Source organism: Psammomys obesus, unplaced genomic scaffold (assembly GCF_907164565.1).
Source record: "Psammomys obesus unplaced genomic scaffold, mPsaObe1.curated_primary_1811, whole genome shotgun sequence".
In the NCBI taxonomy this organism is placed as follows: domain Eukaryota; kingdom Metazoa; phylum Chordata; class Mammalia; order Rodentia; family Muridae; genus Psammomys; species Psammomys obesus.
In genome coordinates this window covers 25,683,681-25,755,769 of record NW_026587216.1, presented here as the reverse complement: position 1 = coordinate 25,755,769, position 72,089 = coordinate 25,683,681, and positions in this window count along the sequence as shown.

Genomic DNA, 72,089 nt, shown 5'->3' with positions numbered 1-72,089 from the left:
TACAGAACACATAAAGTAAATCCTCTAGCCACATAATAATAAAAACAGCAAGTATACAGAACAAAGAAAAAATACTAAAAACTGAAAGGGAAAAAGGCCAAGTAACATATAATGGGAAACTCATCAGAATCATACTTGACTTCTCAACATACTATGAAAGCAGGAAGGGCCTGGACAGATATCATGCAGACCTTAAGAGAACACAGATATCAGCACAGGCTAGTATACCCAGCAAAACTCTTAGTCATCATAGATGGAGAAAGCAAAATATTCAAAGACAAAACCAAATGTAAACAATACCTACTCACAAATCCAGCATTAGAGAAGATACTAGAAGGAAAAATACAATGCAGGAAAGCTAACTACATTCAGGAAAACACAGGAAATAAATAACCTCATTACAGTAAAAGTAAAAGTAGCCAAACACACAAGCACACTACCACAACCAACAGCAAAATCAAAGGACCACTCATGGAGATGGCCTGGAACCCCTGCACAGATGTAGCCCATGGCAATTCAGTGTCCAAGTGGGTTCCATAGTAAGGAGGACAGGGACTGTCTCTGACAGGAACTGATTGGCCAGCTTTTAGATCACCTCCACCTGAGTGAGGGAGCAGCCTTACTAGGCCACAGAGGAAGACAATGCAGCCACTTCTGATGAGACCTGATGGACTAGGATCAGAGGGAAGGGGAGGAGGACCTCCCTTAACAGTGGACTGGGGTAGGGGCATGGGTGGGGTATATGGAGGAAGGGTAGGATTGGGAGGGGAGAAGGGAAGGAGCTATAGGGGGGATACAAAGTGAATAAACTGTAATTAATAAAAATAAAAATAATTTTTAAAAAGGCCCTGATCCCGAACCACACTTAGTGGATGGCTTTCTAGAGTAAAGATCAATTGAGGCATTTACCTATTTTAACACATTGTACTCTCTAATAAATAAAGGCTAGGAAACCATTAGCAATAGAATATGTCTTTGGAGTGAACAATTAATGTTTCCCGGGGACAGGTAAAAACACAATTCAGATTTGGTTTTATTTATGATTTTTAATAAAATTTGAAAATTACACTAGAGCTTGTAAATATCTGATTATACTGACATCAAGAAAATAGACTCAAAATCGTAAAACCTAAGATTCTACAATGATCTAAGACAGTATTCACTAGTCAAGAATGGTTATTTAAATTTAAGTTGAACATTTAAATATTTAAGTTAAAATCAATTTTCTCAGTTATAGTAGCCACATTTTAAGGTCCAAACAGACAAATGTGGCTAGTGGCTATTATATGAAGTAACACAGACTTAAAATATTTCCACCACTGAATTTACTGGAAAGCACTGCTTTGAAATCTGAGAGAGTACATATCAAAAGGAATAGAACAGCAGGACTGGTAGCTCATTCCTGTAATTCCAGAACTTTGGAAGCTGAGGCAGAAGGGTTCCTATGAGTTTGAGGCCAGACTCGTGTACACACGCACACAGACACACAGACACAATTATATATATATATATATATATATATATATATATGCAATATATGAGAGAAAGAAAGCATCTGACCAGCCAGAGCTACATAGTAGAGATTATTTTTAAAAATCCCAAACAGAAAAAAACAATAAGAAAGCAAAAAACTAACAATAAAAATAAAATTAAAAAGACCAATCAATAACAAAAAAATTAACAAAATAGAAAAACAAAAAAATCAGAAAAATATAAAGTCAAAAGCCAAATTATTTAAAAATAATAAACAAAAGGAAAAGAGTCTAAATCATATAGAGTAACAGCACACAAAAAAAGGGGCCTGCTTTTTGTAGGGTAGGCCAGTGGAAAATCACCCTGCCCCTGGCTTGACCCTGAGCTCCAAGACTTGGAAATTTCCACCCCCATGACTCAGCCTCAAACACCAAGCAATGTTAAAGGGTTAAAGGCTAAGTAATACTGACTTGTACTGTTTCTCCAGCCAATGGCACATGTTCCAAAGACTCTATAAGACCCTGCCCCTCCATCCAACCCTCTGCTGTCTCTCTTTCTGTTCAGAGGCAGCAGCCATTCTGGGTTTCTCCCTAATAAGTCTTTTATGTGAGTTTTGTTGCAGGGTATGACTATGTGGTATTCCTTGGCTCCCAACTGCCAAGATGCCCTTGTGCTGAAAAACCTTAATATTGGTTCCATGACTCAAACAGGTTCTCAAGGTGCCTGTGCTCCCTTTTGGGGTCTGAGCTTTATTGGGACCCAAGCTGTCATCTTGGGTCATCTACTCACAGACTTACCTTCTGGCTCACGAATTGCTCTGCACCTCATCTACCGGGGGAATTGGTGTGAATAATTCCTAGTGTCTGAGGAAATAACTATTGAGCATCCAGACACCCCTCTGCTAGTCTCTTGGAGGTGAAGGTATCATCAGCTATGGTCTTTCCAGCTATGGCTAGTCCTCTACACTGACCCCATTCCTTCACCCTCAGAGTTGCAATCTGGACCAAGGTTAGGGCACATGCACAAAAACTCACCAAACTGACACTGCCCGTACAGTTGGAGCTGAGGCAGTCCCTGACCAGGACCCCTCAGTTTCTGCTATGACTCAAAGGCATGACACCTGTTAGCTGTTTTTTCTACAGTGTGGATTTCAACACCAGTTACAAACAATGGCAACACTATTAACTTTATCTTTTCTTGTGAACAAAATAATTCATGAGAGCTTCAGGGAGTCAAGGGGATCATAAGACTTGGATCTACCTCTCACATATCAAATGAACTCCAGATAGGTACAGCCTAAGCTTCCCCAGCTGTCTATTACTGAGCGTATGATCTGTCTTTCCCCTGGTTTGGGGGCTTCTGCCCTCCCCAATTACCAGAACTATGGGTCCAAAAGTTCCAAATGTAAGATTTTCTTTTAAGTTCCTGAACTTTAACTTCTGTCCCTAGTCTGTATCTGTCTCAGCAGATTTTCACTTGGCTGACAGACACTATCCAGGAATCATCTGTTTACTACATATTGCTCCAAATGGCTGTAAGCCTTGGACTTGCTGAAAGCTGATGTGAACTAGTCCAGCTGATGTGATTTTTTTCCCTCTCTTTTCAGCTGTTTCAGTGAACCGGATGCTCTTGATGAATGCCTGATGGCCTGAATCCCCTCCTGGCCTTTGGCTAGCATTCCAACCTTCGTGGGCCCTGACAATAAAGTCCTAATTTCAGCAGGAAGTAGTTACAGAAAGAGAATATATCACCTCTTATTCTCAACAAAAGGCTGGAGTGTTAGGTTATAAGGAAACTCCCTTGCATAGAGGACAAAATGGCTAACTATAGTGCCTATTGGCATGCCAGGCAATGTACCTGTTAAAAACAAATAGAACCAACTCTGTCAACAGATAGACACATTAGCTCAAATAGTTCTACAAAATGATAGGGTACTCTACTTGTTTTATGCAGGGTAAGAAGGTTATTGTATAGCTTTAAAAGAATATTCTTGTTTCTGTTCAAACTCCTTGAAAATTATTACAGAAAATTAGCAAGAATAAGATCTACTAACAGTGAAGAAGGGTGGCCTTTGCCTCTTCCTCAGGGAGAAATATTTCTTCTAGGTCAACCAATCGGGTATATCATAAGACAAGATCTGACAACTGTAGACAGATCTCCAAAAACATAAGGAACAGCTTGATGCCTCTTCCCAGTAGATTATTGAAGGTCCAATTGGAATGGGATACTACCTTTCTTAACTCCCCTTCTCCTTCTTTTCTTAATCCTATTAATTGTATCCTGTCTTATAAACTTCTTGTCTAGATTTCATCAACAACAAATTCAAAAGCCTTCTAACTAGACCTTTTAGTCAGTTGTTATTACACAATTATCAGATCCTGGCTGTGGAAATAGAGCCCTCAATCTCCTGACTAGGCCCATGATGGTGAAGAGCAAGCTTGCTCCAAAGACTTCTACACCCCAATACAGCAGGAAGCAATAATGACACTCTCTTCCCAGAACCCTGATTAGTTATCAATAGCAAACAAAAGCAGGAGACATGTGGGGTAACAGGCCAGGGGAAAATCACCTTGCCTCTGGATTGACCCCAAGATCCAAGACTTGGAAGTTCTCACCCTCATGATTCAGGTTTATGGGCCAAACAATGTTCCATCATGAACGTATTGGTACTTAGGGCTGTGCTGTATGTTTCCATTAACCCACTGCACATATTCCAAAGACCTATAAAATCCCACCCCTCTATTCAGCCCTTTGCTGTCTCTCTTCTTGTTCATAGGCAGCTTACATTCTGAATTTCTCCTTAATAAAGGTCTTGTGTGAGGTGTGTTGCATGGTGTGACTTTAAGGCATTCCTTTGTTCCCAACTGCTAAGATGTCCTTGAGCTAGAAAAACTCTTACACTTTTTTTTTTCTCACTTTCAATTTTTGTTTAAGTAGAGAATCTGTATCTTCCAAAAGGTCATTCTCTGGTCTTCTTTGAATACATTTCTGCTAAAAGCAAACATTCCTGTCAAAAACTGGCTTATTGGCAAGCCACTGTTAATAGCTGTTCTGTGAGAGAGGCAGAAATGATTGACACTGTTACTTTCTAGAATAAAAAAAATCATCCATTTAATCAATGTATGTGAGTAGTGAGCTGAAATGGGTAGCTTAGTTGCTGGGATCAGATCGGTGTCCCTGTGGACTGAATTTAGTTCTTATTGCTGTATGTAGGAAATGTTCAATATGGCTGCCTGGGAGAAGTCAAGTCTTTGTGGGGATGGATTATGCTGGGACCTCTGGGGCTCTGGACTCTGTTGAAGGAGAGGATTCTGGGTGGAAGAGTGTTGAAAAGTCTCTTCAAGATAAACACACACACAAACAGAAATTAAACTGCATAAATAACAGCCTTCATAACACACACAGCTCCAGGGAAAGCCCAGTGACTCAGCAGGAAAAGCGCCCATTGGGAACGAAAACTTGGACTCTGCATTTCATTAAACTCACTTCAGAAGAAAACACGCTTATTTTGTGTTGGCCTATTATCTTTAAATGATTAAAATGATATCATTACTGCTTATAAATTTTATATCTCCCTTAAAGATTACATTAAAAAAAAAACCCACTTAAATGATACCATGCCACCATAAAAGGCAGTTTCTCCTCTCACTGAAATAATATTCCCTCAGGGCTCAGATTTACATCTAATGCAATACCATGGGAGAATTAGACTCTGAGAAGCAAAGAGAATCCTCATAGAGTTACATAGGATGAAAATTTGGCACAGACATTATTTTTTAGATAGAAACTGATAAATGGAATACAAGTTAAAATATACAGAAATGTGGATCCAAAGTAACAATGTGGAAGAAAGAGGTCTTTTGTTGTTGTTTCTAGATTTGTGTGTGTGTGTGTGTGTGTGTGTGTGTGTGTGTGTGTGTGTGTCTCCCTTCTAATGTGCTATTCTGGCCTGGTCCCTTTGGATTTTTTCTTTTTTTTCTCTTATAGTGCTTCTAGGACCTATTGAAACAAAAAGGTAGGAATTCAAGTCAACAGTAGAATGGCTCCTTGTTCTGTTTCACTTTCATAATGTTTGGCTCTGAGTTTCATGCTCCCTGTATCTCAAACATAGAAATCAAAGGCCAGACTGTGGCCTGGAATGATTCTGTAGAACATTCTAGTGATAGAGAGCAAATGCACATGGTACTTCCACCCTCTCCTAAAGCCATTACCCACCCACTCCAGGCTGGGGCCCCTTTGTGTAGAAAAACTCAAGGTCTCCTTCTTGTGCGAATTTACAGCTTTAACATGGAGATGTGTACGTTACAAGTCAGAAATGATACCTTTCTTTGTCTAACAAATTCTTTCATGGTGCTGTTTATTTCCCTGGCTATATTTTGTTTTATTGCTATGACAAAAAATATAAGCATATCTTGGTGCTAATTGCAAGACCAGGTTAATTGCTGTCCACATTACTTATTATTATTCAAACAACCATTTGTAACTTTAAAAACCGAAGGAAGTCTTTCTCACTCTGTAAAGTTCCAGGTGATGTTTTCCTATTACCCTTTTTAGCTGCTTTTAAATTTCCTTTTGATTGAGATTATTTGGATGAAATTCAATCCCACAACCTTAAACCATCTAACAGAATGTGGAAAATGTTATTTTATACCTGCATTAGGCATATTTTTAGATATTCCTAAAAGGCTAATTACTGATTTTAGAGACCTACAGCTCATTGATCCCGTGAAGCCTGTAAGGAAGCACACGAGGCTGAAAACATAGCTTTATTTCTGCTACTGCGGTATCTTTGGATGGTTGCTGGCCTGAGAGCTACAGTGGGTGTGTTTAAAATTCCAGGTGCTTTTTAACAAAGAGTTTTCAAGGAAGCCAATGCCACTTATGCTTTCCAACTCAGAAAATCAGAGCAGTGCTCAGAATTCACACATATATGCATGGATACAGCTCTGAGCCTAGAAGAATATTTATTGATACTTTAAGCATCAAAACAAAATTTTGATCACATCAGTTTGTAGTCCAAGAACTGGAAGCCAGGAAAAGTTACTTAACTTACTCTGGGCTCATAGTTAGAGCACAGCAGGATTAGACTTTGTCTCTAGAAAAATGTGACCTTAGAGAGTCCATCCCAGAGATGAGAATGTGCTACTGGATAGTAAAATCACCCTAGAGAGTTGCAAACAGAAGCTTTGTGTTTCATTGCATAGCTCTTTTGAAGTCTCAGGGAACATTGGCATCATCATCGTCATCATCATAGCTTCATCACTGGAAGGAACTGATAGAACATCCGCCATGTACTCAGCACTATGCCATTACCTACACTTAGCAAAAAAGCGCAAAGTGTCGTATCTCCCATCTTCTATTGTGCCAAAAGCTATAGTACTTGAGAGTTTAATATTTAGGTTTCTTAAACTGTGTTGAAATTGATGCGAGAGGGTTATAGAAGCGGTAAGACTAACAGCAGATGAACACACAAAGAATTAGTTGCTCGTCTTCAACATTTATTATAAGATAGAGACATTTGGGATATGCGAGGATATAACAGTAGAGTAAGATTATATATTAAGGTCTAGGGAGACGGCTCAGCAGGTCAAAGCTCTAGCCGCAAAAGCTTGTCTACCCAAGTTCAACAACCAGCTTAACAAACAGGATGCTACAAATTACATCAGTTACCCCAACACCCTTTGGTGAGTAGAGGAGGGGGAGACAGGACAGTTGCTTCAGAGCTTGTGGGCCAGCAGAGCAGCAGAAGCAAGAAGACCTGACTCAATAAGGCAGAAGGCTGGAAGGCAAGAACGAACTCCTGAAAGTCTGTCTCTGACCTCCACACAGGCATGGTGGCTCATTTGCACCGTTCTGTGCATACGCACACACAAATACAAGCAAAATAAATAAATGTGAAAAGTGATATGTTAAAAAGATAAATTATTTTCCAAAAGAAGATGCAATTCCATTGTCTATCACATGCCTGTCTAGCTATACATCTATCCATGCTTCGATATATCTATTTTCTATTATTTTTTGGGGTGTGATTAGGTATGTATGTGTGTACCCATGTTTTTACTGGTGTGCATCCATGCATGTCTACATGTTTGTGGTGGTCAGGTGACTTCCCCTACAGTTCTCCACTTTGTTTTCTGAGATGGGCTCTTTCACTGAGCCCAGAACTCATTGAAGCAGCTCTGGCTATTCAGACAACTCTGGAAATCCATGTGTCTATTTCACTAGAACTAAGGTTGAAACTGCAGAAGACCATGCCAGATTTTGCTACAGTGATGAGGATCTGGAACTCAGGTTGCTTGCTGGCTGCCGCTGAGGAGAGGATGATAAAAGACATTTGTTGTGTCTTGCAGAAGCGTGTTCCTATTTATCCACTTGATCTTCTCAGAGCTTATCCTTAACATTGCCCTATTGCACTTTTTCCTCTCTCTTTCTGCCCCAGTCTAGCTTGTGACCAGTTCTAGAACCACCGTGAACAATCTGAGGAGCAAATGTGCATGCCTGCATCAACAGGAGAAACAATGCAGAGAACATTTGGGATCAAGTCAAAAGCTTCTTTTTCGGGGCTGAAGAAAATAAAGACAGATTTCAGTGTAGTCTATGCATGCACCTGACTCTGGAAGACAGGTGGAGATTGCTCTCTTGTCTAGGAGTGGCGAGTAGCCATCCCAACCTCCACACTAAGGAGAACTACAAGATGCATGTCTGGCTGCTTTTCTTCTTCAGAAAAATGCGAAAGGTGCAGACTTTCTCCCCCCCTCTAAAATTCAGGCTTCAAAGCAGAAGGGATGATTAAATAATCGTCTTAGCACTTGCAAAACTTCCACACTATTTAGCACCTTGTTGATGCTAGCTATGGGGTTGTATAATAAAATTTATTTTTGCATTGTAGCACAAGCAAAACACCTTAAGGGATTACAACAGATGCATTTCGGATGAGACTGGCAGGTGAGTGATGACGGGGTATGTCACACCCAGAGAACCTGCTGTACTCCCCGTTTCCCCTGCTTCACTATTCTCATCTGTGGAGGACCAAGAATGACAATCCACGGACCATTCGGTTGTAGGCAAAAAGAGGGTGGAGATGTAGAAGTGTGGGGTTTTGTTGTCGTTGTTGTTTAGATTTATGTATATATCATGTACACAATGTTCTGTCTGCATGTACACATGCACGTCAGAAGAGGGTACCAGATCTCATTATAGATGGTTGTGAGCCACCATGTGGTTGTTGGGAATTGAACCCAGAACCTCTGGAAGAGGTTAGCCAGTGCTCTTAACCTCTGAGCCACTGATCCAGCCCCAGAAGTGTTTTAATGCATGCTCTCATTTATCTCACTCAACCATGTGCTCTGAGTGCACTCACTCATGCACTCAGAAGTCTCTGAGATGTTTATTGAAGTCCTGTCATCATGTGTTTCAGCAACTACTGTAGGAACAATGGATGTAACAATGGAAAAATAGTCTAGCATCTTTAGAAATTTACAAATGAATGGGAGAAATAATTTTAAGAACCTAAAGAAAGAAAGAGAGAGACAGAAAGAAAGAGAGAGAGAAAGAAAGAAATGAAGAAAGAAAGAAAGGAAGAAAGAAAGAAAGAAAGAAAGGAAGGAAGGAAGGAAGGAAGGAAGGAAGGAAGGAAGGAAGGAAGGAAGGAAGAAAGAAAGAAAGAAAGACAAAGAAGGAAGGAAGGAACGCATGTTGTTGGATATTTGGATAGAACCATTTAATGTAATTTCTATATTTGGAGAAAGCTTCCTGGAGGAAGAATTAGCTGACTTAAGCTCTTAAATGTGTGTAAGAAGTAAGAAAGTCATAGATAAGGAGAGCAATATATAGTCATGTTTATAAAAATAAAAATAAGCTGTAAGAGGAGGGCAGGAAAGCATAGGAAAGAGCTTAGCAAGCCCAGACTACACTTGATTTGGGATATACATCCAACCAGTGGTCTTAAAAGCCTAAGACCCTTACTTACTTGTGTTGTGTGTCCTCACCCCTCTCTGAACAATGCACCCAGCAGCCTGTTAGCACCTAGGATACTCACCTATGGAATCCTGCATGAACACTTCTCTCAGAAAAGAAAATACATTTCTTCTTCACTTAATGACCATCAAACAAAGATTTGTTTGAGATGGGGTGTTGAGACAGCGTTTCTCTGTAGCTCTGGCTGTCCTAGAACTCACTATGTAGACCAGGCCTTGAACTCACAGAGATCGGTCTGCCTCTGCCACTTGAGTACTGGGATTAAGAGTATATGCCACTACTCTGTGGCTAAACAGATTCTAGTCAGTTGTATTCCAGTTATGCTTGGAGCAAAGCTAAGTAGACCGTTCTAACCTGAACTGGCATGCTCAATAAGGCAATCTGTGTTTTTGAAGCAAACTTTTAGGGAGAACCTCCTATTTGCAATTTTATGTCTATTCATGATACTGCATGCATATTATTAAAACAGAAGCATTATGGGAAGGAAAATGTTAATAAGCAAAGGCTTACATAATCCAAGTCTGTCAATCAAAATGGAGAGCTTGCTGCATTATACACCTTTGTTACTCTACTCTTCATTTTTTTGAACCCCACAAAATGAACCCCCCAAACAGAATTAGGATCCTTGAAGTCTTTTTCACTCATGTGGTCAGATGTCTCTCTTGACAGCTTATTGGGTCTGTGTTATTGTTTTGATTTGAATAAAATTATGCTGCTACTTTTGTAATCTGTGTGCATCTTTATTCTCACTCCTCAGTAAGAACCAAGGACCCAGAAATACCTGGTCTAGATACTGACCTCTATAACAAGGACACTATATTTGAGGTAAGAAATAAGAGGTAAGGAGGCTCAAAATATGGGCTAGCATCAGATCTCCTGTCAAGTAAACTTGACCTCATGATCACATTTCAATTTAAGAACACTATGAGAATGGTGAAGGGGGCCTAACCAAAAACAGAAATGAAAGATGATGAAGGTTTGGGATGGACATTGCCAGCAGGGGTCATGTGAACAGGGGTGTGCATGGAGATCACTGGAGATGTCTCAGCTGAGTTGGCCAAAGTAGTGGATGATGATATTGACTAAATCCAGTGACAGAATCTAGAAGAAATAGTTTCTAGAGAAAGGTGGTGAATTCTGGTTTGGGTATACTGAAGGATGCACTAGTTAGATAAACACTGTGGTAACAAAATTATTGAGGGAGATGTGCTTTGTGTGGCTCACAGTTTTAGAGGGCTCAGTTCTTAGTTGTTGGCTCCAGGCACTTGAGCAACACATCATGGCAGAAATGGCAGCAGATGTGACAGAGGAGGGTTTTTGTTTTTTTTTGCTTTGTTTTTTATTTTTCCCTAGCAGGATGGACTGGATCAGAGAGAAACTGCCCATCAAGAACAGACTTCAGAGGCACACTTCTCCACCTAGGCTCAACCCCATAAAATGTCCAGAACTCCTGAAAAAGCCCAAGCTTCTGGGAAGCAAGAACTCAATGCTTGAGTCTCTGAGCAACATTTCATATTCAAACCACACTAAGACACTTGAGAAAACCCAATTGAAGTGAATGCATTTGGTGCCATTGTTGGAACATTGTGTCTTCAACTTAGCCTGCAAACCTTTAGAAAGGGATGAGTGGATGAATGGGAATAGCAACCTTATAAAAGAGCTCAAAGTAACTAGCTAAAACCTTTTACCGTATGTCCTGTGAGGACACAGGAGAAGACATCACCTGGGAAGCAGAGGAAAAATATCATGAAGTCAAATCTACCGGAGCCCATGGTGCCTAGATCTTGGATTTGCCATGAACTGGAGTAGGAGTCCCTAGGAGTGAGAAATAAAGTTTATTGCTTGTAATTTACTCAGCTTAAGGCATTTTTTTATAGTTGCAGAAGTGAACTAAAACAGTTTTATTGAAACAACCTCTACAGGAGCTTGGATTGTAGCTTAATTTAGAAATGACCTGCACATAGGTGGTTACTGGCACTTGAATGCATTGCGCAATCTGGTAACAGAGTTGAAGGAACCTCAGCTAAAATCTCTATTCAGTATTTAAATGTAGGAAAGCGTTGCCATGGATGGTCCACAAAACACAAAGAAGGCATTGATGCATGGGAACATGAAATCCTGATCCCTGCCCTTTGATGCCTTTCCTGTGTGTTCCTCCAACACCATGAACGCTATGATCCATTGAATGTTCATATCCTTTCCTCTGCATTTTCTCTACCAGGCTCCAGGCTTATATAGTCAGTATACCATATGGTAGCGTAGACATCTAATCTGGAAGGCCTATGTAAGTGATGAGTAACAGTGCCCTTAGGTCTAGGAGCAACTGGAATCAAGGAAGAATTTTTATTGTATTCTCTCTTCAGATGGCTTTTCCTCCAGCTTCTTGGAAAATGTATCCACAAAGAGTGCCTGTGTTTTTCAGCTACACCTACAATCACTGGAAAGAAATTGCTGTGAGACTTTTACTTGATGAAGTCCATATATCCTGGAGGAGAAATTCCTTGGTCTAGGGCAGGTAAAGAGGCCATTCTTAGGTCACCTGACTGCACCCAAGGAGCCAAGTAAAATTTTATGAAACAGTTGTCCTCAACAAAAGTACAAAAATATGGGAACATTTTCTCCAGAAAGGGTCATCTGCAGAGAAGATTATAAACCTACTCAAAAATCAAGGAGCACATACACTTTACCTAGAAATCCTGGGAATCCTTGGAAGAACCTGTCATGCGAGAAGTCGTCCATTGTAGCATGGGGTTATGCCAAGCCTTGCTCTCAAGCTGTGTCTTACTCCCCTGAGGAAAAGGTTTTTGCTAAGATATAATGTGTAAGTACTATTGGGTTGTGCTATTTTTTGATAAAAAATAGGATAACAGTAGAAGATATTAATTACATAATTTAAGACCCTGATATTGCTCTAAATGCATGTGTTTGTCTATGATAGGTAATATTTTTACTTTCACTTGATATTTTTCCTTTAGAGATGGCGATTGGATCCAGTTCCTAAGGTCTCACAGCCAGTACAGGGCTTTGATCTTAGGAGTAGATTCACACACTAAACAACTTCTTTCCTTATAAACTATTACTTGCTGTCCCTGGTTTCTAGTTAGAGAACAAATTCATTTACTTAAATAATATATATTGGGTACCTATTATGTCACAGATATCTTGAACCACAACAACAACAAAATTCCTTCCAAACCACAGTTCAAACACAGACAAGCTTACATGCTGGTGTGGAAAGAAGAATTATATCTATGGATAATTTTATGCATAAAGGAAATAAAAAGTCAATGCCCAGAATGTGTGGGTTTGGTAAGACCATTTCAGCTCAGGTTGTAAGGATAAGACCCATCAGACAGCCTCAAGAGCAGAGAGTAGGCCTATGATGTAAACAGAAGGCAGGAGAGCTGTGCAACTCAAGGGCAGAACCTTTAAGAGGTGGATAAGCATTAATGAGACCCAGAAGGGAAGTGTTGGAGGAGGAGGGTAAACCAAAGGAGATGGGTTTGTGTAGAGGCTGGCAGGGCTGAGGTGTAGGAGTTGGCAGAAGCTTGACTGATTCCATATTTAAGAACTTTGGCATTATGAATATTTTAAAGTTTTCTTTTCATGGTTAATGGGGTGCTTTAGAGTTTGATGCAGGGCAGGGAGATCCTCTGATTTAGACCTTGAAGACACTCTAAATGTTAACAGTAAACAGAGATTAGGCATCACAGAGACTAGGTAGATAATACAAGAGATGCTGGTGGCTCAGACTAGTGCATTGGGTGCCAAGAAGAGGTCAGATTACAAATACACATTGGAGGTAGAGGTGGTGATATTCAGTTATCTACTGAGAGTTTACATGAAAGAAAGAGTGGTGCTATGGCTGAATCATCAGTTTAAGCATAAACTCGTGGAAGATGTTGGTGGGCATGAGAAAATGGCTAGATAGAAGAATGAGAAATGTTGGGTTTGTTGGTTGTTGGCTACCATATGCACCAAAAATGTAGATAGTACCAATTGCCTACCTGCCAAGGAAGGTTAGAGGGAAGAGAAAAAGAGTTTAGAAATTATATGCAGATTTGTATAGAATTTGACTCGAATTCAAAATGCAGTTTGATTGAGATTTGAAGTTTTGCCATTTTATAGTTCATTAAATGTAATGTGCTTGAAAAATCATTATTCATCTTTTTAAATTTATCTTACGCAACCTCTTAGATGTCACATGTAACAGCTCATCAAGTAGCAAACTGATCTATAAATCCTCTTAATTTTAGCTTCATCTTGTCAACTGACTTTTATTGCTGCTGACAGCTGGGATAAGGGGGGGGGGTCTTTTCTGAAATTTGAGAAATGTGGGACTCAATTGTCTGAGCCACTGTAACAATGGAGCCATCAATTCCCTCCATCTCTTCTTCTTTCTTTAGTAAAAGGATTGACCAAACTGTGGACCTTTGTATAGGGTCTACAATTGTTGAAGGAGCAGTTTTGTTTTGTTGTTTTTCACAGAGATGGGACGTGCCAGTGACTTCCTTTCTGAAAGTTTCCTGATGTGTCTGGCTTACAAACAAGGACAGCTATGCATATGGCCCAACACAACTTAGTATACTTAAAATATCTTGAGGTGTGTGTATGCGATGCACATATGTGTGCTGTGTTTTGTAACTTGATTGCACAGTTCTCAAGGCTTTATTTTTTCTAGTAAAAACTTTTAAGAGAACAGCAATGTTGTGTTACAGCGTGAAAAGGTTGAATATACTTGAAGCCTAAATTCAACAACATGGGAAATTTACCATCTTACTTTCCAGGTGATCCACTCCCCCATTTCCAAGCTTCTAATCTGTGCCTTTTCGCTCTGAATCCTGTCTTATGACTGTCTCTTAGACACCATATCTGAAGCCAGACATGACCTGCAGCAACACAAAGCTTTGCAATTTTCTTTCCTTCCTTCCTTCCTTCCTTCCTTCCTTCCTTCCTTCCTTCCTTCCTTCCTTCCTTCCTTCTTTCCTTCCTTCCTTCCTTTCTTCCTACCTCCCTTCCTCCTTTCTCCCTCCTTCTTTCTTTTCTTTCTTTCTTTCTTTCTTTCTTTCTTTCTTTCTTTCTTTCTTTCTTTCTTCCTTCCTTCCTTCCTTCTCTCTCTCTCTCTCTCTCCAGCCTAGAGGTAACTGTGATGTGACTGCCTCACGTATTCAAATTAAGAGTGATTTAGCTCAGTGGATTTCAAAAGATTTTCTATGGACTCCGGAGGGAGAAAGGAAGTCAGGCCCAGCAAACACTGGACCTGTGCCTCCCTTCTAGCCATAGCTGCTCCACAATGCTATGTTTCATATCTTAAGGTTCTAAGTGAGGTCATATGTGCAACTGCTGAACAGAGGAAGGTAGTTTCCACAAACTATGGTTTAGACAAACAAGACTATTAAAACAAGGCTAACCAATTGAACTTGAACCCCCCTTTTTTTGCCTTAGTTCATCACTGATATGTTTTGCAGACATAAAAGCAGAAGGGTAGGGAACTGAGGTCACTCACACTGCTCTCTTATGGCAAGTCCACTGAGCACCACAAAGCAGAAGAGGCAGCCGACCAGAAGTAGGAGTGGGAGAAGGACAACGTCTTCTTTGGGCTCTCGATAGTAACCTGTACTTCATTAGTTTCCTTTGTGTATGGTTAAAGCTAGAATCCTCACCAAGTGTATTTGTTCTTGTTGAAAAATCATTTCAGAATCGCTGCTTTGTAGTTCTCCAGTCCCCATCACCTTTGCTCGCTGATGTTCATGCAAGAGGGATGCACAGATACTCTGCACAGTTCTCTCTTTAAATCACTGAACTTAACAAAACAAAACTTTCTCTCTGTTCATCATCATTAGATCAAGAAAATGTGGGTTATCTTTGTGAGGTTACCAGGATAATTAATTGTTTGTGCAAAGCTAGAGAGTTCTGTTTGACCAGTAGCTCCCCAACCCCCTCCACAATCTTCAGCATTCTAGCCTAGTCACTATGTCTAATTGACTTAATAAAACAACAACAACTAAACAAACAAAATTAAACCACAGAATATGGAAAATTTTTCTCTTCTGCATTATCAGCAGCTTGGGAAACTTGTATTACATCCAAAAACAGAGCAGGTCTTTTTTTTTGGGTGGAGGGGATTCTGACATCAAGAGGGCAAGGTGCTTCTGTCTAGAGGTCTACAAACAATGGAGCTGCCCCGAAGCAGTGAGGTCTGATTCCTGGACCTGCCATTGATAGTGCTTTCAACTTCTGGGCGAGGTCCTATCTTTGTATCTGTAAAAGTGTTATTTAACAAGCCTGCCATTAATGAGCTTCAATTTCCTTCAGTTTCTTTGCACTCAGCTGTGGGTCTTGGGATCATTGTGTGGTATCTAAGTTGCTAAAGGGCTGAACTAAAGTGACCTTGAAGAAACATAATAAATATAACATCAGGATCCAGTAAAACTGCTTAGACTTCAAGGGAAAAAAAAACACCAAAACAAACAAACAAAAACCCCCAAACCTTCTGGTACCTTTCCTACAAAATGAATGTTCGATGACCTTTTTCATTTTTCTCCTGGGATCCTTTACATCAGTCTGCCTGGATACCACAAGGATTTCCCAAGCCCCCATATGAATCCTTACTTCTGCTAAGGCCCAGTAGGCAAGAGCACATCTAAGCCCACTGGGTAGCCACAGCTGATCAAAGTACAGATGGCAGATTTGAGTCTGTTCCTTGTGCTTTCTGGACTTGAGATAGTCAGAAATGTGAAGAGGTTCTTCCTCGCTGGTTAAAATATGTAGTAGTACTCATAACAACTGTTGTCATGTGTCAGGACACTTCAAAAGCTTTTTATAATAAGGGGAAAATAATGTGCAGAGAACAGCTCTCTGAATTTGTCATCCACTTCTGTCCTGGCTTAAGCTCTGCCTCTGTCTCAGATGTTTTTTTAGACTGACTCTATCTGAATCTTTGCTTTTCCTTCAAGTTTTTCCCAGTGATAACACTGTGAAGAATTCTTTGAATCTGTTGACCCTTTGTATAATAAATATCTTTAAAAGCTCTATTTCTACACCAGGAAATAGAAATAGAACAAATAGAAAAGTTTTGAGGCCAAAACTGTGTCTCTATTCCTCTCTTTATTTTTAAGACATGGTCTTGCTGTTTAATCCAGCCTGTGGCCTTGAATGGATTCTCTTTTCTTAGTCTCCTGGATGTTGAAGTTATGTGCATGTGGCACTGCACCCGTCTCCTTATCCCCTCTGAAGGCTTCAAATCACAGGATCTGGGATGTCACTGGTTTATGGAGTAGAAATGTTCTGTGTTGACAAGATGTCACCACGTTGTATCTTCATCTGTGTGGCTTGGGAACAGAGGTCTCAGTCAGAACTTCGTTACCAGGTCACTTGGCAGCATTGGCCAAGAAAATCATGACCTTTCAGTGTCAGCATCTCATCTAGCCAGCTGACAGCACTTTGTGGGGTGCCTTATGTTGAATTAGTTGTTGGAATAAGGTTTTGTTCCCTTGCCTCTACTAAAAGAGCCATTAAACTTTTCAGAGTAAAGTTTCCAATTACTGAGCCTCACCATCATCTTAAGGTGTATAGTGTAAGGAAACATATCTGTAAAATTAGTAAACTACATAGGGTACCCATTCATGAAGAATCTCCTTTTTCCACTTAGATGCGAAAACAACCGTGTTCACATTTGAAAACTGTAGTGTCTACACTTTCAGCGAACCTGTGTGATGAGCAATAAGATGCATCTCTGAAAATGCTGAGAAATCAGTTAGCTTCTGTACTGCCATACAAACAAAGAGTTTATAGGCTTGTATCTGTTGCTTATGCCCCAGTGAGAGCTGACCTGATGTTGTCAGTAAGAGTTGTTACCATGCATCATCAAGACTACTCAGGCTTTACCTCAAGGACATATGTGGAGACTAAGAGATGGCTCAGTAGTTAAAAAAAAACAAACTACTCTTTCTGGGGACTCTAGTTAGACTCCCAACCCACATGTAAAGCATCATACAACCATCTCCTCTAGGGGATTCAATACCTCTGGCCTTTGCAGGCACCAACATACACATATGGATATTTAAAAATAATAACATAGCTTTGAAAAATACATGTCAAAACTTAGCATACTATTTTATACTTTAATTAATTCAGTCATTAAATATATATTGAGTGTCCTGTATAAAAGCACAGTAATAAGCAAGACTTGATATGCTCTTGGCAAAGTCTCTTGAAGTTTATCTCTGGTAGAGAAGAGAAGCACATTAGTTAATATTAGGTTGCTAAATATGATGGTTCGTTTTTATTGCTGACTTGATTGAACTGAGAAATGCCAAGGAGATTATGAAAGCAAACCTGGGTATGTCTATGAGTATATTTAAGAAAAGATTAACCAAATGATGGAAGACTTACTTTAAAAGTTGCTGGGGACCTGGATGCAGCAAAAAAGTCTATAAGGATGAACTTGAGTGACAGCATTCACATCTTTCTGCATCTGAGTCATGCCATGAGCTGCTAGTTTTCAAAGAAAGGTGTGAGAAGTAAGGCAACACACGAATGGCTCAGAGGTCCCACTGACATCCCTGGAGAAGGAAATGGAGGAAGCTATTAGGCTTTCACTTGACATAAAATGGAGTCCCTGAGATGCTGAAGATTCTACGATCATGAAACATACATAGGAAATCCATAGGAGAGGGGCTGCATAAGCCCCATGGAGCTCATTTCATGACACTGTATGCCACTGAGTCCCTGTATGGAGTAATGGGGGTTAGTGTCTGCTTTGCTGAGCTTTGGTCTTGCTTCATTGTGATACTGCTTTTTTACTCTTCTATAACTCCTTTTCAGCATGGAAATGTTTATTCTGCTCCACTGTACTCTGGAAGTCTTTTTTTTTTCTTTTACATGTGCTTAAATCTAAGAGTTTTCTTTGAGTCTCCGAATCTTGGTCTCATTGTTAAGGCTGTGGAAAGACCTGGAAATGGACTGAATGAATTTTACAACGTGAGGTAGGTATGAGCCTTTGGGGGACTTAAAGGAGAGGTGTTTGGGTATCATCTTGATAAGAGGTAGATTCAGGATGATTTTTCAACCTGTTTGTTTTGAGAAGTACCTAAATTAATAAGCACATATCTGGGTTTTCTATGAAGGCATTTCTAGAGAGGAATAATGAAGGGAGAAGAACGTGTTTCATGGTGGTTGGCACCATTTTCCTAGGGTAGGCGTCCAGAGAGCTTAGAAAAGGAAATGAGGGAAAGTGCAAGCAGAGGTACTCTCTTTTCTCTCTGCTTCTTGGATGTCATGATATCAGTGATCTGCTTTACCAAGCCCTCCTCTGAATTGAAGCCTCTGAAATTGTAAGCTAAAATATGTTAAAATTCACTTAAATACTTTTAAGTGAATTTGCCAGGAACTTTCTCAGAGGAATTACAAGTTCAATATGTCTTGAATCGTCAGCTACATCACTGCCTAGAGGCCAAGTGGAATGATTCCCTCCCAACATTGGCTATCAGAAACTCATAAGGTGAGATGATAAAATCCAAGTTCTAAGTTTCTATCAGAAGCACACCAAAGGTGTTGCTGACACTCTTGGTGAAGAGTGTGAGCCGTATGTAGTCCCAGAAGGAAGTGAATCCCAGGCTAACGAACAGTATATGCAAATTCTGTGCAACAAAGCACAACATAGCAAATTCTGGAAGCTGAGAGAAGGCTGGTGTACTAGAGTGTGAGCTGAAAGGTTGGTGGTCGACTGAGAAAGGCTCAGGAGGAGTCCCATCACATTACAGAAGTTTGGTTTAATTCTGGAAGCTATAGGGAGTATTCAATGGTTTTAAGTAAAAAGGTATAATCTGGTTCTCACCTTTAGAATGCTTCTGTTTGCAGGATAGAAAATGGACTAGAAGAGGACAGATGTGGAAAAACAAATAAATGTGGCCACTCTGGGCCTTGTGATGATGAATTAGACATCGGTGATAATGGAATGGATAAGTCAAGTTAATGGGAATGATTTGAGAAATACTATGTAGATTAAACTCTCTAGGGCAAGCTGCTCAGAATATTTATATGTTAGGACTGACTCCTGACCCTTGATCCTTGAACCAGAAAACTGAAAGGATTTTTTTTTCCCATTTTGTTATTGTTTTTTGAGACAGGGTTTCTCTGTGTAGCCTTGGCTGTCCTGGACTCGCTTTGTAGACCAGGCTGGCCTCAAACTTAGAGCAATATGTTTGCCTCTGCCTCCCCAAGTGCTGGGATTACAGATGTGTACCTCCGCAGTTGAAGAGAACTGAAAGTATTAATGCTGAGGAAAATCACATTTTATTTCTGAAAACAGATAGAAGGAAGGAGAGAAACAAAATAATTTAAGGAAGGAAAGGAGAAAGGCTGAAAAAGAAAGGAAGTAGAAGGAATGAACATGTATGTATTTCATGTAAGCTATTACACTAGGAAGAATTATTAGAACCTTTGAGCAACAAAAATAGCTTTATCTCACGTGTCTTATACTTAATCCTAAAATTGGGTAGTAGAAGTTTACAGAATGGACAATATAACTGAGAGCTTCCAATTACTGTGCATTAGCAGTTTATCATGACTATTGATTTTTTTTTCATGTGGGATTCCACATTATTAAGGTATTTAAGGAAATAAATGAGTATTTCTTCCACTCCTGAAAACAAAATAATTCCAGTTGAAGCCAAAAATTGTAGTCAAGGAAAAATAAGCAATTTGGGAGTCTTCAGTTGCTAGTGAAAACATTCCAAGCCCAACAACCCATTTCATTCCAACGTTTATCCCTGGGACTCCATCAGTATACCACGGAGACAAGGTCTTCTGTGTCTCTCTGCAAAGACGTAATTAACCATGAAGGTGCGTGATGATGGGGAATCCTACTTATTCATGGTGTTTTAACATCCACGAAAAGAAAATACCACGGATTTTAGGTCTGGTCACGCAATCATATGTTTCCATTGAGAAGTGTAATTGGAAGGGGACATATTCCTTAAATAAATAAATTGAAAATATGTGTTCTTAGACTGAGATTACAGAAGACTGGCAGTTACTGTTCTTAGATTTATCAAAATAGAAAACTACAGATATTGCATTATACCTCTCTGTGTGTATTAGCAGGATATTCTGGCATTACCCAGAAGAGAATATTTCAAGAAACATCTTAGAAAACATAAGCCTTGAAGGCACAAGCTTGTGTTAGAAATGCCTTAGCCATAATGTCAAATTATGCAATACAGAAATATTTTCCAGTGACAAGTTGTTTCTAAGAAGAACAGCCACAATTTGGATTCCTGGAGTCTGGAAAAGACAGTCTAACACACATGTGACTTGCATGACTGTAAAAGAGAAGCAAAATCCATAAAGGTGATGGCTGAGTTTCCATGGTTTTTAACTTTTAAGGCCTGTTAGAAAAAGGCGAGATGCCATATTTTATGTGGTGCAGACCCCATGTGTTGCCTGGTGGTAATTTCCTCAGCCCTGAATCCATGTTTGGCTGCATAACCCACTAACTTCTGTTTGTAGCCCGTCAGTTGGTCTAGACAGACAAGTCTTTTGAGATCTGTTCTTGTTTGATGGGTTTATCAGATTTCCATCCCCAGCTTTTCTTTACGGTTTTCCAGGCCTTTCTGTCACTCCTGCTCGCACGCAGGATGCAATGACTCTCATTGGCAAAAGTCACTGAAGAGTCTACACTCTCCTGTAGACACAGAACAACAGTCGAGGGGAGCCATATGCATTGTGTTCAGGTCAAAACACAAGTATCCTGCCAGGGGCAATTTCTTTTTTATCTACTCCCATGAAAATAATTACTTCTGCTTCACTTTTAGCTTCTCTAAATAGTGGGTATAGAAAGGAAGTCCTGGCCAGCAGATCAGCAAGGAAATGAAGTCACAAACACTCTGTGATCACTTAAGCTACTGTGTCTAATTTTCTTGTCACTGACAAATGTACACTTAGACAATAAACCTTCTCATATTCATTTCTACATCTCTGAGGGTCATAGGACTATTGTGAAGATACACACACACACACACACACACACACACACACACACACACACACACCTCAAGAGGTTCTTGTGCCAATGCCTGATACATTATAACCAGTCAAGAAATGTTAGTTGTTCTAATGAAAGGTCAAAGATATAACAAGTTGAACTCTAGCAGAAGAAAGATACGGGAATATGAGGTGTAAAATTCTGTAACTACATTGCACAGATAAATATTTCCTCTGGCAAGCTTATTTAGTATGACAACAAAAAGTTCTATCCATAGAGAAGATTTAAAACACACACACTTACAGAAACAGAGAGAGAGAGAAAAAGAGAGAGAGAGACAAACATCTGGGAAGCTGTGGTTGAAAGATTGTCAAAGCTTTAAGGTTTAGCCTGGGCTACATAGTGAGTTCCAGGTCACCCTGATCTACATAACAAGATCTTATTTCAAAAAATAAAAACCGACCAATCAGCAACAAAAGGGGGTATTTTTAATTAAGTTGTAGTCAACCACTAGGAAACGTCTTGTTTACTTTTTGAGTAGGAGATCTTCTACTAGTCATCCTGCTTGCTGCATACTTGATTGTAAAAATCAATGCCAAGAGTCAAAGCAGTACTCTGTAGGTTTCCTCAAGAGTTAGCTTCGAGATGCATTGTCAATATAAATCAGGTGAAGGTATGAGCCTCACTTTATGTTAGGCAGAACAAGACAGAAAGAGTACCACAAGCTAATGAAATAATTAAAACCAGTGGAAAGAAACCAGCTGAGAGTAACGTTCATTTCTGTCGCTCAGCCCTCCATATACATGCGTATAACTTTATGACCGCTACAAATGATCTTGCAACTTCCCCCAAAATGTATTTGAGCAGAAAATAAAATTTTTTGTCAGTGGATGAAATAACAGTCACTTATGCCAACCTAAGCAAGGCAGATTTAAATTTTATACACGGCCAGCTGTTCTCTCCCTGTTAGCTAATAACACGCATGCTGGAAACATTTCAGTGAAAGGGAGTGTACAGCCCCACAGGCCAACTCTGGATATATCTATCATGCATGTAAACAAGCAAACCATTATGTTTCTCATTGAGATAAAGAAGACAATGAGAAGTGGGGACTTTTCCCAAGACAAAGAGCTTCCTATTGGAGTGTGGATAATCTGCTAGAAAACCCAGTGTTTTGGCAAATCACACCAGATTAATCTATTAGGCATCTCCTTTCATTATCAAATTTCCGCCGCCTATCACAGTGGCTGTCTTATCGAGCACCCCCTGTTCAGGAGCAACCCATTCCTAGGATTTCAGGTGCTGGCTGGCCCTGCTCGCAGAACAGGTGTCCCTACTGTTTGCAGCAGAAAGATCTCTGCATGGAAGCCTGGGAAAGGGCAGGGCTCTCAGCCCTGGTTCTACCCGAAGGAACAAGTAACAGAAAACTGTTGATTCAGTGAATACAACTTAATTGGCAGGCCTTAGCCAGGAGTAAATGTTTCGCAGAATCAAAATTCCTTAAAAGGGTCCCACTGACAAGAAAGTTTAAAGAAGAAAACCACAGAGGAGGGTGTTGTAATAGCCAAATGGAGAACGCCAAAGCAGTGGGGTTATTGTCTAGGGAATCCCCCAGCAAGCAAAATATTCACCCGAATAAATTGTTATAAAATTGAGTATGCCCTTTCCAACAGCTTTTCCAACTTGACAGTGGTCCTCATATTGTGTGCCTCACCTGTGCTGAAGAGGAAATGCGTATATTATGACACTACAAGCAGGTAGTATTGCAAGTCAGTTAGCAGAATGTATCAGGTTTTCTGATTCTCGGCATCCCCACTGCCAGCCTGTCTTCTCTTTCTTACTTAATGAAACTGGGCATTTGGTTTCTGACTAGATCTTTTGTGTGCTAGGCTGGGGTCACCACCCATGTGCAGCAGTGAAATGCGCAGCTAATACAAAGCCCAGCTCTGCTGGTGATGTCCCAAAGAATGTGTGTGTGACCACCCCATCCCTCAGCTTTGTTTATATTACAGATATTTCTAGTCTAGATACCTTACCTTTCATGTTTATACTGAGATTTATTTGCATACAGAGGTTACTCAGAAGACAGTCATTTTGTTTTGCCAAGTCAATTCCAAGAGTTCCTTGGTCTCTTCTTAATTCATTACTGGGTTGGCAAGTCCCCTCCTTGCTATGTGTCCTCTGCATCCATCGGCATTCGCCAGAAGAAGAAAGACTCCATGCTCTACTCTGAACTCAGCCCTTGGAAACTTGGCTGTTGTATGCTGCACAGTAATAAAAAGACATTCCAGAAGCTACCATGCTGGTGACCAGAAGATCATTCCATCTGTGGCTTTCCTGGCTGGTGGCAGGATGGCTCAGGGGTGAGTGACAGATCTGCAAGGGAGGTAGGAAGCAATTGATAAGAGCATGCCTTTTGCTTCTGGCCTTTCACAGCGCCAGCTTTGTTTCATCTGTAGATGAAACAGAGTCTACGGGGCAATTAGGAACTGAAAAAAAAAGGGGGGGGGACAGCCAATTCTCTCCAGGCTTCCTCAATCAGTGTGATTAAATTTCCCAAAGGCAGGCAGCAGTAGCTGAAGCTGCTTCAATGACTTTCCCTGGAAAACTGTTGGGCAGCTCAGAAATGAGCCTTTCCTTTAACTACTTGCTGTTTCTTTTTATTATGTGCAAATTGTGGCCTAATAGATTTACAGTCTCTATAAAGTCACAACTGTTAGGGTAACCCAAGTGGCCAGTACATATTACAATGGATGGTATGAACCCAAGCATATTACAGCCAGGAGTAGAATAAACTTTTAAAAAATACTGACACCCTATATTTTTTTCAAGAAGCAATATTTTATTGGCTTTTATACACTTATAGAACAAAATATAATGTATTCATTTGGGGTAAGAAAAAAATGTAAGATGCTCTTGGAAAAAGTTGAGGTAACTATCTTGTCACAGTGGAGAGATACAGAGACCCTAGTTAAGGGCCAACGACTTAGAAACATGTACGATTGGCATATAGACACATATGTATAAGTGTTTTATTTTTAAATGTTTTATTTGAAAAGGATAATGGATTTCTTTCTTCTTTTATGTATATTAAATATCAGTGAAACAAGTAATGAAGAGATAGCTCAGTGGTTCAGAGCATATACACTCTTCAAAGAGGACCTGAGTTTGCTTCCCAGTAGCCACATCAAGCAATTCACAACTGCTTACAACTGCAGCTACAAGGGACCCAATAAACTCTTCTTGAATCTGAAGTCACCTACATGCACATGTGTATACCCCCCCACACATGCATTTATACACAGAATTAAAAATTTTTAGAAGTAGTAAGTCATTAAACCAAAACAAAACATCATTGTTGAAGTCCAATACACTAACTTCTGATTTTGTGCCAGCCTCTTCATGACAAAGTTCTATCTAAAATGAGCATAACCAAATCAGAATCTCAGGGTTTGGGTTACTTTCCTAATATGATTGATGTTTATAGAAATGTTGAAATAATCCACAACCCAAGTAGAGGCCCTTCCCACAAGACAGTGTCATTAAAGCTGTGAGACTCTGTTGAGAAACTGGTTTGTAAAAGTGTCTGGACTTGATATGATTATGCCGGCATACAGTCTGCCAAACAGAGCTACCCAAGACTGTTAGAAGAGGACTCTGAACCTTCACTTTTGAACCTGGGATTTGGTTTTCTCATTTACTAAATGGAGATTCTACCTTCCCAGATTGGTTCAAGCCAGTCTGAGACTCAAAACAAATGAACAAAGAAACAAAAGTAGGAAATAGCTTTGACAATTATAAAATGTATACCAGCAGTGGCTGATATAACAACAACAACATTTTTACCAAAAGTAGGTCACTGGATGGATTAGACTGGTAGCTTAATTTGATTGATTTTTTGCCAAAAATTCAAAAACATCTCTAAAGCTTTCAAAGATGACACAGAAATTATGGCCTGCAAGAGAAAAGTTGTAAAACAGCCAAATACAACAAATTCTCTTTCATTATGATTCGAGTTTCTGGGAGAATCAATGAAAAATGGCATGTCGTCATTATTCTGCAATGGCGTGCAGCCATTTTGAACATGAGCAGATGGTGCTTTAGAGACTACTGTTTGAATTCTAAGATGAAGGGCTGGGCAGATCTGGATAAACTCATGACACACACTATACAGGGAGCTCCGAGGTTACATGGCTTGTCAGGAAAAAAAAATACAAGTCAATAAACACCGAACTGTAAAAATGGCATGTGAACATTTTAAATATAGGTTTAATACAGATTTTAAATATAGATTTTAAATATAAGATTTTAGGAATCTGGGGGCAGGCCACTGATTTCTAAATTAAGTAATTTTTAAATATTCAAAGAGTACATTTTTACTTTCAAGTAATTGGCCAATTATATTTCTTATGATGTTTTCCAAAGAAAAACCAAGTATATTAGATATTAGATATTAGATATAAGTATATTAGATATTAGATTAAGCAGTTAGTGAGTATTTCAAAAATTGGCAAAAGATGAACATGAGAGGGAATGCTATGAAATGCAAGATAATTCAATTCCCACCTCCTTGAAATTAGTAAAAGACTTAAAATGATAGTGAAATTAAGGGAAAAGATGCTTCACGCACTTCAGATTAATTACAGAATTAATGCTGAATTAATTAATACTGAATTAATTACAGAATTAAATGCTGAATTTATCTTATTAAAACATGTTTATTCTCTGTCTATTTATTTAGCGTGTGGTGTGGTATGTTTGTGTGTGTGTGTGTGTGTGTGTGTGTGTGTGTGTGTGTGTGTTTGTGTCCACACATGACATGATGCTTGTGTGGAGATCACAGGAGACCTGGTGGGAATTGGTTCTCTTCTTCTACCCGTAGCTTCTGGAATATATCATCAAGCTTGGTAGGTCAACACTTTACTCAAAATGAGCCACCTCATTAGAGTTGATTTTTATACAGTTAAATTTAAGATAAGCTTATTTGAAGTGAGTAGGCAATTTGTAACTCACTTGAAAAGAAAAATATGAATTTGTGACATAATTCAAATATGTTAATGAAATAAAAATTTTGAAACATTTAAAAACATTAAAGCAAAAAGCAACTTTATAGGAAGAAAAATGTAAACTCTTTTTTTTTTTTTTTGGCTGAGGAATTTAACGAAAGTTTTTGAATACTAAAAATATCCCAAGGTATTCTTAAAATTTTTTAGAATAAAAACATTTAAGTATAATTGATGCCATGGTTTTCTTTTGTTTAAAAATGCCCAGTTTTCCTAAAACAATGGGATACATAATTATTCACTAAAAAAAATCAATTGAGGAAAAAATTCTCTTTTTGATATGCTGCTGAAATAACATCTGTTTTGTGTAACATGGATAGGAGAGCAGTGTTTAATTCATCCATTCTCACAGCTGCTTACAGTGTAAGAATGTATAAAATATAATGTGATTTACTGTGTTTTGTTGTGAAACTCAATAGTAAAATGGTTCAGATGCTCCTGAACATAATCTCAGAACGGCATAGACATGTACACTTCATTAACAAACTGCAGATGTCTAGATAACAGGGCTCTCCATTGGAGAATGTGTTCTTAGGCAGCTGTTAGCCCCATGCAGTAAAGGGGCCATTTGCAAATCTCTTTAATAGCTTTGCCATTTTCTACCACTTGACTGAAAAGTGATAATGTGTGGATCTCACAGTCATTAGGAACTTTCCGTTACTCCTTTAGGATTAATTTTCGCTGACCCAGAATTTCGTATTTGTTTAACACAAACCGTGGGTTACTTTGATGCTATCTGCTTCTATAAACAATAATGTACGATCCTCTCATGGGCTAAAACAGCTTTTATTCCAGTGAGAATTGATGGTATTAATCATTCTGAAGTCCAAGAGTGCTGATCATAAATTGTATGGTGGACCTGGCTTAGTACCTCCCAGGACTCCCATTCATCAACAAGTGCTCATTTCCACCTGGATCGGAGGGACATAAAGAATAATTTATCTCAGAACTCAAGTTCTGTGACCCCTTCCTGACTAGTTGTCATAAGAGACATTCGGTAACAAATAAATATTTGTTCTACCGTTTGCCATAAAGACTTGAATTAGCTGCCGTCTCTAAAGTCTGATTCCCTCAAGTGGCCAGAATGGGAAATGCACACCACACTTTTCAAGAGAAAAACTTGATTGACAGCAAATACAGAGATTCACACCCAAGTTGTGTCAAAAGTAAGAGATGGTAACTTTAATTCATCACCATGATCTCAACCCAGACTTTTTTTTTAACCATATATCAGAGCTAAAAAGCCAGCCAATAATTTAGGAACTGCCAGACTTGGAAGGTGTTCAGAAAGCATCATTTTTTAAAAATGAAAATCAGCAGAATTGCAGAAACATTCACCTCAAATAAAAATTCAGCAAACTCTAGATCAATATGTATCAAGAGAAGATGTGGAAATCAACTCCCTTATGTATACAGCACGGCACAGTTTCCCTTCAATCTGCTGTCAAATTCCACAAGGTTGAGCTTTGTAATTTCGTTTTCAGGAGAAAAATATACCCTGATAAAGAAGAGGAGAAGGCCGAGCCCCAGGACAATAACCAGAAGGGCTGTCTGGAAACTGGATGGCAATCTTGAATTTCAGAATTATTTTTTTTGTATGAATTTATTTTGTAGCTTCAGGGTTTTTCTCTCCCTCTTCTCAAGTAATTAAGTGAAAGGAGGCAGACCCTTACTTACAGACTCAAACTCTTGAGTATGGCAACATTTTTGTAATATTTCTTGTTTTAATCCAAACATAATTTGGATTTTTGTAAATTTCAAAGCTCCCCCTGTTTCATTGAGAGTATGTGGTTTTAAAATTGTGCTGGGTTCCAAACTGATCAGTGTGTGAGTTTACTTTATGTTAAACACCCCCAAAACCCAATCCTTGAAAGCAGTAGGAACGTGAGCAAAGCCCCTTCCAAATCCAATCTCAGTAGTAAACTTGTAAGGCTTTTAGCCAAGTGTAAAGCGAGGGGATTAAACATCTGGCAAACATGATCTTTTTAAAATTCCAACTGTAAATTTCACATTTGTTTTTGTTTTTTAATCAGGTGACTGAAACCAGAGTGGAAATGCTTGATCCCCAAAGCAAAGGCTTGCTTTTCACAGTGTTTGTTGTGTCATTTCCCACCCTGTCTTCCACTCTGGGTTGTCTCCCCTCCCCCACCCAGAATAGACTCAGTTTGTGCCAAGTTCTGTTCTCTGGATTCAACTTTCCTGGTATAATAGTAGTTTCCAACCAGATGACTGATGACTGAGGGACACTTGTTCCTATGTTTGAAAAAGAAAGTCTGAGTTTGACTTTTATAAATGGCATTGTTCACCAAATGTGCTCTGAACAGCAGGGAGCAAGAACAATTCGAGATGCTAACGTTCTTGCCCTCAACGAGGACTTCAGGGTGCCCCATAGATGACTGTCTGAACGATGGAGAAAGAAACTGTCTGGTGATTTGCATTCAGAATGTAAGAAATTGTTTTTGTAACTCAATAGTAAAACCAAACAGTCCAATTTAAAATTAGGCAAAAATGTGTGAATAGGTATTTACTCATTAAGAGATATGATGTCTGATAAACATATAACAACTTGTTAAATCTAATTGAGAAGCAAGCCATACCCATAAAGAATGACCAGCTCATGAGGCAACGAGACACAAACAGTAACATGAAGTGACAAAGATGAAGAAAACCTGTAACTTTTACACATTGCTTGTGGGAATAAAAGATTGCAGAGGTCTAGGGAGTGGCCATTTATCCCACACAGTGACTGCACTTCTCAGGGTCTATACAACCCCACACAAAGTTCTGCTCGTGAATATAGTACTTTCATAGAATGCCTAAATAGAAACTACATAGATGTCCTTCAGCTGATGAACGTGTAAACAGAATGTGGTAAGAGCATATATCATGGCACCTTCTGTAACAAAAATATCAGGTGAGTATATGAGTTGCCACGTAGAAGAACTCAACAACATGAACAAGCAGGCCCAAGAAAGACATAAAGAACACTATATTTTCTGTGCGCATTGAAAGAAGCCAGTCATGAAAGACCCCACATCACATAAATGCATGTGTGTCAAATATCTAGAAAGTTAAACTAGAGAGAAGGAAAGATAGAAGCATGGGCTTGCCTTGGGTTGAAGGTGTGCATGGAGACACACAGACATAGGTCATCTTTTGGGGTGTTGAAATCCTGCTAATACTGTGCTGTGGTGACGGCTGTCTCACTCTATAAATACACTAAGGTGTTTTGAATTGTGCTTAAGTCGGGTGAAAAGTGACCTCTTTGGCATGAGAAAGGTATCTGAATACAGTAGTTTCCTTTTAAAAGCAGAGAGCCACAGGGTAGCTCTGCAAGCTAGCCAGCAAAGAACTGTGTCTTTGCTTTTGAGAAAACCATGGAAGTATTTCAGCAAGAGGTGGGTGGTAGGGATGAAGAAATAGGATTCCCCTTTTGAAGGATGCTGTGGCTAACATGAACAACCTAGCTTTAGAGGAGGGTCATACTGCTATTTTCCCCATCGTCCCCAAGTCCCATATTCCCAGCTCCAGAGTTTCTCACTGACTTGGATATATTAGCCTATGTGTTATCTCTTAATATGCTCCATGGTGAGTACTGAAGTGAGAGTGATGTTTTACTTAGCTTTGCATTTTTGGTATCCAACACATGGTCTGCTATTCACCCAGCTCTCAACTAATGCTTATGACACAAATGGTGCTAAAAGGAGCACAGAATCACAGGAGGCATTCAATAGGAAGCCTACAACTCTCTGATGGCTTGACACACTGATTGTCTTTTGTTTCAGTTGGTAGTTTAGCCAATGGGATCATAGTTTGGTCTTTTATTGGAAGCTGCCTGTTCTTGTGTTAGCTGCTTTGACTTAAGTTCTTTGGGGCACAATATGTAACAAAAAAGACCAACTAAACAACAAATTATTTATAATGGGAACATATTCTCTGTGTGCCTATTGCAATGGATGAACTTGGAAACACAATTATAATTTAAGTATTACTATAATTTTGTATACTTTTGCCCTGAACTCTTAACAGACTGGTTCAGTAGGTTCTACATGGTTGGCTGAGCTAAGTAAAAGGTTATTAAACTGATTATGCTTTTAATTGATGTACACTATACATATGCTAAAAGAGTAAAGCTTGTTTTTGGGGGGGGAAAGGGAGACATACTCTTCATTTGTGAGAGAGAAAAGAACAATACCCTTCAGCCATCAAGTACGTGAAAACAAAGCCAAACCCAGACAACCTCCAGCTTCTATGTCAGAGATAAGCCTGAGTGCATGTAAAACATTCACAGGACATGTTTAAAGAGAACTCAAATCCAGAACAATGACCACAAGACTCCCAGTGATCTTACGTGAGAAATAAAAACTTGTTTTCTGTTTGTGTAGAGGGTAAGAAATGATGCTCAAAAGCAAACATTGGCTTTGGAAATTCATTAAGCAGAATAATTTTTCTATGATTCTATGTTTGAAAACTCTATGATGCCACAGGAACAAAAGCTGGCATCAGCTAAACTTCATGAACATTTCTCTGCTCTCTTTTAAACAAACTCTGCTCCTCAGCTGAAGATGTAGAGGTCAGTGAGTTCCCAACCATCTCACAGTCATTCTCCACACAAGACTTCTGACCTGCTACAACCAGACAAAGCTAAATAGACATTGAGAAAATTTGTCCAACAACTATTTCCATCAACTGTACAGTTTAATCTTTTTTCAAGTTCAGATTGACTAGTTACTTAAATTGATGGATTGCTTCTGCAGTTGCGTCTTGGAGGTAATGGTTGGCACACATGTTGATGTGCCGTAGTGAACTTGGCCAAGGGTTTCATTGTTTTAGCCAGTACAATCTTCTAGTTCATGCAAGTAGTTTGGCATTTTCAAATCACTTCATTAAAGCTCGGATAGCTTTTTACAATTTGCTTTCCTCATTGAGCTCTTCCTAAGATGACTATCTGATTCCCGAGGTTTAGATGTATTTGAGTAATTTAAAAGAAGAAAAAGAAAAGGCACCAGAGGTAAAACTATGTTTCTTTCATGTTGCTATCACTCGAAAATAAAAGCAGATTTCTCTCAGTCTAGACCCCTACCCACAAATCAACTTTGGGAAGCATCAAACAGTAATTTAATTTCAAAAGAAAAATTTCAGAAAATGACATAAGCCATTCTGATTGTATTGCTAAACAATTTGGAATTCATCTCTTGCACAGAGACTTTATAGAATCCATGTGCTGGTTTCAACATTTTGACTTTAATAATTTAGATTATAGGTATGATACAAACCAGCTGCATCTTTCTGTCTGTAAGAAGTAAGTTTTCATTCCCCAGCTGGCCTGGACTTCAGTTTTGTGAGCCAAGGGGCCAATGACCTTCTTATGTATGGTAGCTATCTACTGTAATAAAATCTGAGATAGGTGGATGCCCCAGAAAGTTGTGTGGTGTGGTCCTGAAATTCACCAAATTGGTTTGTGTGTTCTTGAAGCATTATCTCTCTTGTGTGTTTTAAGTCCAAGTTGTTATTTAAAACCCAGGAAAGATGCTATGAAGAGCCCAAAGTTTGGAGCATAGGAGCTCATTTTTTCCCCCATTAGTCATAAAACTTCATAGCTTAAGCCATCCAGAGTGAAGAAGAAATCTATTAACAGGTGTTGAGAGCAGTCTTCCATGCTTTGGCAGATTTCAGGCTTTGATAAAGTGTATATATGCCCATCCTTGAATGGCTAGAGATGTCATTAAGTCTGATTTGACAAAAAGCACCATGTAATGTTCTCTTATCTGAGGTCTGAAAACCAAGCTAAAGTCGCAGAGGCAGCATTGTGAGACATCTCTTTAGGACCCAAAAGGAGAGCCAAAGGAAAGCTGAACGGTACTCACGCCTGAGTCCGGATACTCCTGGAGTCAGAGGAGAGGTGTGTGGAGTAGGACAAGGCTTCACTGGCTTTGAAGAATAGGAACAAACAATCATGTCAGCAGAGGTGGGGGGGGAGCAGAGGGTGCGGACACAGCACACAGAATCAGTGGTGGTCCAAAGTCTCCAGGAACGGGGCAGTATCTGCCGGAAAGCCAGCAGTACCCTGTGGTTGCTCTGTAGTCTCGGGAGCAACCATAGCTCACCCAAAGCCTTTCCACGGGTTCTGCAGGCACATTCTCCTCTTAGTAGGCACTTAGGTACTTGCCCTTTGGATGATCAGGGAACATGGCCAGGAATCCACTCTGTCCCACTGCAGCTTGGGCACTCCTGTAGCCCCGCACCCAGCTTGCACCTCTCTATTGCCAGACTGCAATGCTCAGGCAGGTAAAAACGAGACTGTTAAGTAAAAGAGAATGTCTATTGGAAAGAACAGTTCAGCGACTTTAGGCACTGATGAGTTCTCTGTTAATTTTAATGTGTCAGGGAAAAAAAGTGAAGTAGCCATGCATGTTAAAAACAGCTTTGGCAGTGGGATGGAAGCTGAATGCTTGAAGGCTGGCGGCGTCTCCAAAGTGTCCAGCTTTAAGAAGACAGAAGGGCACCGAGGACTTAGGGAGGTCCCAATGACCAGTAACCCTTTTCTAGCACCACAGCTGCACCCCGGATGTTCCAAAGCCACCCTCTTTCCTGCAGATACCGCAGAGATGTGTATGGGAAGGAGAGGTTTACATGCCTACAAGATTTTTCCTTGAGAAAGTACAGGATAGAAAGAAAAGATCAATAATACTGTTTTAGCTCTGAAATTGATGCAGAGCGAGGAATATTTTATCCTTATTAAAAATAACGCTGTAACTTTAATTTAAAAAGAAATAACGCACTTCAGTAAACCTCTTTCTAGAACCTCTCATGTACAAGGTCAAAGCTAAGGAAAGATGAGCAAGGTGAAGGGCCTCACCACATCTAGCCAAGGAGAACGCTCTGCAGCCACAGGCCACTACAGGAAGGAGGGAGGTGGCACTGGAGGTGTCGGTATGACTCAGAGCTGGGCTTCCTTTTAAAGTGCTTGTGAAACACAAACACACACTCTGCTGCCTATGCACCACCACTGAGCACGATACCTGACGTCATTAAAGTGCCTGAAGCTCTCCTGCCTAGGAGACTCGGGTATGAGGGAGTGGAGATCAGACCCGGAGAGGTCGCAGTCTACACTGAGCTGAGCTCTCTCCTGCTTGAGGTCTCAGAGGGCAGTCAGGAATGGAGAAGTTGTCCACACTCTTGAGAACTGTCTTGGCTCCTCTTTCATGGGATGTCTCTGTCTCTAGTCTCTGGTGCTGACCGATGTAGCACCTGTCCCCAGGCAGATGTCTGGAGTCTGAGGACCCTGGGCAAGTACCCAGTACTCCCCTAGAACCTTCCTGCACACACAGTGATATTCGCCAATGGGCTCTCCTCCAGGTAAAGCCCAGGGCAATGACATGGGAATTCCCCTGTGTTCTTTAATACTTCTACCCAATGTGAGAAATACTCAGGCCCCTTCCATCAGCACTGCAGGTGAGGAGCTGGCACACAGTTGTTCTCCTTTTGAAATCCTGATCTGAAATTCTGTCCCGTGGGGCTTTCTTTACCCTCCTTAAGGTGAAAAACCCAGAGGGGAGCACCAAGGAACTCATTTGCCAGCTGCCTGTGCTGCCTTTTTCTTCATTGGTAGCTTCCTCTAATCAGGTATGGAAGGAATAAGAAGATTATATTCCACCTAGTGCTTTTTCCCTTCTGATATTGGAGAATGGTTTTTTAATATGTGTTTTAAAAAAGAGTGATTAAGCCCAGGGTAGTAGCTCCTGTCTCTCATCAACAGTACAGGAGGATTGCCATGAGTATAAGGCCAGCCTGGGAACCACAGTGAGTTCCAGGCCAGCCTGAACTATAGTATGAGACCTTACTACACACACACACCCAGCAGACAAACAGACAGAAGCGAATGGAGTATTTGAAAGTCAGGGAAAGTTTTCACTCTCAAGACTCAAGCTCCTACAGATCCAAATATCTCGATTCGACTCATGAACCAATTACTATCTACAATTACCTTTATGTTTTCAACTGCATCTAACTTCCTTACACAATAGTGCCCGAGAAGGAGATCCATGGAGCTCTCTATATCATGGTATAAATGATATACATCCCTCAGGGTCTAAATTATTTCACATCTCCAGAGGTTGATCATTATTAACAAGAATGCAGATGAATTTCACCTGACATAGATTTCTAAATTCTCTTTTATTCCTGATAAAACAACTTTTTTTCCCCTCATTAGTTAATGGAGTCAGGAAAATCTTACACATTTGGTCCATATTTGTATAATATTAGCTCCTAAAGTAATAATTCTTTAAATTCCCTTTTAAAAAAGACTTTTCTTTTTTTTTTTAATGGCATGTCTGGATCTGTGTCAGGAAGTATAAACACACACATGCAGGCATCTGTAGATACCAGGAGAGGGCATCTGATTGCTTTGAGCAGGAGTTACAGGCCTTTGGGAGCCACCTGAGGTGCATGCTGGGAATCAGACTCAGGCCCTCTGTATGATAAGCACACACTCTTTTATCATTGAGTGTTCTCTCTAGCCTAGCTTTCTATATTTTCATTTAACTAATGGAAAGATTAAAGGTCAAAGCAATCTATCAAATTGCCTGTCTTACTTAGGGTTATTGCTGTGATGAGCAAGGCAGCTTGCAAGAGAAAGCATTTAATTCGGGACTTGCTTACAGTTTTAGAGGGTGAGTCCATGACCATCATAACAGGTGTCAGGCATGGCGCTGGAGCAGTGACAGAGTTCACATCTTATCTGTAAGTTGCAGAGTACAGAAATCGAAACAGATAAGGCTGAGATGAGGGCTTAAATGAGAGCTTTTGAAACTTCAAAGATGACCTCTAGTACTCCATTTTCTCCAACAAGGTCTCACCTCCTATTCCTTTTTACCAAGCTCACTAACTAGGAACCAAGCATTCAAATATATGGACCTCCAAGGCCATGTTTGTTCAGACAGATGGGAGAGCAACAGAAGTGTAAATACCTGAACTCTTCAGTTCTGTTCTGCTCCATGTACAAAACACCGAAATCTGAAAAAGATGTTCAAGGCCTATGGATGAGTGACCTGGAAGTGGAAGCTCCAGAGGGGTGCCCTTTTCCTTTCCCATGTACTCCAACCCCAGTTTTGTGCCTGTGCTGAACAGAGTTTGTGTCTTCGACATAAAGAAACCAAGGCAAAACAAATGAACTACAAACAAGCCACCTAAGGCCCCTCTGAGCATAAACAAGACAGATTTTTCAAAATCAACTTTTGTACTAAAATTTATAGAAAGTAGTAGCCATTGATAGGAAGCAATCAACCTTTGGGGACACACCAATTTTTATAAATTTGGAGTATTTCTATGAATCAAATTTTTATTTTTATTTTCAATATTAACTGTATTGCTAAGCAGCATCTTGTCTACCTAAGGTCTTGATAGTCTAAGAGGAGTCCAAAACAAAACAAATAAATCCTCCAGAGTAGTATGTGGTACCTAGAAACAGTATGCCATAGGCACACAGCAGGTTGTCAAAAGGCAGATGGAGAAGCTGTGTTCTAGTGTGCTTGAACTAAGGTCTGAGTACATCTTGCAGTACTAAATGTTGGCAATGCTTAGGATAGGTTTGCCTTTTGTGATTATAGTTGGATGTATAATATAGGAAGTGTAATAAGTGAGTCTGCAAGGTGCTTGAAAGGATGAGAACCTAAGTTTGGTAAACCATCACTCCTGTAAAATATCTGAGTGCAGCTGTGCATGTCTGAAATTCTGAGCCTTGGAGGGCAAAAAAAAAAAGGATCCCTGGATTTCATTAGCTATCCCGCCATGCTTAATGGTTTAGTGTGTACCTGTCTCTCAAGGGTTCACATCCCGGCCTGGAGAGATGGCTCAGAGGTTAAGAGCACTGGCTGTTCTTCCAAAGGTCCTGACTTGAATTCCCAGCAACCACATGGTGGCTCACAACCGTCTATAATGAGGTCTGGGGCCTTCTTCTGGTATGCAGACAGGATATTGTATAAATGATAAATAAATAAATCTCAAAAAAAAGTTCACATCCCAAACTGAGGGGACGGTGGAACTTGTGTGGGGCTGTGATGGATAGATCTGCTGCTCTTGGCTTTGAGATCTTCTCTGCCATCATGAAACAATGTGATAATCTCATGAAGGTCATCAGGGGAAAGCACTTTCCCTTATCATTTGAAGGTGGGGATAAACCAGTGGCCAGTAAAGAGAAGGCAGTAGGCCATTGGAAGGAAACATAATGTTTCCAGGAATTTGGACAAGAAACTTTTGTATTTGATGCATCAGTGAGATTAGCTGTCCATCCTTAGTGTCAAACTTGATGGGCAGCATTTCTTATCATTAGCCAATAAAAGTCTGCTATCTTAGGTTTTCCTAGTCTATTCTCAGGGTGATAGAGTTTCTCTGAGTTTTTTTTCCCCCTCAAGCTTCTCCTACCTAACAAAGGAAGGAGTTAGTGTCCTTGGCCATCAGCAAAAAAGTTACAAGCAGGGGAAAAATACATGATTGAAGAACTGAACATGTAATTCCACACAGAGGTATTAAAGGAAAGATCCCTTGAGCTAGCAGACCACAGGACAACCGGTCAGCAATTTCCTATCTATTTCTGACATTGTCATTGACTCAGGGTATTGGGGAAGTCCAAGGTTCCTGTTTTTCAAAACTTTATTGCACTATTACAGCAATTATCAATTATTTGAAAAAAAAATGCTGAGTATCTGGAATCTAGAGGTCTTTTTACCAGAGCAGAAAGCAAAAGGGAAGAGTATCCCATGCTAGCAAAAAATGAGTGAAGATATATGCAAAAGGGAAGGAGTACGCTGTGAAATTGGAAATCTTCATTTTAGGGCCCCTAAGAAGGTTTCTGTTTCTTTTGATTTTCTCTGTGTACGCAAGTGTGCGAGTGTGTACATGCTTATGTGTGGAGGCCAGAAGTGTTACCTTCAAGAATGTCAGCCACAGCCATTGAGACAGCTTCTCTCACTGACCTGTAGCTCACTGATTTTGCTGATGGGCTGGCCAGCCAGCTCCAGGATTCCTGTACATAAGCTTGTGCACACAGAAGAGACTAACACCATTTTCTTGTACTCAGAACATGACACATTTTGCTCTGAGCCTAAGGCAGTGTATCCATTTTTTAAAATGGAAAAAAAATGAGCATGGAAGAGCTTAGAAGGTGTGCTCTTGTTTCTAGTATCCTAAACATGCAGTTGCAGTTAATATCTTTGACTCATGAATCCAAAAGTTAATATTGACTGCACACACACACATTATTATATATGTATGTTTGTATATATATATATATATATATATATATATATATATATATGAGATACGTATGTGTATACGTGTTTGTGAAAGTACAGCAATGAAGCTAATTATTTTTACATAACTTAATATACAACAATAATATTTTTAAAAGAGTTAACAGAAAGTAAAATTCTGCATTATGGAATTCAATTGAATGTTCATTATAGAACAATTTGGTGACAAATAAGAACATTTTTAATAGTTAAAAAATAAAAACACTAGCACCAAAACTTCTGGGGTTATGGCATGACTTTTGATAACACCGTGAGTCTCAAATCAGAATAAAGAAGGCAGTCAGTGCAAAACATAGTGGACAGTGTTCACACTCCTGCACTTCACAATTTTCCTAGACATGTGTCTGATTTCAGCATGTCAACACTCCTTTGTGAGTGGAGATGGATAACATGAAGAGAAGGGAGATGGTTAAGTGGGGAAGAGGGTTTGCTAAAGACACGAGCCTGAAAGTTCAGATTCCCAGAACACACATAGAAATCCAGGTGTTGTTGAATCCCCAGCACTGTGTCAGATGGAAACAGGAGGATTGTGGGAACTTGCTGGCCAGCCAGTCTAGGCAAAAGTCCAGTGAGCTCAAGGTTCACTAATAAATCCTGTTTCAAGGGAAGGATATAGAGAGGACACTTATCCTCCTCTGCTGTCAGCATTTTCACCCAATTGTGTACATACACTGTGCACACAGACACATAATCAAACACACCCACATTAGTATAAGATACAACTTAAAGAGAAAATGATAAAGATCATGAATGAAGTTTAGCTCAGAGAGCAGTAACCACTGTACATAGGACAGAATCCTGGAGTGCGGACAGAATAACAGAGGTAATGGTTGCTGTGTTGAATGTGCATAAGAGTAAAGGAGGAATTTTCCTAGAGCTTGCCAGGCTTCGGTCTGAAGGTCATGCTTTCTGTTGACCCACGAGAGTACAGTTCACTTTCTCTGCCAGGTGAAAACATACATATTAGGAAAAGTCTTAATATTCAACTCACGAGTTCTGTGCAATCTAGTACTTTTGTACCAAGTGTTAACCAAAAGAAAGAAAGAAAGAAAGAAAGAAAGAAAGAAAGAAAGAAAGAAAGAAAGGAAGGAAGGAAGGAAGGAAGGAAGGAAGGAAGGAAGGAAGGAAGGAAGGAAGGACACCATAAACATGACCTACTGTAATAAAAATGGTGATCTCTAATTTGTTTGTTGTGTCATTTTCCGTTATAAAGTAATGGAACCAATAAACATTGGTAAACAAATGATCAACTAGAGGTGTATAGCGTTATACTTACAATGTGATGATTGTCTTAACTGTTAAAAAGAGTGTCTCTTTCTCCAGGTTTGAAAATTTTCTTCTATGATTTTATTCAAAATATTCTCTGTGCTTTGCTTTGGTATTCTTCTTATTCCTTCACGCCCTTAATACAAAAGTTAGGTCTTTTCCTGGTGTCCAAATTTCTTTCATGCTCTATTTAATCTATTTCTTTGTAGTTTGTCATTGACTGTTACAGCCTAATCCAATTTGTTTACCTTGTCTTCCATTTCTGATACATACACATCAGTCCTATTGGTCATTCTTTCTCTTGGCCACCCTGTTACCGTAAGCACTAGATTCTTAACTCACCATGTATTAAATAAACTAGGAGCTAAGCTGATAGCAGTAAATGGACTTATTCACAGTTTGGCCAAACCACGAACACTAAGCTTCTCTCCACCTTCTCTGCAGCAGTTACAGATTTATAGGAAGGAGGAAACAAGAGTCAGGAAATGCATGTGTCCATGGAATGATGAGAGGCTTGTGAAGTCTCTTCCTGGACATAGATTCCTCTGCCAGCTGGCAACAGGCTTCAGCCTTTCCTTCCCCCAGCACAGGATTCCAGCGGGAGTTTTACTTCTTTGCTCCTGTTGTTTCAATAGTCTGATAGTTTAAGAGTCTCAAAGGATCTGGTTTTGGACCGTCTCCTCTCCTTCCAGAATAGTTGCAACCCTTCATTCCCTTCCAGCTCCTGTTCGAAACGGAGAAAATGGAAGCAATTATTGTATATAACTCCAACTACATATGATAAGTGTTAGGTTGTATGCAGGAGTTAGATGAGAGGGTGGAGATGGTTGGAGGTCAGGGGACATCTGCATCCATATTGAAGCTGCCATATTGGGGGTGGGAGTAAAATCTACTGTGAATATATCATGCTTCCTGAAATCTATTCACATTCTTCAAGACTAAGATGAAGTCAGCATTTCTCCAGGCTCTTGTCTGTCCACCAATAGAGATTTTTCTGTTTTGGAATGATTGGATTGTGGGATCTGGAAGCAACTCAGCTGTCAATTTTTGCAGGCTTCAGTGGCCTCTCGCAAGTCTCACGCTCCTTTCTTGCTAAATGTATCAGAGGTCACCTCTCTTCCTTCATTTACACCATTTTAGCTGGCACCTAAGAAGTTGTAGAGCAGACTAATTTATCTATTTGTACCCCTTCCTTAGCCAGTGTCTTCCCATACCTTCACTGGCCCTCCCCTGTGATTCTAATTCCCTTTTCTGTCAATATACAACTCTTTGTATCCACTTTCCTTAGAAGCCTATTATCTGCTCTCTGAGATGACAATATCAATAAAACAACACTTCAAAAAAATAGATCCAACCATACGAATCTAAGTGAAGTTGCTTATGTGGGATTTTATTGGCTATGAAAGCAATTTCTTATGGTTTACCATGTGAGATAAAGTCTTATTGTATTATCTTTTATATATGACATTGGGTGACACAACCTGTGGCTCAAAGAATGAATTCACAAAGCTCAAATTCAGCCTCAGCTGTTGAGCAGGGGAGACAACTGGGTTAAGACACCTTGACCACATGTCTTGAGTGAGATCCAGGATCTTACCCAATTGGCTACAGTGGGAGGCTAGTTTCCTCTGTCTTGGAGTTAGTGAGACTTGGCTTTGTTCTTCCTATCAGAATGCAAAGTAGAAGCATTGAAGCCAAGAAAAATGGACAGAGCCACAAACAGAGGAAAGCTTTCTTTGTTACCAAATGGCACTCCTATGAACAAAGTTCAAATAGAGAGACAGTACTATGAGAAATGAGGGGAAGATGGGGAAGAGGATTCTTTCAACAGATTTGAGTTTTCAGTTATCCATTTGTAAATGCGTAATAAGTTATTTGAAGTCATTCCTTTCATTAGGGCTCAACACACTTTGTGTTTCCCAGTGTGTGTACTAAAAAGGTTACCTACATGCTTTTTCTACAAAGCATTTTGTAAAGACACCTACATAATGATCCTGTAAACACTGGATAATAAATCTTGGGTCAATTAAAATCACATAATGCTCACCTCTTGTAATTAACTTCACACACTTTTAATTCTTAACCTTTCTTAGTCTAAATTATTGAAGTCTCATTCTATCTTATTGGGATAAATCTCATTAGTATTTAAACAAGTCTTATATGTATTGGCTTGTTGAGTGCGAAATTAAAAAAACAATCTGTTCATAATTTAAAGAGCTACATGGCCAAAGAATTTAAAATAACTAGAGACAGTTAGATCAGGAACTTGGGTGGATTGTACTAGGGGGCCACTTTCATTTTGCCTTTGCTGTATACATGTTATCTGTTATCTGCATTTTCTGTTGCATTGGAGTCTTTCCCAAGTAGAGATCTCACGTATTTTTCAGCCTAGTGCTTCTTGAAGCATCCAACAAAATACATTGCACAGAGTGGGTATTGGATTAACAGTAGTTGAACACTCTAAAACTGTAACACCATAGAATTTCCCAGCCAGAGGAGAATCTCTGAAGCAGCTAGGAAATCTGAAGTACAGAGGGGTTCTGGCGTTGCTTCATGTCATGTGCCGTTGTCAAATAACCTCTGGAATCCAGCCAACCCCGGTTAATGACTCACCAACAAGAGAAACAGCAGAACAGCCCTTTTCTTCACAGCTTAGACCAGGAGGTGGCCTATTTGCAAGAGTAAGAAAACACTTAAAATTTTAAAAGAGTGTGTGTGTGTGTGTGTGTGTGTGTGTGTGGTGTTTGGGAGCATGTGCAAGCATGAGAGAGAGAGAGAAAGAGATAGAGAGAGAGAGAGAGAGAGTCATAGGAAAACTTCATGGTGTCAATTCTCCCCTTCCACCTTTACATGAGTTCCAAGGATGGAACTGAAGTCACGAGACCAGCTCCTCTAGATGCAGCAACTGGTTTTACCAGCTGGACCATCTTTCTGGCTCAGGAAATGTTATTTTCCTTCATTCTCCTTGTGTGTGCCTGGGGCTGAGAGACTTGATTCATGATGTAGCATTAACTTGCTCTCCTTTTGCTGTAATCACTCTTTGGGTCTCTGAACTGAGAGCCTGGGTTGTGTTACATACATATGTGCCTCCTAAGGAAGAGTGTTTCTGAAAGAGACGAATGAGTTCTTGAAAAGGAGGGTTGCTGATAAACCGAAGGATAAAGCATCCAGGAGACCCCAACAGACCATTAAGTGTGTGTTAGTGTAACCCCTCCGGACCCCAGTATCACAAGTCACGTTGAGCCCATGTGTCATATGCCATAGTAGCTTTCATGGAGAAAGCACAAAGAAAGGTTTCAAACTAGCTCCCTGCAGCATCGAAATTATATTGCTTACTGCTCTCTGCTATAAGAAGCAAAACACTAAAATATTTCCAAATGTGTTTCCACACTCTCTTCCTATCTTACTACAAGAACATTAATTTATTACAGTTAAAGAGAGAAAATACAGAAAATTAAAACAATTCAAATAAGAATCTTAAAACACAGCTAGTGTGTTGTTATTTGTCTTTGTATATGAAGTTATGCATATTTGTATATAATTGTAATTTAAATGTGTTTCTGAGACTATACATGTAATTCTAAGTCTCTGTTATTATTCACAGTATGCTCTTGACCTGTCATATTTTATTAAAGTCTAATCTTGTCCCATTTAGCGGTTACATAAGCATACTGACTTATTACATCCATTATTTTTCTGTTCTTCATTGTTCCCAATTACATTTAATGGTGAGATGTCACCATTTTTGTGAGTTTAATGTGCCCATCGTTCTGCTGAAACCATCCTGTTAGGAAGTGCTGCATGTGCATGCCAGTGGGTCACAGAAGTCAAAGAATAACCCTGGGGAGTCAGTATCCACCCCCAACCTTGCGGGCTCCAGGGACAGAAGGCAGGATGTCAGCCTCGGAAGCCAGCACCTATCCCTGCAGAGCCACCTTCTCAGCCAGAGACAAACGCTGCTAAACATGCAGGGAATATGATGTCATGATGCATAGGAGCTATTCTAAGAAAACAGACTGGATGATATAATTGAACTAATAAAAAAAAAGCCGAGTTAAAACAACAAATTCGAAAATACAGAATGTGGTGTAAATTGGTTCCATCAGTTAATAACAACATCACTAAACCCGTGCTAGTTGTTTGGATTATGACAGAATGGGAAGATTACGTATCATACATTAATGCTACTAATATTGCCAATGAAGTTAGAGGAAATAAAAAGAAGTTAGGGAAAGTATTAGAGAGTCATGAGTAATCATGAAGAATACACAGTTCCACCACACAATCTCAAAGCCTGCGTTTCCCCTAGTGTTACAACATGCTATTTTATTTTTAACTTTAGCAGGGATGATTGGTCTTGTTGCAGAGAAACTTAAGATCCATTATTTTTTTAAAGATTATTTCACCTCATTTTTTCCCCTACTAAATAAAATATTGTTTTTTTAAGGGTATTTTCTAGGCTGGAGATAGCTCAGTGGTTAAGAGCTCTCGCTGCTCTTGCAGAAGACCTGAATTTGGTTCCCAGCACCCACATAGCAGCTTTTGTTATCTTCTTTAACTCCAGTTTCAGGGAACCCAATACAATTTTTTTTTCATCTTAGGGCATTAGTCATGCATATGGCTCTCATAGAGAGAGACAAAAACACAGTCATTAAATAAAGTAAACATTTAAACTTGTGTTTACCTTATCAATACCTTCTGTTCAATTATTTTGACCTATCTACTCTTCTCACCAGTCTTTCACTCCTCCATGCATATATGAGCTTCTTACAGTTATGGAGGAGAAACTATGCCTCTTTCTGTATTCCCTCTCATCCCAACAGGGTCCAGGCCACTCTGTTCTTTTGAGTCTGTTGGCTTCTTAGACTCTCAACAGAGCAGAAATCATACTGGGCACAGTAGAAAAACTGAGTAGTGGCTTTATTTCAGTAGGCAGATGAGGGTTAGTAAAACCCTCCATAGGAGGGCTGACTAAGCTGAATGGCAATGACAAAGAGTTGAGGCAAGTTTCGGTGAATCCCTAACACTCCCCATGGAGAGTGGTCTGTAGTGGTTCCTTTTCTGAGACACGTGGAAGCTTTCTTAGAAACCACCACAATTAGCCACAATTTATTCTTTTAAAAAGCAGATACATTAGATAAAGAAATATATTTAAAGGTACGAACACCCATAAAGTTGAGAGGTCTGCTAGGAAGAGGGCAATGGTGCCTTTGCACATGTTCCTGAGGGAGAAGAGGGAAGAGCTTCACGGGATCTGGCCAGATTTGGCTTTGCTGGTTTTCTCAGAATCCTGTTCTCTTTCTGACCTGGTCTGCTTGCCATCTCACCCTCAGACAAGCTCCGCAAGCTGAGCCAAAAGAAATCCTCCCTCTAAGAAGATCTTCCCTCAAATATTTCACTCAGCGCAAAGAGCAAAGCAGCTAACTGAAAAGTGTCCAGTCTCTGCAAGCAGAAGGCTTAGGTGTTTACCCTGCTGAGTGACATCAAGACATAGTTTCCTGCTGGCATGACATGAGCTTTTTCCTCAAAACAGCATTCCAACAGTACTTTAAAGACAGAACACACAGAAGCCTCTTAGCCGCAGGGACAGGAAAGGTGTTATGCTAATCTAAACAACTATTCAGAGTAATCCTGAAGACCTAATCCTGAAGCATGGATGATAAACCATCTCTTCAGAAAAAGAAAAAAAAAATGACAGATGCCAGGTGACAGATGCCAGCTCCTTCCTTGGGTGAGTGAATGGAGTCAGGCTTTATAATTGCCATTTCAATGAACAGTGAGTTCAGTTGTTGTTGTTGTTGTTGTTTTTAAATTCATGGCAAAGTCCTTTCTCCAGTGCATTTATTTTTCATTGTGAGTTAATATAAAATTTCTATCTTGAAGTAAGGTCATGATTTTTTTTTTTTATTTACTCAAATTTTTTTTTTTTCATGTGAAGTTTAGATTTCCTGTTACTGTCTTCCCCAGTACCTCATCTTTGTTGCTATTCACTTTGAGCTCTGTTTATCAAATGCAGTCACGGGTGGAAAGTCAACAGACCCGGCAGATGCAGGTGTGGAGGTGAAGAGATCTGATGGAGCCCACAGGCCCAAAGGAAAATAAACAGGAGCCATTGATTTAAATGAACTTAAATGTTGTCCCTAACCTTAAGGTCATTGTCCCTCCTCCCTTCCTTTATCTCCCACACACATGCACTTAGGTGACACATAAACACTGGCATCTAAAGATGAACCCAAGATTATTCCCCAGGAACTTCACACATCGTTTTCATCGCAGAAAATTCCAGATGGGTAATGGGAAAGTCACTGCCTCATTAACGGTACCAACACAGCAAGATTTATCAGAATGTCCTACCTTTCATAAAATGCTGACTCAGAGCTAATTATCATTACTTCTAATTGTTACTAAATGAAATAAAGCAAATCTGGTGGTGGCATGTAAGATTATGATGAGAATTACAGATAATCTAATATAAATTTCTCTTAGTTGAAGAAAACTAAACGTGTCTCAGTTTACAGTAGTTTGTCTCTATTGGACATTTTTTAGGATCCTAGCTGTTTGCAAATGTCTCAAACATTGCTGAGACAGGAGTTAGCCGTTTTAGAGCCATGGCATTAGGAAAAAAAATGCATTATTGCTACATTAAAAAACGTACATTTAAGATATTCAGTAGCTTCTTTTTTAGGGACATTTAATTGCCACTAATAATATGTCTATTACTTTTCCAGACTTGCTGGCCAGGCAGCCCCACAGGACAAGGGTGGTGATAGAGTAGAATTCTTTAATTGGACATTGGGAAACTATTATACTTAGAGAATAGAGGACTTTGAAAGGAGTTAGCCTCAAGCTTCTCTGTGATCACCTCACCAAGGCTCTTCTTTCTTGTCAGACTTAAGCCCACTGGAAACAAGTACTTAACTGATTTTCAGAAAGGCTGGCCAACAAAGGCATCAGAAAACTAGAGACAATATCAAAAAAGCAATGCAACCAAAATTTCTGGATTTCCTGTCTCCTCTCTTAAGATGTAGCTCAGCAAAATCCGTACACCTAAAGAAGCTAAGCAAGAAGGAGGACCCTGAGTAAGGTGATCAATCCTCTTTTAGAAAGGCAAATGGGATAGACATGGAAAGAGGGAGAAAAGAGGGAACAGGACAGGAGCCTACCACAGAGGGCCTCTGAAAGACTCTACTCAGCAGGGTATTAAAGCAGATGCTGAGACTCATAGCCAAACTTTGGGCAGAGTGCTGGGAATCTTATGAAATAAGAGGGAAAATAGAAAGAACAGGAGCTCCACAAGGAGAGCAACAGAACCAAAAAATCTGGGCACAGGGGTCTTTTCTGAGACTGATACTCCAACCAAGGACCATGCATTGAGATAACCCAGAACCCTTGCACAAATGTAGTCCATGGAAGTTCTGTCTCCAAATGGGTTCTTTAGTAAGGGAAACAGGGACTGTCTCTGACATGAACTCAGTGGCTGGCTCTTTGATCACCTCCCCCTAAGGGGGAGGGCAGGAAGGGGACGGCCTTACCAGTCCACAGAGGAAGACAATGCAGCCAGTCCTGACGATACCTGATAGGATAGGATCAGATGGAAGGGGAGGAGGACCTCCCCTATCAGTGGACTTGGGGAGGGGTATGGGAGAAGAAGAAGGAGGGAGGGCCAGATTGGAAGGGGATGAGGGAGGAAGCTACAGCTGAGATACAAAGTGAATAAGTTATAATAAATAAAAAGAAATTAAAAAAAACACTATAAAAAGAGAAGATGTAGCTCAGAGCCACATTGCCAGATGCATTCTGTTCTCTAACACCTTTCCTTGTTGCTTTTTCTCTCTCTTGAAGTTCTCTTAAGAGGATACGGGTTGGAGGACACAGGGAACTTGGAAGAGTGTTCTAAACATCCAGCTCAGAGTTTCCCCTTACCCTGGATTTCTTTGTCTGATCATTTCATATAGATTTTTCTCCCACCTGGCCTGTCTGTCTTCCTCATGAAATCTTGTGCTAAGGCTTTCCCAGATAAATATTTGAACATTTACAAGGTTTGAAAGTGACCTGTGAAGTTTTCAGCTTCATCCTCATTTATGTAACCCTTCAAGCCTATCAACAGGGAACTTCTGAACCCTGTAAATGGCTCACCCCTGGAATCCCAGCTCTTGGAAGGTAGAGGGCCGTAAGTTCCAGGCCAGCTTCAGCTACATGCAGAGTTTGAATCCAGCCTGGGCTGCATGAAGCTCTGTCTTATAAAATATTAGGAAACTATGCTGAACTCACTTGTTTTGTTTTAAACAGGGAGGGGATAAATAAAAACAATGACTCAGTAAGGGATTTCCTGGTGTTGGAGGTTAACTGGGGTCCTGGTACCATTTTCCTTATTCTGTATGCACCTAGGAAGAATGAAAGTGAAAATATTTGCTTTACCCATTTCCTGTTCTTTGCCACTGGGTAGCATCCAGCTTTCCAGGCAATCTAGCCATGTTCCAGGGGCAGGGAAAAGCAGAGCAGCCTCTGAGGTCAGGGTTAGGCCCAGGTCCTGGAGAAGGACTTAGCATGGTTAGTCTATGTGGGTGCAGGAGGGGCAAGGCATGGTGTTGGTGTTTTGGAGTTGCTGCAGTTCAGAGGCACCTCACAGAAAAGTCTGGGCTCTACCCGCTCTGCTGCCTACACTAGTTTTCACACAATAGTAATGAACATTGAGGAAGGTGCATGGCATTTAGGCTGGTCACGGTGGCACGTACCCGTGATCTTAACATTTTCATGGTGTAGGCAGGAAAACAAGTCAAGGTCATCCTTGGCTCTATATAAAAGGAATTTAGGCCAGCACAGGTTATATGAGACTCCATCTCAAGCAAACCAACAAACAAAATCCAATCAAATAAAAACCAAGTAACATACACGAACACAAGGTGCTTCAATGGCACCTGCTTAAAAAACAGGATAAACATGGGTATCACTGATGTCAACATGACCATGATACTGTGAATCATACAGTCTACAACCTGTGCAAGCATCCATGGTTGTATGTTTGTGTGTGTGCAGTTCTGGCCTTGAATGCTGCAGGAAGGTATCCAGTGTTGTGCTTTTTTTTTTTTTCTTTCTTTATTTTTTTTTACTGGCTATCATCACTGGTGGGCTGAGAAAGGAGTTTCAGCTAGGGTCGCCCCATAGACTCGCAGGAGCCTCCCCCATCCCACAGAGGTTTCCCCTACCATGTTACAGTCAGTACCTCCTAAAGCTAGGTGAGACTTCCAGTGGGGGGAGGGGAAGCATCCCACCCACAAAACCTTCGACCCCAAATTTGTCTTGCCTACAAGAAGTGTAGAGATAAAGATGGAGCAGAGATTGGGGGAAAGGCCAACCAATGACTGGCCCAAATAAAGACCTACTCCATGTGAGACAGCCAACCCCTGACACCATTAATGATACTCTGCTATACTTGAAGACAGGAGCCTAGCATAACTGTCCTCTGAACGTCTTCAACCAGCAGCTGATAGAAACAGATGCAGAGACCCACAGAACTCGGGGTGTCTTGTGGAATTCTGAGTGGGAAGGACTGAGAGGTCAAGGACCCCACAAGAGGACCTACAGAGTCAATTAACCTGGGCCCATGCATGGTGGCACACAGAGACTGAGCCACTAACCGAAGAGCGTGCGTGGGTCGGACCTAATCCCACTGCACATATGTAGCAGGCGTGCAGCTTGTTCTTCATGTGTGTCACAGAACAAGTAGTGTCGGGGCTGTCTCTGACTCTGTTGCCTGCCTTTGGATCCCTTTCCCAGAGCTGGGCTGCTTTTCCTGGCCTCAGTGGGAGAGGATGCACTTAGTCCTGCTTTGACTTGAGAAGCCAGGGTGGGTTGATATCTCTTGGGGGCCTCCCCTTCTCTGAGGAGAATGAGAGGAGAGTAGGGGAGAGGATGTGAGGGCGGGACTAGGAGGAGAGGAGGGAGGGCTTCGATGAGGCGGTAAAGTGATTAAATAAGTAAATCAATGAAAAAAAAAACAGAGAGAAACAGAAGTATGGGGTGGAGACTGCTAGGAAACTGAGAGGGGGCCCACCTCCAGCTTTCTAGAGCAGACTCTGGAATCCCATGCCCCAGCATCTGACAGGGTCTCCTGTGGTAAGAGGAGGCTCTGTAGAAGGCAGCAGCACACCTCAGGAGATCATCCAACTCTCGACCCTAGGGGCTTCTGCTTCTGCACAGAGACCACAGTGCAGCCGGCTGTCATAGATCAGTGTCCATGTCCAGTTGTTGTCCCCTCTAGACACAGGCGAGTGCAGCCTGAGGGATCCCTGATGATTAGCCTTCCTGTTTCTGCAAGAGCTTAACCACCTGTGCCTTAGCTTCCTCCTCAGTAAAAAGAAGATGACAATGAACACACCATATAGCACTGGTGGGGAAAGCAGAGATGTTTAGGAGGAAATACGTAAACTGCCTGATGAGTGGCTTGACTAATAGTCATTTTTTTATTAATTAATTCAATTTACATCTCAGTGTTAGGCCCCTCCCTCCTTTCCTTTCAGTCCCATCCTCCCTCCTGCACCCCTCCCTTATTCCTCAGAATAGGGGCAGCCCCCCCACCCCACCCAGATACCCCAGCTCATCTATTCACATGAGGATTGAATTTGTCTTCCTCTCCTGTGGCCAGCAGGGCAGTCCCATCAGGGGGAAGTGATCAAAAAGCAGGCAACATAGTCCACATCAGAGATACCCCCACTCCTCTAACTAGTGGACCTACATGAAACCTAAGATACCCAACAGATACTTATAAGTAGAAGATCTAGGTCCAGACCATGCATTGTCCTTGGTTGGTGCATCAGACTCCCTAGACCTCTCTGGGCTCATGGGAGCTCTTTAGACAACAAGTCAAACTGTGTCCATGGATTATAAAAATTTTCAACACTGGAGCTTGAGGTTGTTATCACACAAAGCATAAGGTATACACAGGAGAAATAGGGTTTCAGTTTATAGGCTAAGAGTAATAAGGGTAAAGAGCTTTTTCAGCATCTGTCAGACGATGGCATGACATTGCCTGTATCTTACAAACAAGATGGGAACACTTCCCTACTGCCACAGCCTTTGTGTCTCTTCATTTCTTCAACCTGTGTCTTACAGCGGCCATGGCTCTCCACCTCCTCCACTTTAATTTCTTTCAAAGCTTGAAGGGCAGGAATTGTAGAAAAGTATGTACAGCTTTATTCTTTTCTTACTTTAAAGAGCCCTGGAAATGGTTAAATTTTGGTTTAAAAGATTCCTTCCCTGATTATATTCAAATTTTTGTGCTTTGCTCTTTTGCTAACCTCATCAGAGAAGGAGCAATAAAAATACACCAAATCTCTTCTTACATAAATGAAACATCTTCATGTAATTAAAGATTAAATTTGTGTTTATGATAGCCATACATCATGCTTATTGACACTTTTTAAAGTCAGTAGAATTCACTCCCAATTCCAAATAAGTGTTTGATTTCCTGTAAATGTATTTAAAAGCTAAATTTCCATCTTCTGCCCAGTTGATCCCACACAGAAACTCCTATATAAATATCAGTTTTATAAAAGCTCATGCAAATTGCTTAGGTCTCTAAATATGACATCCTGTTTTATTCCTCTTCGTGTTCAGTTCAGTCATGATAAACCTCACTGTCCCCTCTCCTGTGGTGATAACTACTTATCTAAGACCCCAGCCCCATTTCATACACAAAGCCTTATGGATGCACCTACATCTTATCTGGCTCCAGTTACCATTTACTCAGCTCCAGGCTAGTCATGCTGGAATTCTACAGCAGACATTCCATACTTAGACTTTAGCTGGGGGAGCAATGTGTGTTTTTAAAATGTTAAGGTAGGCTTTTGGTGTAATGTACGTAATGAGCGCTAGACCTGAGGCTGTGAATAGCCTGAGTCACTGAATGCCTTCCAAGGTTTATGCATAAACTAGGTTTAGGGATGGCTGGAGACAGGCAGATGGGTACTGGAGGAATAATCTGGAAGAGAACAAGGTCGGGGAGGATAGGACCAGGATCTATTGACCTGTCTAACTCTTTTCCCTTCCTTATGTAGCTTTTTCCTGCCCAAATCATCAGTTTCCCTTTCCATCTTTGCCGCCATTTTATTCTCTTTCTATTGGTACTTTCATTTTCCTTCACTTTTTTCTCTCCCCAAAGAACTACATGAACTCTCTTCTCCCTGGGTCTGACAAACACAGCTGTGTAGGCTGGACTACAGCTCAGCTCCGGGAGGTGACTGTGTAATTGTGAGCTGTGCTCAGCCTGATGCTTGGGACTGCAGTGTGCTTCCCTGGTGAGGCTGCATGATGCTGTTGGTTACACTGGCACAGTTGTCAGCATGGGCAGCATTGGGGACTTCGGGAATAAGTCAGTTTCTCATTCTTGTGATATAAGGCCTAACTGCTTCTTCATGGGTTTTTGGACACTCTAATGGTTAGCCTGTCAGCTGTGCCCTCAGACTCACATGTTTGGGTCTCTAACTGGTGTGCCCTTATTGTGAGATGGGACCTTTAGGAGGTAGACTGTAGCTAGAGGATGGAAGGGCATGCCTTGGAAGTGACTGCACAACCAACTTCCAGCACCCCCTCTTCTGCTTCCTGATCCATGGAGAAGGGAACAAGCAGACACATGATCCCGTTGCCAGGAACTGCTGGGATTCCACCATGCCTTCTTACCATGGTGGGCTGTGCCCCATCACAGCAGGAGCTGAGAGAAATTCTTCCTCCCTTGAGCTGTTCCTTCCAGGAATTTTGTCGTAACGAGAAAGGTAACCAATACAACACCTATTGGGTTCAAGACTGGGACACAATCATGAACAGAACAAAAATTCATAAGACAGTGAGTAAAAAAATCAAGTAGAGTATGAAGGCTCAAGGCAACAATTCCAACACTTGGAAGGCTGAGATAGGAGGATTGCTATGAGTTTGAGGCTAGCCTAGGCTACTCAGAGTTAGAGGCTAGCTTGTGCTGCTGTAATTTTAGATGCTGGCTCATAAAAATAAAATGAATAAACAAAGAAATATTTTTAGCAAGTAATATGAGAAAATTAAGCATGGAAATGACGGAGGACAAAGAGATTATGGAAGAATTGTGGGGTTGTGGGAAGGAGCTGCAGTTATAAAGTATGTGAAAGTCAGGAAAGGCCTCATTGGGAAGGCGACTTTTGAGCCATCTCAGAAGGAGGTGAAAGGGCATGGCTGAGTGACGCCCCCAGCAAGAAGACAAGGGAAGTGGAGCACCCCAAACGCTGACTCTGTTGATGCTGTGCTCCCTACTTGTGGCCATGGAAGTGGCTGCAGTAGATGTCTGGCCAGCTTATTTTAAAAATATTGATCCAAGCCAGGGTGAGTCCTGTCAGCGACTTTGCTGCAATCTAGCTTTTGTGTCTGCTTTTCTTGGGTCATCCCTTGTGTGCTGTTAAATGCTTTAGTAGTAAATAAAAATCTTTAACTATGTCGCCAAGGGGATAATATAGAATCAAGTGTCTCAGAATGTCCTGTTGCACAAACAATCAACAGTAGTACCCTTATTGTTTTAATGCAGATTTTGAAACAGCATATAGTTATTAGACTTCCGTGTTTAGGGCGTAGAGTGAAGAATAAAGTAGAAAAATTCTGCTTTGCTTTGGGATACAATAAAATAATAATGATGGTGATAATGATGAGAGAAGAATAAGAAAGAGATGATGAATGAGGGGATGGAGGAAAACTTAACAGCACTAGAAAAAAAAAATATAAACAGCGTTTGTCTAGAACACAAAATAATGAATCTACTGAAGGAAGAGAATGTGGTTTAAGTAGACCTCTCGGTGAAACATACATAGAATCATCAGAGGAGAGAAAGCGTACTTTTTTCCCCTCCTGTTACTGTAGCAAAATACTTGAAGCAGTCAACATTAGAAGAGGAAAAATTTATATTAGATTGTAAATTTCTAGGACTTGGAAAGCTTATAAATAATTGGCTCCACTGCTTTTGAGGCAGCATGACATGGGACAAGTGGTAAAGGAGCCTGATTATTTTTGTAGGAACCAGGAAGTACAAAAGAGAAAGGAGTCCCATGATCCCATCTGTCTGCTGCAGAAGCATCGGTGTGAGGGTGGGATTAGGAGACTGTGTATTGTCTGCTGAGAAAAATTTGAAAAGTGGAAAACGCATGAACTATTGTAGAGGAACAGTGAGGGAGTGGGGCCAGCACCTGAACTGAGTGTGGCTGGAATGAGGCAAAGGGAGGGGCACAGAGGGCTGTCCAGCTTTCTAAACCACAGCACGTATGGGGGAGTATCTAGGGAGGGTAGATGGGGTGGCCCCTGTGCAGTGCACCAGTGGCTCTTCTCACAAAGCTAAGCTGTACTCTGGACGCCTAAGGAAAAGCTCCATAGCAGAGGAGTCACTGCTGCCCTTTCCTCAGCTTAGTTATGGCGATCCGCCAGAGCGCCCAGCACCTCAGCCCAGCACCTCAGCATCGAGGCTGTAAGTGGAAGGGACTGTGCAGGGAGTAACAGAGAGGTTAGAGTGGGCCAGGACCCAGTCACAGGAGCATGTGGGCAGGAGAGAAGAGCTCTGCTTCCTGCTTTGAGACAGAATCACTTTGACTGATAAGTCTCCTCCTTCGGTGTCACTGTGCTAGAGCACTCTCCTAGAGAATTCCGCAAAACTCTCTTGGCTGGAAAACCAGAAGTAGATGTGACAGGGTGTAGGGATAATCTTTTTGATCATTGTGTAAATATTGTCTCTGTATCATACAAAGGTTGATTTCTGTTCTGGCAGAGATCCGACTACAGTCCAGGCTTTGGTATTGTCAGTATTATGAAGCATCTTTTGTCTTAGTATTTTGTAAACACTGATTTACATCACCTTCTGATTGGTCAGATAAACTGCTGAACAGCCAATAGCTGGGCTGGAGAGTTAAGGTGGGATATCTGGGCTGAAGGAGAGGGTCTCAGGTGGGAACCAGGGATGAAGAAATTCCCAGCTGGACATAGATGAGAAGTTGGATTATAAAACTGAGGAAAGGTAACGAGCCACATATCAGAGCACAGATTGAACATAGGTTAATATAAATGGATTAGCTAGTTGGGAACAATAGCCTAGCTTAAGGTCTAAAGCTACTATAAATAAATATAATCTCTGTATCATTATTCAGAGCTAAGGTAGGCAATAGAAAGTCCATATGGATACAACAGGCTCCCTTCAATGGCACTTACATGTGATGGTTACCTCCTTTCTCAGCTTGCTGAGATCTAGAGTAACCAGCATCCATCGCCCTCTGCTTCTTGATGGTGGACTCTGTGACCAGCTGCTTGGTGCTCCTACTGTCATAATATTCTCACTGTGATGCATGGTACCTTAAAACTGTGAGTCAAAATAAATACTTCCTTCCTTAAATTACTCTTATTGGGTGTTTTGCCACAGCGGCAGGACCATCTGTCCAGCAGCATCTGTAAGCTGTTCCTAGGTTTTGAATAGCACCAGTCATCCATAGTATGAAGGGACACTGTTACCCCACTATTTCCCCACCAAAACCTATGCAGAAAAGCCCATTTTATAAAGAGTCATGGAAAATGAGGCATGAACATGGAACACACATATCTTTTGGTATATGTCAATACTCAAGAAAGCAAAGTGTTCCTTGGCCATCATAGCCATTACTGCAAAGAGTTTCTCTTAGGGTTGTTCCCCCTTCCCATTTTATTAAAAATAGATTCTTTTCTCACACAATATATTTCAGTTTCCCCTCTGTCTTAGTTACAGTTATATGGCTGTGCAGAGACACCTTGACCATGGCAACTCTTATAAAGGAAAACACTTATCTGGGGTTGGCTGCCAGTTTCAGGGTTTTAGCCCCTTATTGTCATGGCAGGAAACAAGGCAGTGTACAAGCAGGCTTGGTGCTGGAGGAGCGAGATTCATAGGCAGCAAAAGAATACTGTGTGCCACACCGGGTGTACTGTGAACATAGGCGACCTCAGAGCCCACCCCCACAGTGACACAATTTCTCCAAAAAGGCCATACCTTCTAATAGTGCCACTCCCTACAGGCCTATGGAAGCCAATTACATTCATACTATCACGGCCTCTCTTTACTTCTTTTTTTTAAAATTAATTTACTTTTTTAAATTAATCACAGTTTATTTACTTTGTATCCCAGCTGTAGCCCCCTCCCTCTTCCCCTCTCACTCCCATCCTACCTCCCTTATCTGCTCCTATGCCCCTCCCCAAGTCCATAGGAGAAGTCCCTCCTCCTCTTCCATCTGACCCTACTCTATCAGGTCTCATCAGGACTGGCTGCATTGTCTTCTTCTATGACCTGGTAAGGCTGCTCCGCCCTCATGGGGAGATGATCAAAGAGCCAGCCACTGAGTTCCTGACAGAGACAATCCCTGTTCCCCTTACTAGAGGAACCCACTTGGGGACTGAGCTGCCATGGGCTACATCTGTGCAGGAGTTCTAGGTTATCTCCATGAATGGACTTTGGTTGGAGTGTCAGTCTCAGAAAAGACCCCTTTTGGTTCTGTTACTCTCTTTGTGGGGTTCCTGTCTCCTCCAGCTCTTTCTGTCTCCCCCTTCTTTTATAAGGGGGAGACACTCTGCACTCTGCCCCAAGTTTGGCTATGAATCTCAGCATCTGCTTTAATACCCTGCTGGTATTAAAGTCTTTCAGAGGCCTTCTGTGGTAGGCTCCTACTTGTTCCTTGTTTTTACCCTCTTCTGATGTCTATCCCATTTGCCTTTCTGAGTGAATATTGATCATCTTACCCGGGGTCTTCCTTCTTGCTTAGCTTCTTTAGGTATACAGATTTTAGTATGTTTATCCTATATTATATGTTTAATATCCACTTATAAGTGAGCATGTATCATTTGTGTTTTTCTGCTTCTGGGATATCTCATTCAGGACAGTCTTGTCTAGCTCCCACCGTTTGCCTGAAAGTTTCATGATTTCCCAGATGTTCCTCAACTGAGGAATGGATGCAGAAATTGTGATACATTTAAATGATATAATACTACTCCCTTTACTTCTAGTCCCTACCGACCCCCCCTCTTCTGTGGATCCACCCTTTGTTTCTCATTAGATATATTTTTAAATGGTTTTATAAGTTTTCTGTTGCTTATGTTGTTTTTGAGATCCACCTTTAGTTCATGGTGGTCTGATAAGATGCAGGGAGTTATTTCAATTTTCTTGTATCTGTTGAGGCTTGCTTTGTGTCTGAGTATGTGGTCTATTTTGGGAAAAGTTCCAGGAGGTGCAGAAAAAGAGGTATATTCTTTTCTTTTTGGTGAAATGTTCTATAAACACATGTTTGACCCATTTGGTTTACAGTCTCTGTTAGCTCCAGCATTTCTCTGTGTAGTCTTTGTCTGGACAGCCTGTCTATTGGTGAGAGTTGAGGTATTGAAGTCTCCCACTCTCTAAGTGTGAGCATCAACATGTATTTTAAATTGTAGTAGTGTTCCTTTTATGAACTTCAATGCCCTTATGTTTGTGGCATGGATATTAAGAATTAAAATGTCATCTTGGTGGATTTTTCTTTTTATGGGTACGAAATGTCCTTTCCCATTTCTTCTGATTAGATTACGTTTAGATAAGATGCCCACTACAGGATTAGATAATGTTCTTACTATAAAATTAGATAGAGTTCCTACTGTAGGATTTGACTGATGGGTTCCCACTACAAGATTAGATAGACGTCTCACTACAGGTTTAGATAAGGCTCCCACTACAGGATTAGATAATGTTCCACTACATGATTAGATTGACAGAATATCTAACTACAGGGTTAGATAACGTTCCCACTACAGAATTAGACAATCTTCCCACTATAGGATTGGAATGACAGGGGTTCCCACTACAGGGTTAGGTAGAGTTACTTTTATGATGGACCTTGACTTAACTGTATAGAGAAATGTTTGCTTTCATGAACAACAACAGGATACTGTTTATGGGCCTTACTGGGCATCCAATCCAGCCAAGTAGAGCATTCAGGGGCAGTGAGATAACCTGTCTTAAAATAAATAAACAAATAAAGTAAGATAAATGTAGAGAGCAACTGCTACAAATACCAGATATATACCATCTAACACAGCCTCCATGAACGCGTGTGGGTGAGCATTCACACACATACACACATACACACTAATGTTTTAAATATACAAATAATATAGATTGTAGAAGTTTTACTTGGATTGATTTATTGTATAAAGTTGACAAACTTCTAGATTGCTTTTAATATTTAGCTATCTGAAATAATAATTCTCTAAGAAATTCTTCTCCTCCTCTTCCTCCTCCTTTTTGTCCTTCTTCTCCTTTTTCTTCTCCTTCTCCTCTTTCTTCTTCTCCTTCTCCTCTTCCTCCTCCTCCTCCTCCTAGACCAGGCTATCTCAGAACTCAAAGAGATCACCTGTCTCTGCCTCTCAAGTCCTGAGATTCAGTGCATGCACCAACATGCCTAACAAGTTTTTTTTCTCCCTTTAAGACCTTTGATTCATACCTCTGAGTTTACCTGCAAAATAAATTCCCGAAAGACGAAATGCTAAGCAAGAGAGCAGATTTTTCTGACACTGACAGTTTATCAAATTTTATATTGATACCTTGTGGTACCAATAAATGCAATTAATAATAATCCATATTAAAATGAAATAAAAGCAACAATAAAGTGGGTTCAAGTACAAAGAACAGCAAAGGTTTGTTTTCTGGGACACCTCGTTACCCAGTGTTGTATGTGGGTGTGTGCCACAATATCATATAGTCAGATGTGGGTAACTTAAATTAGCTCTGTTTCATGGTGGGTAAGTAAAAATTGAATAATCTTATACCTATGGATCTTTCATCTATCACTGTACTACAATTAGGTATCCTGTATAGTCTCTTGTATTTTTGATTCATTGGTAAAGACTGTCAATGGCACCGAATTACAAGTGAAAAATCTCTTTTAGTTTGCTTTCTGTTATTGTGATAAATACCATGACCAAAGCAATCTGTAGAATAAATGGTTTATTTGGCTTGCGTGTCTTGACTACAGTCCATCACTGAAGAAAGTCAAGGCAGGAAGTAAAGGAAGAAGAGAGGCAGGAACCATGGAGGAAGACTCTTCCTGGTGTACTGCTCGAAAACTTGCTCAGTTTTCTTTCTTATACAACCTTGGACCATCTTCCAAGAGGTGGTATCACCTACAGTAGTCTTGCCACCTCCCCATCAAGCATTAATGAACAACACCAGAAAATCGTCCCACAGACTCGCCTACAGGGCCATTTGATGGGAGCAGTTTCTCAGTGAGGTTCCTTCTCCCCACATGACACATGGGTTTGTATCAAGTTGACTGGAAACTAACAATCATTGGCACGGAAAATATTGTTTCTTTTTAATAATATTCTTAAATTTATTCTTTAAAAAGTTCGTACACGCATGAAATGTATTCTGTTCTTATCTATACTCTAATCCCTCCCCAGTCCCCTGGGTCTTCCCATCAGTACATCTTCCTCTCAACTTCAAATACTCTATCTATCTATCTATCTATCTATCTATCTATCTATCTATCTATCTTACCAACTGAGTCCAACTCAATAACTCTTCAGTTCGGAGTGGGCCTCAGAGATCCCTCCTCAATCCATGTATCATTTTGACAGGCTTGATCATATGCAAGTAATCCTCACAGCTTGAGTTCATATATGTACTGGACATGTTATTTGCTTAAAGTGCTGAGAGTAAATGACCCTGGTACTCAGCTCTACATGGGTTATCAATATTTACTTCTTCCCACCCAAGTTTTGGGAAACAGTGTAAAAGAGGGGTCATAAAGAAGATAGGTGCTGAAGCTTGGGAGGTGAGAAATGCTGTTTCTTATTAAACAGTGTTGAACTTTTGCGACTGTTGCCAGATACCATTCAACTCTTGATAAAGTCTGTTACACAGTACAGGTTCCAAGAAGTGAGAGTGATACACTTTCTTAAATGGGAGCAAAAACCATCTCCCATCACACTAGGTATCAGTAAGCGGAGGCAAGTGACAAATGAAAATTAAAAAAACAAAACACAAGACCTTAGTGTTTCTTTGAGTTATGCATGGCTTTGTTCCTTTCGGTAAGTATATTTTTCATTAGGTTATACATAAGACAAGCAGCTACTTGATGGGAACAGTGAACTTTTGGATTTTAATACTCTTCACTCCTTTGTAATCCACAAATAACTGTACAAGTGTTCTTACCAGACAATTGCTCTCATCATTCCTTTCAACCCAAGTAAGGCCGTTAACTCCTTATTTGGAGAAACATGCTGCTATGTCTTTGTGTTTAGTGATACATGCTATTACTAGAACCATTGTGGCTACCCTACACAAGATTATCCCAGCATACTATATATTTCTCTTCAATTTTAGAATCAGGAAAGGGTCATAAATGTGATGAAAACTGAAAATTTTGCTTAAGAATTCTTCGGTGGAAACAATCAAAATCTCTATGAACAAATGGGTACCTGAGTCTAAAAGCCAAGAAGGACTCCCTTGCTACTCACTTTTCTCATTTGTAGTTTGTCTTGTTCTCTCATTACTCTTCTCCCATAGTGTGCTATCATTACTCCTAGAAAGGGGTAAGAAACAGTAAAACACCTGCTTGGTCATCTGTGCAGGAAACGGTCCAGCAGCTGAAACTTTGGGCTTCCAAATGGGGTGCTTCCACAGCCGTGTAACTCAGCTGTGAACCTTGCTGCTGAGCTGAGAATAATACAGCAGGAGGCAGTGGGACACAGCGTGGTGGAACTTCCCTAAAAACCACAGATCTGTTTGTTTGTAGAAAATGTCATTTCTTCTCATTCAGATTCTTTTCTTTCTTTTTCTTTAGTCGCTGTTGCCTGCATTTTTGCCTCTGAAGAGTTATGAGAGTCTCAGTACTAAAAGACAGATTTAATAAAATTATTAATAAATAGCCCAAATTATTTAGGCCTTGAGGGCGCATATAAATTATCAATGAATGATTAGGTGAACAGGGCCTTCAAATGCTCATGGGAAACTTAAAGAGACTGGGATTTTACACAGGACACAGATTTCTGGGAGAATGGGAAAGAGACTAATTGAGTCACATAAACTGTTTGATGATGCACTTAGACTAAAGACAAAAGACTTGTCACTGAAGAAAGGAAAGGAAACTGAGACAAACAGGGATGTCAACAGAGGACACAGCGCTGGGGTTCCTGTCATCCCAAGAAGAGAGGTCGGACCTCAGTAGTAACATTAATGGCTATTGACTGCATCCAGGAAGAATTATGTGGAGCCAGAGATGTGTTTGCCTTTATTCTGTGGTGTTTTCCTTTACCGTTAAGAGTGCAATGGAAGGTTTGACATAAGAAAGTCAAGTCTAACTACTTTTGCCCAACCTCTGTGCAAAAGAGCTCTGGGTTTGAGTTTCCAGGGTACATGAAGAAAGAAGTCATTTTGACCAAGCTTTTACCACCCAGAAGTCATTTTTAAAAGCTTTCTGAAGCATCCCAGATTTGCAAGTTACCCCCTTGACCTGAAAAGCAAGGAATCACAGCCCACGCACATGGTTTCAATTGTCTTTTAAGATAGAAGGCTTCAGCCTTGGCTAGAGGTTAAGCCAGCTGGTTTCTGTCTCTTCTCTAATCATTAGACTTTAGGCAAGCCATGAAAATGTTATCACAGCAGTTTATTCCAGTTGCTACTAGGTTGTATGATGAATGGGAGAGAGGCAAACCAGGGACTCACAACAATCCAGATTCCAAATGAAAAATTCAAACCCATGAGTTTCAGGGGTGAGAAAAACTCCTGTAAAGCAAATATTTTCTCCTCTATCCTTGGTGTAACAAGCAACTATTATTTTATCAGAAGATAAAATCCATTTGATTTTCTCTTGGTCACATGGCTTATGGTGACCGTCCAGGGATAATGCCAATGTTACATTCCTAAACAATCATCTCTTTTCTCTTCATGATTTTTTTAGTTTTGAATTTTTTGTGTTAACTATCATTTAATACCATTTAAAATGTGTTATTATATTGACTTTAGTAAGTTTAATATATATTACTTATAGAAACAAAAGCAAGGAAAAAAAAAACAACAGACCATAAACTCAAACTGTAACCCCAAAACATGAAATAGTACCAATGACATTGAAATAGAAGCCATTTCGTACACCATTAGATATACTGCTTTCTGATTGGTTTTTGAGCTGGGTGGAAAACAGCCTGAAGTATTTGGAAAATGGACTTGATCTCAACTAAGATGAAATACTTTAGAACACAAATGGAACCTGATGCTTTTATAAGGTAGTAGGTATTTTATTGGGACTTTAAAAATTGTGTGTGATAGAATTCCACTAAAATTGTCTTGAAGTAAAAAGAAAATATATGGTTTCATGCAATTAAAAAAAAACACTAGGGCGGGTTTTGCTGCCTAGTTGCTTCTCAGTGTTCCACATAGCCACCTCCTAACCACTTCCTGAGCAAGGGTTACACAACAATTTACTTCCATCAAGAATAAGCTACATGCCCACTAAAGAAGACAGCTTCACACAAACCATATGGACCAAGAACAGGGCTAGGGATCTCTGTGGAGCTGCCACTGAAGCAACCCTCCAAAAGTCACAGGTGTCTGCTACAAAATCTCACTCAGCTGGACTCTTTTTGGGGGGAGTGGGGGTACTGGAGCTTGTTTTTCCAGGAAATGGGGCCGCTGATTGCAATTTAAGATTGATAGTGAACCAGCAAAGGAAATCCCCGTCCTGGTTGTTCACACTAGATGCCCACAAACCCTTGATGAATTTATCAATGAAAACTGTATAATGATGGCAATGAATGACACAGAGCAACTTTCATTTCCTCACTCCATGACCGGGCCAGTTCATTAGTTTATTCAGGAACTTTACTTCTTATTATTTTACAAGATTGGTAAAATATTTCATATTACATTTGTCTTTTAAAAAATCTCCAGGTTTTGGTTACCATACTTAATGGATTGTTTTTTTTTTTTTTCTATTCTTTCTTGTGATGGTATTTTGAAGGGTAAGATGGGAATTAGTAGCTGTTGCCTGAATTCCTTCACTGTCTTACTCACCCTAAATATTACAAATAAAATACATTTATTTTGGTTTCTCTCAGACTATATGAATCTTTCCCCTTTACTTGTTTTTAATGTTTAAAAAGAAATAACAGTGGATGGGAGAGATGGCTCAGCGGTTAAGAGCAGTTGCTGTTCTTGCAGAACACCCATACACAGTTTCCAGTACCCACATAGGGTACTCATGTCTGCCTCTAACACCTGCAACTCCAGTTCCAGGGACTCAGACCTCCTCTTCTAGTCACCATGGACACTGCATGCATAGAGCAAACTCACCGGGAACAATGAATGCTTGTCTTCAGGTAGCTTTCTGCTCTATGGTTCAGGACTCCAGTCCATGGAGTGGTAGTTCTACCCACATTTAGTTTGGGTCTTCTGATCTGTTTTTAAAATCTCTCACAGACATGTCTACTGGGCCTTTCCCATCTACCTACTCAATCTCTCACCAGCATACCCACTGGAACTTTCCCATCTATCTATTCAACTCCCACAGGCATGCCCACAGATATTTTTACATGGTGATTCCAAATCTCATAAAGCTGACAATCAAGATTAACTATCATACCAGGTTTGAGTTTTGGCCATGGAAAACTGACCATTGATGGTAATGGATCGTCTCAGAGGATCCCTAGTCCTGGATGCTATGAAAATACAACCAATGGCCAGATTCCTTCTGGTCTCTCAATCATAGCTTTCCTTCAACACCTTCCATAAGAAATTAATACAGAAATGAATATAAAATTAGGTACAAAACTGAGCCTTTTATATAAGAGAAAAATAAATCAAACAAGTTATAAATTAAAATAAAAGCTGTCAAGGCCCTTCCACAGCAGTTGCTGACATGAGAGCACACTACTAAAATGGCACCCACTATTTTCACAAAGGTCGATGAAAAGAGTAGCCTTGAGACTTCATCTCTGTCGGCCTCTTGATACAAACACCCACACCCACTTCAACTGAATGACGGGACGACATGAGCTGGTGTGTGCTTAGCACAGAGTCTGACTGGAAACACTAAAACTCATGGGTGCAGATCCTGTTTCTTTTTCATTTCTTCTTCCCACAACTTTTCAGGCAAAATGATCTTCTTGTCATTCAGTCTTTCAAATGATTATTCCCCAGACCTCATTGTTCTTTCAGCCAGTGTGAAGGCCTGATTGTAAAATTATTACAGAAAGTGACAAAGGATTGTAGTAGGTAAAATGTGTGGAGGGGACTTACATAGTGCCTGATCCTTAATAAGTTATTGCAAGATTCTTAAATTGGATTAGAGCTTGCTGAAAGCTGACACTTTCAGGTAAGTCCAATTCAACTCAGCTCCTTGCAAGAGTATGGTTCATGCATGAGAGAGAGGCAAACCTAGGTTGGAGAGTTTTCATTATGCTATGAGAGCCTTATTAACTGCGTTGTAGACATCCTTCTACCCAGTTTGAAAAGCCACTCTCATTACTGCTTCTGTGACCAAGAACCTGGGACCAGATAGATAGCCCCAAGACCTAGGGTAAAACCAAATGTTGTTCGAAAACCAAATGTTTGTTCTAAAATAAACAAATGAACAAATAAATAAAGTGACAAAATGATCCCTAATGATATTCTGCCACTCATGGATCAGTGTCTTGCTCAGCCATCATCAGAGCAGCTTTCTCCTGCAGCAAATGGGAACAAACACAGAGACCCACAGCCAAACAATATTCGGAGAGATACCTTGCACCATTCAGCTCTATTCCGGATGTCTCCATGAAATCCCTCTCTTCAGGGGTCAGGGAACACTGCAGAAGAGGAGGCAGAAAGAGTACAAGAACCAGACAAGATGGAGGACACGAAGAAAACAAGGCCTTCTAAATCAACATGATTGATGCACATATGAACTCAGAATCAGAGGCAGCATGCACCTGGCCTGCACGGATCTGCACCAGATCAGGTCCTAGGGCAGAAACGAGAAGTGGACACACGTTCTCATCCCAGAGGCAATCTCCAATTGATAACCACTTACAAATGAAAATTTAGTTTCTTCCAAAGGGGTCTCTCACTGGAGAAATAAACTGCAGAGTGGCTTCATGCCCAGCAGTAGACAGCCAACAGAAAAGGAACTCATGGCTTCTTTGGAGTTTCCACTTCTCATAATGCCAAGTCAGGGCTCCTTCCTGTTTTTCAAAAAAATTAATTTTATCTTAGTATTTTTAAATTTTACTTACATTTTCTGCTCTCTTATGTTACATGTCATATACATGCACACACACACACATATATACATACATATATATATACATATATATACATATACATATATATACATGCATGTATGTATACATACATATAAAACACCTTCCAGTTTAGTGTTCTCATGGGACTCCTGAGTGTGAAAATGATTGGGTCTCTAATTCTGTGCCTTCTCTTGGGCTCTTTCGCTTGTTTGTTCTGTTCAATTCTGATGTGTTAGCTTTTGTTTTCTTTTATTATATATTATAATAAAAAGAAAAGAATTTTCTGTTAGATGGCTCACCCTGTGAATCCAGCTACATTTTCTTCAGTTCATGCTGTACTATGTTGACTTCTCCCCAGACGACCTCATTAAGTCAGCAGAGACAGACAAAAGAAGTAAGCCATATTGATTATGGGTTGTGTGAATACTCTTATATGACTGTGCCTTGTTTGTACTGTCCAACTGACATAATTATAAATATGAATGTTTGAGAAACTAGACGAATTTAGAATTTTCTTGATTTGTGTACTATATTTCTTTTTCTTTTCAGTCAGACTTTCCTCCTTCCCCATCTTTCCTAGAAAAGTGATACTTTTCTCACAGAAGCAGTCTCTGCTACTCTGTTACTACTCTGCTTGTGAGCACTCCATAGTGTGTGAACATCAGGCACCCCTCCCCTGCATCGCTTTTGCCTCAGAGCATTTACTGTCTTTATAGCTATTTTTACATCTACCTTTGTACTAGACTTTAAGTTCCAGGAAAGCAAATACAACACCATTGGTTATGGAGAATAAAATTATGTTAATCATTATAGTTCAGAAAAACAAGCAAATAAACAATAATTAATGAGCAACCACTTATAATGGGTTACCTCTGGAGTTCCCCAAACTATAAAACATATGTTTGCTGTTCTTAAAAATGTATCTTGGGAGCTGGAAGTGTTCAGGCAGGGACATCAGAGGGCATTGCACAATTCTTTTTTGTATCTGGGTTCCGACAGAGAATATATGTCTGTGATTGTGATACAAATTACAAACTTGAAAATAGTGACATAAAAGAGTACTTTACAAAATGAGAGTATGAATAGCAACTAGCACATGCAAGCTGTTCAATACCATTATTTATCAGAGAAATTCATTTTTAAATACATATGAGGAAACATTACCCCTATGACAGTTGGTTTTATAAAACTAATAGCAACAGGTATTGATCAAAAATCATCAGTTGTGACTTTCAAACTTCACTAGTAGAAAGAAAGCGATAGAACTACTTTGAAAATAGTTTGTCAATTTTAATAAAGACAGCCATATGCTTACTGTATGATTCAACAATTCTTCTTTTAGGCATTTTCCCTTTATAAGAAATGTCTGAACCTAGAACCCCTGCTCAGATGTAGCCCATGGCAGCTCATTATCCAAGTGGGTTCCTAGTAAGGGGAACAGGGACATGACATGAACTCAGTGGCTGGCTCTTAGATCGCCTCCCCCTGAGGGGGGAGCATCCATGCCAGGTCACAGAGGAGGACAATGCAGCCAGTCCTGATGAGACCTGATAAGCTAGGGTCAGAGGGAAGGGAGGAGGTCCTCCCCTGTCAGTGGACTTAGAGAGGGGAATGGGAGGAGATCAGAGAGGGAGGGTAAAATTGGAAAGGGATGTGGAAGGGGGCTACAGCTGGGATACAAAGTGAATAAACTGTAATTAATATAAAAATAAAAATCTAATAAAAAAAGAGGGGGACATAAGTAAAAAGAATGTCTTCCATAGGACTTCTACATAATGTCTATAGCAACTTCATTATTAATAATTTGGGAGAGAAAAGGGAAGAAAAAAACAAACACATCAGTCATCCATTCCAAATTGAATGGTTTAGCAAATGTATTCGCACAGTAAAATAAGACTCAGCAAAGCAAAAACAATCAATAAAACCCCCACAAATTACTGATAGATAGAAAAATACACAAGTGTCAAAGCACCCCAATGAGTCAAATACACCTAAAGGAACAGCGTCTATGGAGCACCATGATATATATACACAGATATCAAGCTGAAATCACCCACACTGGCCTACCTGAGACAGTTTTGTTCTCTCAACAGAGGCTGATCAACACAACTGAAAGCAAGAAGTTCTCGAGTACCAAAGCTACGTGCTCACTGAGAAGTGACAGGAAAGCTACGGAATAACAGAAATGTTCTATACCTTGTCAGATGATGCTGTGGCATAAAATGCAAACTTAAGAGCTGTGCATCTGGACTAATAAGATGACTTTGTAATAAGGTACTTGCTGTCATACCTGACAGTCTGACTTCCATCCCTGGGAGCCCACAGAAGATAAACAATACTTCTGTGGTGGTCTGAATAGGTTTGGCCCCCATAGACACGTGTGTTTGAACACTTGGCCCATGGGGAGTGACACTATTAGGAGGTGTGGCCTTGTTGGAGTAGGTTTGGCCTTATTGGATGAAGCCTGTCACAGTGAGAGTGGGCTTTGAGGTTTCCTCTGCTCTTGCTCTTCTCAGTGTGGAATGATACTCTCCTCCTGGATGCTCATGGACCAAGATGTAGAACTCTGGGCTCCTCCTGCATCATGTCTGCCATACTTCCCACCATGATGATAATGGACTAATCCTGTGAAAGTATAAGCCAACTCCAATTAAATAATTGCCTCTATAAGAGTTGGCATGGTCATGTTGTTTCTTCACAGCAGAAGTGTCAAGAGCACCTAATTAAGATAACCACTGACTCCAGACACAGTTTGGGACATGTACCATGGAAAACACACATGCATAACTTTTTAAAAAAAAAATCTGTAATTTTTTTTTTTTTGCTATCTACAAATACACATTAAAGCAAAACTAACACTAACTTGCAAATAATCAGCTAAATATCCAGATCTGTGCCAGCTCACCAGAGGCAATGGTTGAAGTGTTTTACCTCTGAATTGCATTGACCTTGAAATCCGTGAGGTACTCTTCAAAACAAATAATTAACCCTATGCTTTGGACAAGTTGACTGCTATTGGGATTACTCTGTTTTAAAAGAGAATAGGTATTCCTTTATAAATGTCCTGACATGGAAACAATGATCTCAGCCAGGCTAACTTAGGCCATAATTGTCCCATACTGAATAAAGCAATAGAAATTCTATGTGTCCTCTAGGAATAAAGTATATATTTTAGGTAAGATGTCATCAGGATGTGGAATAAACAGCAGTAATATGGAAACGCTCGACTCTGGCTACTGAGGAAGAAATACAGCATACATTAATCTTCTTCAGAGAGTGCAGGACAAGAAGGGATTTAATGAGAAAGGCTGGCCATAGATACTTAAGAAAGAAGGAGATTAAAAAAAAAAAGATTGAGGTCCAGAGAGGAAACTGCCTGAATCACAGTGGAGGGGTGTTGAGAGTCACTGCAGTCTGGCTTGTGGCTGAGAGAATTCAAGGATGCTGTGTGTTACTGGGACATGGCAGGAAGTCATTATGTGTTGGCAGAATGTCCTCTTTTTAAACCTGTGATTGCATTACACAGATAGAGCCACCGTCTGTGATTTGTGCACACTTCAAAGTAATATCTTAAAGAGGAAAAATTAGAAATGCTAGAAATCTGGAGTTTCGCTTTGAAAAGTAAGTTTAAAGTAATTTAAGTGAAAATACACTGATTAAAATAGGCCTGTTTCAGATTTTTTGAAGCATGCTGATTCTTTCTGATTAAATCTCTCAGTTATTTAATAGAAACCACCTCAAGATCAAGAGAACCAAGCAGAAGTTGTGTGATAAAACTCAGGAACTGTTTACAGACAGCCTCAAACAGCTTCCCCGATAGCCTCCTGAAGACACTTAATAAGTCTGTAATAATCAGTACATGATCCCCAAGAAATGACAATAAGAAGCAGCTGCTCTGTAGCAAATCCTAGCTACAGTAGGGATTAATTCTAAACTCATGTCACATTTAGTCAGTTTTCATTTGAGACAACAAGGAAAACATTTGCCAGTCTCTGGGGCAATTATGTATTTGTCAAAACAGATGAAACATAAAATGTTCATTTTGTTTTCCTCTTGGATAAATATTTCTGTGGGACATGGACTCCTTTAATGTTGGAATAATCCATGAAGAAAGGTGACTCAACGCTTCCGTGCTTAGCTTTCTGTTCCACTTTACTGTGTCTACTTTGGGAATTCTTTGCTTCTGCTGCTGCTACTGCTGAATCTCTTCCCCACTGTCCTCCCAGCTCTCTAACATCCACCTTTCACAAACAAAGATCATGCAAACAATGGCACTGCTGTGACTAGGTATACCAATATCTGAGAATTAAACTCTCCTGGGTCTAAGGAAGAGCGAGCTTAGTTGGTAGGAGCACGGCAACAGCAGTGAAAGTCCCAATGGAGCTTTCGCTTGTTAAATGCTGGTGACTTCCCCAGGCAGGAATGGCCTAGTGAATTCTGCCCCAGCAGTTCTGGCGAGAGGCCTGAAAGTGATGTTTATCCATCTCCCGACTTCTTTTTTTTTAACTTTTATTAATTACAGTTTATTCATTTTGTATCCCCCCATAAGCCCCTCCCTCCTCCCCTCCTGGTCCCGCCCTCCCCCCCTTTCTGTATGCATGCCTCTCCCCAAGTCCACTGATAGGGGAGGTCCTCCTCTTCTTTCTGATCTTAGTCTATCAGTTCTCATCAGAAGTGGCTGCATTGTCAGGGTTCTAGGTTATCTCCACGGATAGTACTTGGTTGGAGTATGAGTCTCTGGGAAGTTCCCTGTGTTCAAATTATCTTGTTCTGTTGCTCTCCTTGTGGAGTTTCTGTCCTCTCCAGCTCTTACTATTTCCCACTTCTTACATAAAATTCCATTCACTCTGCCTGTCAGTTGGCCATCAGGCTCAGCATCTGCTTTGACAGTCTGCACAGCAGAGGCTTTCAGAGGCCCTCTGTGGCAGGTTCCTAGGTTGTTTCCTGTTTTCTTTTTCTTCTGATGTCCATCCTCTTTGCCTTTCAGGATGGGGATTGAACATTTTAGTTAGGGTCCTCTCTTTTGCTTAGTTTGTTTAGATGTATAGATTTTAGTGGGTTTATTCTATGTTGTATGTTTATATGAGTGAGTATATACCATGTGTGTCTTTCTCAGACAACTAGGAATAGCGCTTCCTCAAGATCCAGCCATACCACTCCTAGGCGTATACCCAAAAGAGGCTCAAGTACACAAAAAGGACATTTGCTCAACCATGTTTGTAGCAGCTTTATTTGTAATAGCCAGAAGCTGGAAACAGCCCAGATGCCCCTCAACTGAAGAATAGATGCAGAAACTGTGGTACATCTATACAATGGACTATTACTCAGCAATGAAAAATAAGGAAATCATGAAATTTGCAGGTAAATGGTGGGGCCTGGAAAGGATCATCCTGAGTGAGTTGTCCCAGAAGCAAAAAGACACACATCTCCCGGCTTCTAACCCTAGCTTGCTCTGTTGGCTGCCTTGCCAAATGATCAACATTATTAGGGGATTCCAGCTCCATATATGTCCATACTTGATGGCTTATGTCTACCACCTGGTACTGTAATCAGACTTGAGCACTTCAGCGACTTAAAGTATAGGAAATGGAAGCCTCTGCATGCCAGTCCTGCCCATCACACCACACACACTCACTGTCTAAATCTACAAGCCTCTTTCAGGACTAGTAACTCTTTTCATATTAAATTCAGCCTCCCAGAGTATTCAATTGAGGCCTTTGAGCTTGGATCCAGGCTCCATAAAGACTTGAGCTTGCACCCCATAGTGAGTTCAACCTATCTGAAATACTGCCACCAATAATCAGGAAACAGGACCTAACATGCATTCTCCTCTGAATGCTTTCTTTCTAGGAAGTCCCCGGAAACACATGTCACACACACACACACACACACACACTTCCCCTCTCTGTTTCTCTGTCTCCATCTCTCTCGCCCACACACACACATACATACAAACACACACACACAAATTCTTACATTGTCTATTTTTTTATAAACATATGAGGATTCATAGGGCACAGAGTTCCAGAGTCAGCTGCACAAGATCTAGCTGCCCATTTTTCAAGACTAGGAGTATTTTCAGGAGAGTTTATTCTGTTGAAAAATCTACATATAATTCATAAAACCAAGTCTTCTTATACAGAATTATAAAAAATCAATTTCAATTAATACTTCAGTAACCCCAACTTTTCATTTATTGTAAGAAAGAAAAAGCATTTAAACTTCAGCATATAGCCTTTCATCTGTATAATTCTTATTCAGTGTTTCCAGAAATGACTTTATTTAGGTCAAAGCTTTAATAACTAGTGTCAGCTTTGCTGCTCAATTCTTTCTTTTCCTCCCATACAAAACCTCATTTTGTTTCACTGATAAGTCATTAATAACCCATAAGGAAGGATATAATGGTGATACCTCAAACTGTGGCACGTAAGTAGGACTTGAACTGTGACTGTCTTTGTACATGCTGACGGCAATGACAATGTTCCAAGTGAGAGTGTCAGTCTTTTCTTATTGTCAAATACTCACTCAGTGAAGCCACTAAGAAGAGAAGGTTTATTTTGTGTGGGCCAACCCACAGTAGATTGATGCTTTCTCTTCTAGGTTTGAGGAAAGGTATCAGAAGCACACGGAGGTCAGAGGACAATTTATGAAAACTAATTCTCTTCTTCTACTGTGGGAGTATGGTAGCTCAAACTCAGATTATCACTGTTGAGTGCCAATGGCTTACCAGTTGAGCTGCCATACTGGCCTCCTCTCATCTTTGAATTAGTGCCACCTTAATGACCTAAATTCTTCCCACTGGGTCCAACATCTCCAGGATCATGTCTTAAAACATAGTCCTTTAGGTGACATTTAAGACTCAAATGTATCAGACAGTGACTGCAAGACTTATTAATTCAAATAGTGATTTCTGTACGCTCATATCTGGTGGCAATCCTTGTTTTGAGAAACTCCTCTCTCAATGTTGTATAAGCTCTGCTCCCCAGTTGTCCCCTGATATGCCAATAAAACAGCTTACAGCCAAACACTGGGCAGGGGAGAGAACAGGGCTGGACTTCCTGCCAGCCAGAGGAGGCAAAGAGAGAGGAGGAAGTAGGGGGCTGAGCCATGGGAGACGTCCAACAGTCATTAGGGAAGGAACTGGAGCAGAAAAGCAATAAAGAGTAAGTATCCCTGGGATGTATGCTGAGAGGAAACCAGATTAGCTTAGAGGGCTAAAAATGGAGTAAGAACTATTCAGTTCTTGTGTTGTGAAGCTTATTTTTAAACATACATAAGGGTCTCAATTATTTGTGTGATAGCAGGGTTAAGAGAAATGGAGAACAACAGTTTTATAACAATGATCTTAGCAGGCAGCAGTATATCATCTTCCTCGATTGGCATGTGCAATTTCATACTTTTGAGTATACATCTCACTACACTTTACCCCTTGTGCCCTGTGGCCTAGCCACACCCATTGATAATTCTCAGTGTTTGTACGGTGTTTGAGGCCTTTGAGCATGTCCTACTCTCTTTGTCCTTCTTCCCACCGGCTGCCAGCACTCTTGCAGCTGCTTACATCTCAAGGCAGAGCACACACACTTGCTCCCAGGCCTGGAGATGCTTCCTTTCCATCACCACAGTTCCTTCCTCTTGTTCTCCACACACCTCCCTCCTGCTGCTTAAACCAACACCAAAGACTGGAAATCACTTCTGTTTGCTGAAGGTCCTTAACGCCAGCAGTTGGGCTTACAATCTTTTGATTCC